The sequence below is a fragment of the Heliconius melpomene genome, chromosome 11, assembly GCF_056956725.1.
Source record: "Heliconius melpomene rosina isolate 202511_hmr_F chromosome 11, ASM5695672v1, whole genome shotgun sequence".
Lineage (NCBI taxonomy): Eukaryota > Metazoa > Arthropoda > Insecta > Lepidoptera > Nymphalidae > Heliconius > Heliconius melpomene.
Window position 1 is genome coordinate 12,069,530 of NC_140399.1, and position 72,089 is coordinate 12,141,618.

A 72,089-nucleotide genomic window follows, 5' to 3' on the forward strand; every position below is an offset into this window, starting at 1 on the left:
AATGTAATGCAGGATAGCTGCCAACTAATGTAATAGATTGTACCATTGATTTTGAAAAGACCAATTGTTGAGTTTCTTGCCGGCTCATCTCAGCAGAACTGCCTTCCGAACCGGTGGTAGCTTTTTGTTTATATTTTCATTCGACGATTCAAAAGTGAACCTACATACACTGAGATTGAATATCAAGAGAAGATCGTTCGATAAATGGTAAAGGTCACTGTCTACTGACGTAATGGAAAGTTCACCTTTCTCAGAGACTCAGTCTAGTTACTGAATTGAATCAATTTGTTACTGTCTTCATTCAGACATAAACTTTAATGTCATAATAAAGGATAGTGACGTCATCGTAGTTGACCTGATGACTGCTATGTGTGAAATACAGCGTATAGTTTAAAAAAAATAATTTGAATTTTAGTCTCCATAAAAACCGCGGCTATATCGTAATAGACGAATAACGTAACTTATAACACTAGTTAGTTGTACTGGAGATCTCTTGGACAAGTTTTAACTATCTCAATTAGCAGTGGGAGCGGCGACCTACTTTATCATTGTACTTATATGTTTGTATAGTATTTGTCCTCAGTCTGAACTGAGTTGTAAGTTTTATCAGTTATATTTTGTTTAACTTCACGGATCATCATCCCCCATATAGCAGGGTAGTCAACTGAAGGGCATATTTGTATATTCCAACTCATAATTCCTCTCTTAATACTATTATTTTGATAATTATAATTGATTAATCTATACTATTATTATGAAATGGAAGAGTTTGTTGCTTGAATGCCCTAATCTCTAAATTTGTTCTCTTAGTAACACTAAGACACTTCGTCCATTTTCTGCTTTAAAATTATGTTATTTAAGGCAAAGATGGACGCTGCGCTTTGACAAACTTATTTTGATAAAAAATATATATTTAAGTTATAACAATAAGCGAGAGGCCGCGTAGGATAGCGTATTATCGTATTCAGTAGCAAAGCACGGCGTTGAGGCTCGTCTCTCAACACGAAGTGTCCAAAAATTGGACGGACAACGGAGTGTCCTAACACTAGGGACCCTCTGCTTATTCTGCTATGTGGGAAAAGAGTTGTGTATATGTTTTATTACAACAACAGTTTTTTCCGCTTAGAGTTATATAGGAAAACTAGTGGACCCGAACGCGGCTACGCCCGCTTGAACTATAAGAATATTTATTAAATATATTTATGAAATTATTTATAGTTTTCAATAGAGAGATGCGTTAAGCAAGCTTATTTTGGGTGACGTTTTCTAACAACAAACTTTGCAAATCGTTGCTTAGCAACGACGGTTGTTATTAACATGGCGGAATAAATTGTATGTCAAATTAATAAATATTTTAATATATTGGTATATATCGAAAATATTACAAATATGAGAAAAAAAAAGTATCCTATGTTCATCCCGGGACCCTCAAGTATATCTATCTATATGAGTATTTTATCACAATTAAATTAGCGGTTTGGGCCTGATTGCGTAAAAGACAGACAGCCAGACAGACAGACAGAGAGAGTTACTTTCGAATTTATAATATAGGTATGGATAAGGAAGAGGGGTGAATGAATCTCTGGTGATTGACCCAAATTCGTAACGACAGATTACGACAGGCTTTGATTCCCCTATGTAGTATGTAGGTCATTAGGTACATGCACTTGTATATAGGGGGAGGGGGGCATATAGGGGATTGGTATTTATAGAATTTGCTTTGTAACTGAAACGAAATACAAAATTTGAAACGATTTACAACTGCGAAATCGTGAGCCCAAAAACAAATAAAACCCTAAATGAAAAAAATAGTATACATAACCATACTAAAACGACCAACTAGTTTTCTTTAAATACACTAACATAATAAAATATATATAACTACATAAATAAATAATTGTATATTTCAGACGTGCGAAGCCATAGGCGAAAAGCTATAAACGTTTGTAGGCAGCACTAAGTAAGACAGTAAGATACGATTGCCCGCGCTCAATTAAATGTCCCACTTGCGTTTTATTTGATGTCTAACACTTATACTGAGATAGGACATACGTGATGCGGATTCTGATTGTTTTTATGAGAAATATTTATTTTAAATTAGTTAGCTATTTTTTTGGTAAATCTCTAAAAATAACACAATAAACCAATAAAAATCTATAACTCCATGGTCAAGTCACATATAGATTATCTAGTTGAGGTCTGGGGAACAGCTGCAAAATCCAATTTACAACCTCTGCAAATAGCCCAGAACAAAGTGATTAAAGCCTTATTTCGGTATCCATACCTAACACCAACCATAAAAGTGTACAAAGAAACAAATCTTATGACTGTTCATCAAATATATAAATATAATACATGTATTATTATAAGAAAAATTCTGACTAAAGACATACATTCAAAATTAGTATTTACAAAAAAATTACACATTCAAAAAACGATAACTAGACAAGCTCATAACATCTCGCTTAGAACACCTAGAACTAAATATGGAAGAAAAAATATGATGTATGAAGGGGCAAATCTATATAACTCATTACCAAAGGATCTTAGAGACATTACTTCTTTAAATTCATTTAAAAAATAACTTAGAGTACATGTATTAAAGGATTTCTCAACATTCTGAAACATACCATAATCTAAACTTAGAAGCATACAAATAACAATAAATGGCTAATTAATCATGTGAAACTTATTCTATTTACAAATAATACCAAATGTATTAAATTTATATAATCATAATTAATATTATGTTTTCGTAAGCTAAAGTAACTATCATTGTGGTCTCGGCCTTATATTTGCTCAAACATGTTTATGAGTTGATATGTTGAACTACCCCCAAAGCAAATTATTATTTACTAATTGTTGTAATTTTTCTTTTGGATTGTTTTTTGTGTTGATTTATGTTTATAACTAACAAAAATATATTTGTAAGCTACGCTGGACGGCGATAAGATATTGTAATATATATAAGTATATTCTCAGTAAGTGAATTGTAAATTCTATATGAGAATAAATGAATTCTTAAACCGAAAAAAAAAAAAATATAAATATACAAATATACACATGAAAAATAAAATAAATAATGATGTACATAGTATTAGTTAAGTATATTATACCTATGTAGTAAGTTTCCTTTTGTAATGTAAGCAACATGTAATTTTTGTGGAATAAATAAGCTTATTTAGCTTTATTATTATTTTATTAGTCAGCTATCTGCTCGTGACTTTGCTCGCGTGACTTGTCGCGTGTGTGTAGTGTTAAGGCACTAAGTTCCCGACGCACCACTCAATTTTCGTGATGTGCGTTTAGTAGCGGAGGCGCTTTGTCTTGTTACCAAAGCAAGGGAATAGAAGTTTATTATTCTCCCAAATGTAAAGTGGACAGTCGTTTACAGTCAGATGCTGTAACTTGTATAACAACATTTCAGAGCATTCAAGTTCAAAAGTAATTTACTGAGCAATTTAATTCCTCGATAGTTCAAGACACGAGATTAGTTGATCGGAGCGCGAGTGGCTCGAGAGCGACTTGTTGCTAGTGATTCTTGGCACCTTACCAAATATAAGCCTGCCTGTAAGTTAGTTTGCATCATTTGGAAAATTTATATCCGTTTTTCACGTTCTATTCGTGCTCCCGTAAGAAACATGTTTGGTTCTAGTAAGTTAAAGTATTAAAATTTTACTAAAGGTATTTCAGGATTTTACCATCTTCGGCTTCCATCAGACCAGGTCGATCGTACTATATTATTTACATATAATTTCCAAGTTTCATGATTATAAAGCTTAAATTTTACAATTACAGTCCGGATTAGTCAAATCGTGTTATAATAGCATGAACTAATAGCATGAACTAATATAATAACATATAAGTCTAACTGAAATAATAATAAACAAATCGGTTTTAAATACTTTTTTGTGTACATATGCACACAACAAACAGATAACTTCCTTCTTTGAAGTCGGTTAATAAGAGCTGTGTCAAAGACTTTCCATGTTAACTTAACATGAAGTGGTGGAAAGTGCTAAATCTATAAACGGTGTAATCGTGTTATCGTTTGGAGTGTGGACTCGTGGATGATTAGTCTAACCATTTGTGGTCAGTTTATGTATACTTTTTTATATTTGTATTTTTTAGTAACACACTGTAGTTAGCAGCGATTTACCGGTACAGTGTTTAATTGAAACCGCCACGGTTGTGGGCTCGATTACTACTCGGGTGAACGTAATATTTTATTTTTTTCGCTTCGGTAACAAGACAAAGCGCGATGTTGAGTTCTACCACTCAATACACAATAGAATGAAAATTAGGTAGGAAATGGAGGGCAGAGTGTCTGAACTTAACCAGATTCCCTGCCCATACCTGTTATGCAGGATAGAGAGTGATGCTGTAAAAAAACATAATAAAAACAAAGTCCCATAAATCACGGCTCCACATTAAATCTGCCAAACTGCGGGCAGAGCAGCTCTGGCCATACATCACGTATCACATTTACATCCGGAGTGTACAATGATGTTGAATTTTGATAGCATTTTACATTTAAATGTATTGCACTTTAAGCTCAGACCGTCGTGGAGCAGCGGTACAGTGTCCGTGTGAGCGCCACGGTTGTGGGTTCGATTCCTACTCGGGAGAAGACGGTTTAGTTCCGCCACTCATACAATGTCTCGAAAATTGAATGGAAAACAGAAAATGAATGGTACAGTGTGAAGTCTTATTTATTGTGATTACAATAAATATGACTTAAAATAAATATGACAAAAATATAATTTATATTTGTGAATCTGCATATTGTAATTAGGTATGTAGGGGTATTGCACTAGTCTTATTATATTCTGTATAAACACGCTATATCAGCAACCTGAATTTATTCGCTACAAATGCAATTGTGAAATTATGTTCCACTATTGTTTTGTAGCGTATAAATAACCAAATTAAATATGCAATAAAAGAGTTCAATATTAAGTCTCGTATCATTAGCATCACCCCGATGCTAAAGCCCACAGGTATATAATAATTCAAAACTGATAGTTTTACGCACGCGACAGAATAAGCAGAGGGAACCTAGTGTTAAGACACTCCATTCCTCACTTTTTGCCGAACTCTGGAGGCATTGCGTGTTGTGCGGCGGAACTCGACGCCGCTCTTTGCCTCGACACCAAAGGGAAGAAATGAAAATATAAATGTAAATAAATATTTCATCTCCTCGAGTGGGAATCGAACCCACAACCAATCAGTTTTACAGTCACACTTGAGCGTGCGCCACGATTGGCCTCAATTTGCAATATCGATAGCTACGTTTAGTTTAAATTTCATAAAGATATCATTAATAAATAAAAACAATACAATTACAGTAAAAACAATTCATTAAAGACAAATGTTGTAAATGAATTAACTTCTAATGGCCTGAGATCCCACCGCTTAAACCTGCAGGTATCTGTTTTCTTAATTAAACTTATAATTAATAGCCAACTAATTGATATTTGCCATATTGACTTTGAATTGACAAATTCTTAAAGGTTGCGTGAGAAAAAAAGAGATTGCGGCAAGCGTTGTCAAATCAAACAAGCAAAGGACGAAGAGAGAGAGAGTTCTTAATTATTAAAAAAATACCCGCAATAATTATCACCGTTCATTATATTAAGGAAACATGATGTAATTAATACGTCAAAAGTTTCCAGCTTCATTATAATTTGTACCAGGGCTTGTTAAAGTTACCAATTCATATTTAAATTAACGTTAATTACCGGTAATTCCATATAGACATCTAAGTATCGTTACAACTTGCTAGCGTTATTTGGTAACTTAAAGGAATAATAACGTTATAATAAGGTTAATTTTGCGTTAACTCTTAACGGTAAATTTAGTGTTACTTCGAAAGTAGCAATAAAAGTAGCAGTATAAATCATACTTTTATTTTGTTACCTTTATGCGACGTTGCCGTTAAATTTTATTTCGCTAAAATTGCTCATTTTGTTAAAAACAAAGATGGGGCGTACTTATTCTGGGCTATACTATAATAAGACAAAAAAGTGTAATTCTACAATAAATATTTTTTCATAAAAGTAATTTACGTTAATATTAAAAATAGTAAACGAATTATAGTTTAATGCGGCGGCTTAACTAACATAGAAAATTAATTTCATGACGCAGCGGCACAAGGGTGTGACTATAACGCGACGGTTGTGGGTTCGATCCCATATAAATATTTATTTATGTTCATTTCTTCGCTCTGGTGTCGAGGCAAAGCGCGGCGTTGAGTTTTGCCACTCAATACGCAATCCCTCTAGAATTCGCCAGAAAGCGAGGAACGGAGTGTCTTAACACTAGGTTCCCTCTGCCTACCCTGCTATGTGCGGGATACAACGTGAAGCTAAAAGAAAAAGAAACAAGGAAATTTTTACAAAATATATTTTTTATAATGATAATAATTTTATTAAAATTACCCATTTAAGTTTTAAAAATTAAATGTTTAACGATTGTAAATCCAACGACGTACCTATATTCACAAAAATAATCAAAACTCGGAATTAAACGAGAGCGACGGTAACAAAAATAGTTTATAACAATACCATTTTAACGCGTGGATTTTAACGATAAGATTATCTAAATATAAAGGTAAATATGGTAGCGCTACTTTTCAAGTATTGATACCCGGAGTAACGATAACAACTGTTTGTTGCTGTTTGCGCTGAATGACGCTAACGGGTAAATGTACTTTTATTTTTTATATTGGTTTAAAACATTAATTTAACTTCATTTCTTTGTGTATTTACTTTATTTGCTAATTTTATGTTGCTTTGTTTTATTTTATAAGTTATGCATAATTATTATTTCGTAAATTTCAACTTGATAAGACGGCGACGAAAATTGAAAAAAAGACTGTTTACTTTTTGTCGTGTTAGTTTTGAAACTTGATCTTTGATTACATTTATAATACTAGCGGACGCGCGCAGCTTCGCTTGCGTATTTAAGGGTGAATTCTAATTACCCATGAAAGATGTGTTCAATGAAATATTTTTAAGAGTCTAAATTTCAAATTTTATAAAAATCGGTGCCGATTTAAAGATTTTTCGATACAAACTTTCAACCCCTTATTTGCACCCTTAGGGGGTGAATTCTAGAAAACCATGAAACATATGTTCAATTAAATATTTTTAAGAGTCTGAATTTCGAATTTTATAAAAATTGGTGACGATTTAAAAAAAACCTATACAAACTTTCAACCCCTGGTTTGCACCCTTAGGGGGAGAATTCTAGAAAACGATGAAACACGTGTTCAATTAAATATTTTTAAAAACCTAAGTTTAAAATTTTATAAAAATCGGTGTCGATTTAATTTTTTTTCCATAAAAACTTTGAACCCCTATTTCACCCCTTTAGAGTTAAATTTTTTAAAAATCCCTTCTTAGTGGATGTCCAGATTACGAAAGTAAACTTTTGTCCAAATTTCACGTTTCTACTATTAGCGGTTACGGCTGTGCGTGCGTCTTACCTCAGTCAGTGAGGACAAGTCCTTTTATATATATAGATTTAAAGTAATTAATAAAAACGAAACTAATAAAATTTGTTCGGCATAGGGATGAGTTCGATATATCAAAACGTAACTTAAAACCGATATGTTAAGGAAAACATACCGTATCGATATATATTTTTAGAAAACGGTTTTTACGGAAGCTTAAAACTCAACATATCTGTGATCTGAACAAAAACGTAATAAAGCAAAACTTCTGAAACGTCAAACGGTTTTATATCGAAACTAACTTCCTCTCTTTCTAAGTAATGTATTCCGAACGGGCGTAAATGAGATAAGGCGAATATCTGGTGAACTGACATTCGCTATCTCTCTTTCTATCGGTATATTCTTCACGGGTGTAAAAGAAATTAAGCGAATATCCGATAGCTAACTAACTAGCAGATTCGTGTTTTGGCGGTTTTCTTAGTTAGTTACTATTTCTTCGTTATGAAATCGAACTTCTAAATAAATGAATAAGGTAGAAATTTGGATTTAAAATATGATTTTGTATTTTAACATTATTTCAATTTAATTACTAAATATTGTTTTTTTAACTTATGTTTATAGTATATAAAGCATTTTTTATGTAATATTAATTAAATATATTTATTATTATATTATAATTTTATACTTATGATTGCGCTAATTGACAAGTCGAAAAAAAAACGGTATCTGAAAACCGTTTTTGATATCGATACGAAAACCAAATATCGGTTTCATAACCGTTAGCGGAAAAAAACGATAACGCCCATCTCTAGTTTGGCAATACAACATATTGCATTAATTTTATCAGAACCTACCTACGTTAATGGCGGACTATGCTAATTGCAATTGTTAAGATTTCAATTTATAATAACTAAGCTACAAATACTTAAATATTCTCTAGATTATTCCATGAGATTAGTGTTTGACAATTATTTATTTCATTTCCAATTGTAATTTCAAAATAGCCGCCACGTGCTATGTCATCGGTCCTCTATAAAGTATAAGAACATTCGAGCAGTTTCTAAAGTATTTTATTATTTAAGTTATTTTAAGAATCTATTAATGATTGAGGCCAATCGTGGCGCAGGGGCACAGTGCTACAGTTTTATTTGGGTACAAAAGAGTTGTTCAAGACCAAATAATAGGTTTAATTTAAATAATTATAATGCAACTTTATTACAAATCATAGATAACAACGCCCATTATATTTTTAACTAGCAACATTTTATTTGTAATTTATGAGGCGTTTTTAATAGTCTGTCACTTTTGACGTTTTGTTTGTCAATATTGCTGTTGTTGCATCTGGGAATAAACATGTCCGTTTTTGCTCCCTTGTGAGGGAATTTAATTTCCATCCTTCTTAATCCTGTATAATCATGGTCCATATCGAGCTGGATGTTGAGGACGCCGTCTGGGATTAACCAAAATCAATTGAATTAAAGAATTTCAAGAAGAATTTAAGGAATATTTGTCAACGTGTGCAGAGGTTAAGTAAGCACACGAGATATCATATCACGATTTGAAGTATTCATGATCCAAATTGACCTGGATGTTGAGAACACCATCTGAAATAGGAGAAATAAGGAAAATCTATTTAATTAAAGAATTTCAAGAATATTTAAGGGAATATTTGTCAACGTGTGCAGAGGTCAAGTAAGGTCCACGGGGTATCATATCACGATTTGAAGAAGTATTCTTTAGATATTTCCTTTAAGTGTTTCTCTTAATACAACCCATCACTCGCAAGGTATTTAATTAAATTTAATGCTGTTTCAGGTTATTAAAATTAAATAGTTAATTTTACACGTGTCATAAACACGAATTTGTTCACGTAACTAGGTAATTGGTGAAGTTTAGTCATTTTTGAGTAAGATTTGAGAAATATATTATAAATACTGTAATTTTTATAAATTTAATATACTCAAATCTATATAATATTCACTCAAGTAAGACATTCATTTATCAATACAGTTTACTGGTCACATTAGTTCATTAAACTTTCATTCTTTTGGTTTAACAGCATTCATTAATAAATATTGTTATATGTCCTTTTTCTATTTGTTTACGTAGGAATTGCTTTAATTTAAGGGTTTACTGTAAACAATTCCAGGTGATAACACTTATCTCCCATAATGCCTGAAGAAAAGGAATTCATTAAGAGATGCGAAAGCTATAAGGGTCGGCTGACAATGTTCTTCAGTTATATTAATTCATTGGATCCTGCTTCACTGACGGCTTCCGATAATAGTGAATTATAATTAAGGTAAGATTGAAACTGTTTATAATCAGTTTGATGAAGTTCAAACAAACTTTAAATGTTTAGATTAGATGTGCTAGATATACAATAACAGGAATGTGTATCATTTGAATCTCAGTATTTCACCTGTGTTGTTAAAGACAAGTTTTATTACTTGTGTGTTTCGTTAGAATGAACCGCTGCAGTTGTCATCCAGTCAATTGAATTTTCAGCGAAGAATTACATCACTGCATGGACTCTTTTGTGTGAGCGGTTTGATAATAAGCGTTTATTAGTTCAGCACCACATCTGAGCTTTATTTCAAATTGAGTTAATAAATAAAGAGTCCTCCTTTATTTTTAAAAGTGTAATTGATCAGATAAACAAAAATATTCATGCATTAAGATCCCTTGGGGAGCCCACGGAGCACTGGGATACACTGTGGATTTATATTATTACTCAAAAGTTAGATCCAAAGGCATTCCGTGACTGGGAGGAGTTCAAAGGTCGTTTAGATAAGGAACAGCCAATTAAATTAAAATCACTTCTTGATTTCATTCGTAATCGCACTGACTTATTAGAGAAACTGGAATCTAACCATATTAAATAGTCAGTTAATAATAATAATAACAGTAATCAATAAGTTATTATTGAAGATATAAAGCTATGATTTCGTACCAAAATGTTGAGCCGTTGCCTACTCCATCTTTATCTTTTCCATCTAAAAACTGTGCCCTAAGTGTACCGGTGAACATAACTTGTCTAATTGTTCTGATTTTCTTTCATTGAGCATGGATGCGAGATTACAAGTCTTATCTACTTTTAAAATATGTTATAATTGTTTTCATAAAGGACATAACGCGTATCAATGTCAAAAGTCAGGGTGTAAATTATGTAAATGAAAACCCACACACTCAAATTCATTTGTCTGGTTATAAAACTAAACAGAAAGGTAAACGACAGGTTAGCGTCTTGTCAACGAGCGTTACGTCACCGCTCCCATGCGCTCAGCATGAAGTATTGCTGTCTACTGCACTTATTAAAATATGTGATAAGAATGATCGTGAAATGATTGCTCGCGTTATTCTCGACAGCGGTGGCACTTCACGTATTATGACGGAACGTTTATACAGTAAGTTAAATACATATATATCTGAAATTGATAAATCCTTAATGGGCGTTAACATGTAAGTAAAATGTGCACAGTTTCAATAAAATCATTAAATAATAAATATACTACTAGCTTGCAATGTTTTATTTTATTCATCAATTACAAGTAACGTGCCATCTCAGCAATTAGATTTATCGCAGTTTAAATTCCCATCCAATATTTGCTTCGCGGCGACGAGTGAGGGCGCTACCGTGCAACTAGTGACATCGTCTCAATGTTATCTTGCAAATTAAAAATAGTATTAACTAATAGAACGTAATAAAGACTGTGTGTTATTGTGAATATAAGTGAGAAACGCCAGGATTAGTGTTTGTGAATCGGAAATCCATGAACTGTAAGAGAAAACATGCAAAATATTTGGGCTTCTACCACATTTGAAAAACAAAGGATTACAAAAATCTGAGGATTAAATAGCATCAACACTGGTAACAGAAGGTCAGTAATAATACACTTAAGGTGTAATAACCAGTGGAAAACAATTATTTACTGAAAAGATAAAATATACATAATATCAAATATTCAAAACGAAGATATCAATAACGGTCGGACCAATCAGCGCCATCTGTGATCAAACAGAAAAAGCTAACTCTAATTAGACTAATTGTTGACCATACAAGTACAGCAACTCGTCACTAGAGGCCGTATTTAAATTTTTTGTTCACCAAAAACCCATTAATCCATATTAAGCGTCGAAGTAATACGGTTATCGATACAAGAGGGCACCACTTGAATCAATTAGAGCCATGGAAGATATCATGAATGCACTACTTAATATACAAAAAGAACTAAATCAACAAAAAATTGAGATAAGAAAAAGCGGTGAAAATGTAACGGAGCAAATATCACTTAATTTAAACAAAATCCTTGATGAGAAATTCGCGATTTGGGAAGAAAAATACCAAGTCTTGAATGCAAGAGTGGAAAACCAAGAAAGAAGAATTCAATTTATAGAAAGACAAGCACGGCAAAGGAATATTGTCTTCTTTGGTATAGAGGAGAAGGAAACATCATATGTCGACTTAGAAAACAACTTAATTAAATTTATAAGCGATCATCTCTCCACAAATTTAGAAAACAGAGACCTTGAAGCGATAAAAAGAGTGGGAAGAAAAGGAGACAAGCCGCGCCCATTGATTGCAACTTTCTTAACTCTCGGCATAACAATTAATATTTTTAAACAGAAAAGGCTTTTGAAAAATACTTCGTTTTATATAAATGACGACTATCCAAAACATATACTAGAAAAAAGGAGGGAACTAAACAATCAAGCAATTCAAGAACGCGAAAAAGGCAATAGAGCAGTAATAAAATACGATAAATTAATTATACTCAAACCAAACAATAAAAGGTCACGTTCAAATTCAGCTGTACCTATACCTCAAAAATTAAGTGATACCAGTAACAATACAAAACCTTTAAAGAAGAACAAAATACAACAAGGCCATCAGTCTAACGCAGTAGCACGCAGATCAAACAGTATCTCGGAAGGAGCTCTAAAACCAGGAATTCTGAACTTCCTAGTTAACAAAAATGTCAACAACATACACAAACAAGATAACGATAGCCACAATAAACACAACCTATAGCAACCAATGCCCTCCTCACATACGAATACAAAACCTAAAGGAATATATTTAAGAAACAAAAATCATCTTCCAAGACGGCTGGTCACCGAGGAAGATAAAGACCAAAACCCTCCAAATACTCCAAAACAAAAAATGAAAAATCCCAAAAATAAAAATAATTATTTAAAAATTGCAACATACAACGTCAGAACACTCTCTAACACTGAAAAGTACATGGAACTCATGCATGCTATACGGAACGTAAACATAGACATACTTGGCCTAGCGGAAATAAGAAGAACAGGATGCAAAATAGAAGAATACAATACACATGTACTATGTTATATAGGGGAAACACCGGGTCAATATGGGGTAGGATTTCTCATCAGAAAAGAATATAAGAAAAACATCATTAACTTTTGCGGCCTATCGGAAAGGGTCGCACTCATTCAGCTGAAGTTCGGGGATACAAATCTATCAATTATTCAAGTTCACGCACCGACCGCAGACTCAGATGACGAAGACTTAGAAAAATTCTATCATACGCTACAAGAAGCTAACAGTTTACTAAAAAGTCACGACAACATTATGGTAATAGGTAATTTCAATGCCAAAATAGGAATGCCGAAAAGAAACGAAAGCCTTATCATGGGTAATTTCGGATACGGAAAAAGAAATAAAAGAGGAGAAAGGCTAATACAATATGCTCTTGAGTATAAACTATCCATCATGAACACTCATTTTAAAAAGAAAGACAATCGGAAATGGACATGGATTTCGCCAGATGAAAAAACAAAAAATGAACTAGATTTTATTACATCTAATAACCCTCAGAATATTGCAAACATAGAGGTTCTAAGCAATGTAGATTTCCCATCAGACCATAGAATAGTTAGAGCAACATTAAACTTAAAAAGTCCGAAAAAGTGTAGAAGAAACTATCGAAATTCAATGTCGTCACTGACATCACAAGAAGAAATAAAAGTATACCTACACAAATTAGAATCGAACATTACAGACCTAGCCAACTTCGACGAAAATGACATACAAAAAACCTACAATAAATTCGAACTATACTTAAGAAACAGCTTAAAATCAGATAATGCCGACAAGAAAAACGAACATACTTGCTATTTCTTCAGTGAAACAACTAAAGCTTTGATCCAACGGCGCACTGAACTTATAAAAACTGAAAACAAATCACGCAAGATGAAAAAAGAGTTATCAAACCTTTACAAACAAGCCAACAAGTCAATAAGAAACGATTACAAGCAGCACAGGCAGAGGACAATAGAAAATAGCATAACACGCTATAGAAGCGCAAAAAGAGCCTACAAGCAACTAATTACTCATACAGACTGGATTAAGGGCTTTAAGAACGAACAAAAAGAAACAAGATCAAGAAAAGACTTAATATCCTGCGCCACAAAATTTTACAGAGCTCTATATTCGCATGAGCCACAAAACATAACCACGCTCACAGAGTTACACTCAAATAGCTTACAAACCAACATCGAAGAAACGACTATTATAACGGAACAAGATGTCTTAGATAACATTAAAAAGTTGAAACGAGAGAAGAGCCCAGGACCCGATGGCTTAAAGAGTGATGTATTAATTGAAGGAGCCAAATTCCTCACCTGACCACTCACTTGCATATTTAACTTGGTACTAAAAACAGGCATGATACCGGAGCAATGGCTGAATTCAGACATAATACTAATATACAAAAAAGGGGACCCTCTGGAAATCACTAACTACCGCCCGATTAGCCTACTATCAAGTGTGTACAAGTTATTTACATCTACAATTCTAAGCAAAATTAGCTCAATAATTGACAGAAAGCAACCAGTAGAACAAGCAGGATTCCGCCCTGGATTCTCGACTATAGATCATATCCATACGCTGGAACAAATAATGGAGAAACACTTAGAATTTAACAAGAATTTGTATATAGGTTTCATCGATTATACAAAAGCCTTTGACAGTCTCTATCATAGCTCTATCTGGGAAGCTTTACACAACTGTAATATAGACCTAAGAATAATAAAAACTATAAAAAACATCTACCTGAATAGCGTGAGCAGAGTAAAACTAGAAACTCGAGGCGAGAAGATCAGAATAGCTCGAGGTGTAAGGCAGGGCGACCCATTATCTCCAAAACTGTTCATAGCTGTTCTGCAGGACGTTTTTTCTAAACTGAACTGGGCATCTGACGGCATCCCTATCAGTAACGAACGCCTCACCCATTTGAGATTTGCTGACGACATCGCAATCTTCGCTGAGACTCCCAGGAAACTAGAAAATATGATATCACAACTAAACAAACAGAGCAAACTAGTGGGATTGAGTATGAACCTCAGCAAAACAAAAATAATGGCTAATGGATCAAAAAGTAAAATATCGCTAGAAGGGGTCGAACTGGAGTATGTAGAGCAGTATTTATACTTAGGAAAGCAAGTGTCATTTCTTAAAACAAATAACGAAGACGAGGTCAACAGAAGAATCACGTGCACCTGGAACAAGTACTGGGCTCATAAGGAAATATTAAAAGGCAACTATGAATTAAATATGAAAAAAATCATAATGGACACTTGTATTCTCCCCTGCTTGACCTATGGCTCCCAAACGTGGACAGTAACAAACACAATAAAGAATAAGATAAAAACCTGCCAGCGAGCAATGGAAAGAAGCATGTTACACCCAAGAAAAATCCAAAAGGTCAAAAGCGAAGAAATAAGAAAAAAGACAAAAGTGACCGATGCACTGTACAAAACACTAAAACTAAAATGGGGCTGGGCTGGCCACGAGATCCACTGACCAGCGATGGACTCTCAAAACCACTAAATGGATCGGCCCACAAGGAAAAAGAAAAGTGGGCAGGCCACAAAAACGATGGGCAGATGACATAGTGTTCATTGCAGGGAAAAACTGGATAAGACTAGCACAGGATAGAAAAACATGGAGAAAAATGGAGGAGGCCTATACTCACCAAGAGGTTCCTATAATTTAAGCTTATATATAATTAAAATAAATAAAATAAAAAAAATAAATAAATAAATAATAATAAAAAATAAAATAAAAAAAAAATTAAAAAAATAAATACATGTATATATATATAAAGAAAGAGAAAAAAGAAACTAATAAATAAATAAATAAATAAATAATAATAACATGTGAAAATTATATTTCCAATTTAATATGTATGTAGTAAATTTTACTGTAAATTTTATTTATTTTTGTAAGATGTTTATTTTTGTGAAATGTGTAGAATTTTATGTTTATAGGAAAATAAAATGCTTTATTATTATTATTATATTATTATTTGCTTAGCGGACCCGACCTATTCACCTGCCGGGATTGATATGATATTAGGTGCTGATGTATTCTGGGACCTATTAGGCTCTCAGCGCATAAAGCTAGGTCAAGGTCAATGTACCCTTACGCTATGTGAAACTAAGCTTGGATGGTTAGTATGTGGTTCAGTCTCATCTAATCAGTTGTCTAATGTAAAATGCAATTTAATTACCATTGATGAGTCACTTCAACTGAACACATTAAATAATACAACAAATAAAATGACACTTGTTTACTTTGCTTATTACAGAGAGCGACGGGGACGGGAGCGGGCGAGACGACCGCCGCGAATATCTGGTAACCTTATTCATAATTACTTTCTCTTATTATATTATGTGGATATTTCATAAAATACGTATACAACTAATATAAATACGTATAAAATACGGATATAAAATATAATCTATATATATAAAAGGACTTGTCCTCACTGACTGAGGTAAGACGCACGCACAGCCGTAACCGCTGTGCGTAGAAACGTGGAATTTGGACAGATGTTTACTGTCGTAATCTGGACATCCACTAAGAAGGGATTTTGAAAAATTTTAACCCTAAAGGGGCGAAATAGGAGTTGAAAGTTTGTATGGGAAAAAAATTAAATCGGCACCGATATTTATAAAATTTGAAATTCAGACTCTTAAAAGTATTTAATTGAACACATGTTTCATGGTTTTCTAGAATTCTTCCCCTAAGGGTGCAAATAAGGGGTTGAAAGTTTGTATGGAAAAATCTTTAAAACGCCACCGATTATTATAAAATTTGAAAATTAGACCTTTAAAAATATTTCATTGAACACATGTTTTATGGTTTATTAGAATTCGCCCCCAAAATAAGTAAGCGAAGCTGCGCGCGTCCGCTAGTACGTATATAAATATATATTCATCGGTTTTTATATTGTATACACACGTTTGATAATAATGTATTGAAAGTAAGATGGTGCATGATAAATGAAGTTGCCTTCCCTTAGCTGCTGTGCTAATTAAGCGTATCTTGAAATATTTTCTGAGGGGCCTGGACTTCAGCTTTGAACAGATATGTTCGTGTAAATATTGTTTTTTAAGGTTCCGTATCTAAAAATCGGAATCGGAAAAAAGGAACCCCAGAAACGCTTGGAAATATAGAGTTGAAATTTAAACCACATATCAGATCTACGATCCTTTGATTTCCTGAAAAAAACGTACTTTTACATTAACAAAAAAAAATCATGGCCGTTTATATCGCAAAAAACGAGTTTTTCGCACTATGAAGTGAATAAAAATTAATAGGGCACTTCCGGTTGAAGCTAGCATAGCTAGGTAGTACTAGTTCATTAAATAATCTGAATCAATATATTTGTGGTTAAATCCTAAAAAATAACAGCCTTAAAACGGAGGTAAAATTTGGTATTAAAGCCGCTAGTTCAAAGTGAGGTATCAGATGAAAGGGCTCTGGCTAAGCCAAGCTTGGATTTCACAAAGACTTGACACCGACACCTTCAATTTTTGATCGAAACTCTCGAAGGGCGACCGCTTGTCCCGTGTTTTTAAATTTTTTGTGACAAATCTTGTTGTAAGTAAAAGTTGATCCCACTTCTACGCCCCATCCCTTCTGTACGTAGACTCCAGAATCCAGTCGGTACGGCGTAAAGATAAATTATTATTACTGACTTTAATACTACTAAATAGTTTGAATGTAAAACTGACTGGGTGTGGGTCCCACTCGGGAAGATGAAATATTTATTTAAATTTATATTTCCATTTATGTATCAGTTCTATTCTTCTAATTCGCCATATCTCTAGAATTTGGCAAAAAGTGGGGAACGGAGTGTCTTAACACTAGGTTCCTTTTGCCTACCCTGCTGTGTGTGGGATACAGCGTGAAGCTGATTATTATTCAATTTTCATAAATAATAATGTTTGTTTATTATTTATATTACAGATATGCGGTGTTGTACGAGAGGAGCCTTTGAAGATATAACCAAGATAAGATTTAAAATAATATATTAACAATTACTTATAGCACATATAGTACAATCTCACCAATCTCAGGAACTACCTTATGAAATATAGGTTATTATAAATAGTATTATTATTATTAATATATATATGTAACTTGGTTTTGGGTTGTGTTCCCATTTGAGGCAATTACTATATTCTTTAACTAGCGGACGCGCGCAGCTTCGCCTGCTTATTTGCTCCCTAATAATAATAATAATAATAAATTCTAATAAACCATGAAACACGTGTTCAATGAAATATTTTAAAGAGTCTATATTAAAATTTTATAAAATCTGTAGTGATTTAAAGATTTTTACATACAAACTTTCAACCCCTTATTTGCACCCTTAGGAGGTGTATTCTTAAAAACCACGAAACACGTGTTCAATGAAATCTATTTAAGAGTGAATTTCAAATTTTATAAAAATCGGTGACGATTTAAAAAAAAATCCATATAAACTTTCAAGCCCTATTTCACCCCTTTAGGGTTAAAATTTTTCAAAATCCCTTCTCAGTAGTATCACGTTTCTACGCACAGCGGTTACGGCTGTGCGTGCATCTTACCTCAGTCAGTGAGGACAAGTCCTTTTATATATATATATACCTTTAGAATTATAGTGACCTAATAAAAAAAACACCATGATATTGAGAAAGAAAAAATATACATAGATAAATAAATCAACAGTTAATTAAAAAAGCATTTACTACTTTATCATCTAAAATGATTTTGTAAGCCCAATTTTTCAACAAAAACGTAATTGTACACATCTTTATTTGACCTTGCCCAAAACTTGATATTTTTAAAAGGTCTCTATAATTCTAAAGATGCGATATAGATTATTAGGAAATAATGAAATGTAATTTGTATACCTAAGAATTATTATACTGTAATTTTTTTATGAAGGAATTAAATTAAAGTATTAAAATAAAACAGATTTTTTCTAAAGACATATCTTTAGATATAATTTCCATTTACGGGAAATGTCATGTGGTTATGTTATGTGTTGTTATGTTATGTTAATTTTTCTGGCGTTGAGTCTTACAACTCTCAGAACTGTAGGAGTTTTTAACTTTGATTTTTTTAACATTTTTTTTTTTTATTTAGAGGTGTGATGTATGTAGTAGTAGTATAGCATATATTTTTTTAATGTGTTACCATTTTTTTTGTTCGGAATCTCAAAGAATATGTTCTCATATTTTCTAAAAAAAACAAATTTACGATTAGCTTCTATTAAAATAAGAAACTGACCTATCATTTTTTGATGATTTGATCAACTTTATTTTTTTTTTATTATCTTACTAGCTGACCCAGTGTCCCGAATAGCAGAATAAGTATTAAAAAAATAAAAATTACACACACATATTCACATATTAGAAATAGAGAAACAAAAACCTAAAAAAAAGGATACATAAAATCAGCACAATTAAACTCATAATATAACAAAAAAAATAGTAATTTATATGATTAGTAAATAGTTTATCCTTCCTTCCTATATCTTATAAAACAAAGTCGGATTTCGCGTCGGTCTGGCCTTTCCAACTCTGCTTCTTCTAAGCCACCCAACGGATTTTGATGCGGTTTTCACCATTAGATCGAGTATTTCTCAGGGAAGGTTTATATATAGTTTATTATTTGTACATTCTTATGTAAATTAACATAAATACGATAAATATGTCTAAAGTCCTACCCGTTGAGACACTTTCGCGCATGCGCTGCTTTAATGGTAAGCACTACATGAAAATAATGTACTGGAGTATTGTTCCTCTTAATAAGATCTACAAAAAAGTCAGCGACAGCATATTCATATCTTTTAAGAATAACCTGTAGTGATCATATTTCTGTCTAAAAATAGTAATTTCAATGTATTTTTTATTGTGAGGGATATTTTTCCATAATAGTATTAATCCTTATCCTTTAAAATTCTTTATTAATTTTCTACGTTAAACGAAGATAAAATTTGCTTTTTACACTATTTCGAAATTGTGAATAGTATTAGAGAAAAACGCATTTAATTGTTGACACATCACGCCGTTGACACATCAGCTGTATCTCCTCAAATTTCACTTATCCCTTACTCTCAGCCTATAAATAAGTATGTTAGTTACGTTGGCCATTTAATGTAGGTCAAAACTGTCTTTTACTGTTTTTCATTTTAATAAGTACTTTAGAAGTTGTTACAATATCTTGCTTTTCATCAGAGACGGAGTACCCTCTTCCGTACCCAACCGGTGTTGCTGTAAAAGCCAATAGAGCTGGCAGCATTAACCGTCAGAGAACCAAGGCCCTGATGTCGTTTGGAGCTAGTACGGAGATGGCCGAAAGAATGCCTAAGTTCTGCGCCCGGCAAAGTAAATTTAGAAGTGATCGCACGTACTTTGGAGTTATCCAATAATTATAATGTATTTCTACGCGACATAGTTGGTTATATCTTTCGTTTAAGTATTTTTGGGTAAGAGAATAGTAGGTAGTGTTGTTTATAATTTCTCTCGTTTAAGTTTTCTGTTGTTTGTGTTATTTATTTGTGTTTATTTTAAAACAATTGGAAAATTCTTATTGGAACTACAAAAATGCGAGTTGCATTAGGGTTTAATTAATTTTTACATTATCTTAAGTGATTTGCATACATACATTATATGAATAATTTAATAGTTAAAGCGGGCGAAGCCGCGTGTGGGTTGCTAGTTGCTATATAATATTCGCGTGGAAATACATTATAATTATTGGATAACTCCAAAACGAACGACATCAGTGCGTTGGTTCTCTGACCGTGGTCTCAGGCGAAAACCTGCTTTAGAGCAGACACATGGAAGGAGATGCGGGGGGCATTAGAATTGGACCCTCGGTTTCCTGAGGGAGGCCTAGATTAAACGACCAAGGGCGACTGCTCATGAATCGGATTTGGAGGAGGATAGAAAGTCCCTCGGAAGAAGACCTCGGGCGGCCGGGTATGCGGAGTGCTGCTCCTTAGGTGCAGGTGACCCGACACATCGGCGCAACGGAATACGTTGGACGCGAGACGACCAATGTGTACCTCTAGGGTTTCTACTTTTGGGTTGCGGTGAGTGGCGCGTGGTGTTCACGTAGTATGGTGCCTGCGTCACTCGCCGGAAGGTGAGGTTTTGTACTACCTGCAGGATTCCTCGTTGAGTAATACTCGCTAGGGCATTGTGATGTCATCAATGTATAGTGCGTAGAGAGCAGGTGACAAAATTCTGACTGGGACAACGGCAGCGATCGGGTCGCTGCTAGACCTCGCACTCTCAACTCTCACGCAAAATGTTCTGTCACTTACAAAGCAGAGCGGCAATGACATGCGCGACGTGCGGGGGAGTGCCGGCTCTGAACACTTTATAAAATAAGCCCGGGTACCAGACACGGTCGAATTTTTTGTTTTTTTTTTATTATATTACTTAATCTATACTAATACTAGCGGACGCGCGCAGCTTCGCTTGCGTATTTAAGGGTGAATTCTAATAACCCATGAAACATGTGTTCAATGAAATATTTTTAAGAGTCTAAATTTCAAATTTTATAAAAATCGGTGGCGATTTAAAGATTTTTCCATACAAACTTTCAACCCCTTATTTGCATCCTTAGGGGGTAAATTCTAGAAAACCATGAAACATATGTTCAATTAAATATTTTTAAGAGTCTAAATATTAAATTTTATAAAAATCGGTGGCGATCTAAGAATTTTCCCATACAAACTTTCAACCCCTTATTTGCACCCTTAGGGGGTGAATTCTAGAAAACCATGCAACATGTATTTAATTATATACGTTTAAGAGTCTGAATTTCAAATTTTATAAAAATTGGTGACGATTTAAAAAAAACCTATACAAACTTTCAACCCCTTATTTGCACCCTTAGGGGGAGAATTCTAGAATACCATGAAACACGTGTTCAATTAAATTCTGTTAAAAATCTAAATTTCAAATTTTATAAAAATCGTTGCCGATTCAAATTTTTTTCCATAAAAACTTTAAACCCCTATTTCACCCCTTTAGGGTTAAAATTTTTCAAAATCCCTTCTTAGTGGATGTCCAGATTACGAAAATAAATATCTTTCCAAATTTAACGTTTCTACCATCAGCGGTTACGGCTGTGCGTGCGTCTTACCTCAGTCAGTGAGGACAAGTCCTTTTATATATTATATTATTATATAGATAATAAAGCGGAAGAGTTTGTTTGTTTGAACGCTAAGATCTCTGGATCTACTGGTCCGATTTACTTTGTTTTTGTTTTGTATGAAAGCTGCATTCTTCAGAAGTGCTATAGGCTATATTACATTATACATATAAACTAATATATTTTAAAGTACTTTCTAATTTGACATGCAATTTATTCTGCTATAACAACCGTCGCGTCGCTACGCGACCGTTACCGCGACATTTTGATATTCATCCTTATGAAAATAAATATTATAGTCACTTTTAGCATTTTATCTTGATTGAAATTATAGTTTACTGTATAACATACTAATAAATAATTAAGGAGATGTCACTGATTCGAAATGACCTAGCCTACGGGCGGCACAATATGACCGACGCGAAAATATTCTTATACTTCAAGCAGGCGTAGTTGCGTCCGGGTCCACTAGTACATTAATACGCGTGCTACGTTAAGGAAGACTGCTATTGTACTCTCCTTTCGGTTGATCACTGTTGTGGCGTAGTTTACTCAGAGTGGTATGCCCGCTCGCCGAACTGCTCGTTTCGTGGGTGGATATGCAACTGGAGACGTGAGAGGATTAACTTCTCGAACAGCTTGGCGACCGTGCTGAGGAGGATTATAGATCGGTATCCCTCAGCAGCATAATGAGCCAGGCGGATGCGGCGGATCCACTTTTTTAAGCAAAATGTCGCGGGGCACGGGGGGACGCGTGTTGGGCGGAAAGCCGTTACACAGCAAGGATTTTTTAGTATCGTAATGACTATTTTTAGACAGAAATAGGCTCACTTAACACTACCTTAAACCTACTAATAACTACTACAAAAAATATGAAACCAAATATATCGCGCTGGAATAATACATTCAACTCCAATTATCCAATACGTGCAAACGCATCTAAATCTTCTTTGCTATAGAGGCAGGCGGGCTTTTTTTTCGAGCTTGTGGTTAATGCTGTTAGCTCTATTGGCTTTAACAGCGACATCGGTTGGGTGGTGAAGAGTGTACTCTGTCCCTGATGAAAAGCAAGCACTACGTGAAGAAAATTAAACCGAACGAAACCTGATTGGTCCCCGACCGGTGTTCCCTTGTCAGTTATTGCGCTAGTGTTCCGCTCCTGTAAGCTGAAGGTTATTAATCTGTGGTCACTAGAACTGGCCCCTTTTTTTTACGTGAGGAAATCCTTTTACAGATACCGGCCCGAGTGGGGACTCGAGCGGGTTATGTGGGACTCGTGGACCGGCTGAAGGCCAATCCCAATACCCACTAAAACCTCACGGTGCTCCTCCTCGATCGCCACTGGCCGCGAGACGCGGGGACTAGAATCGTCCATGAATCGCGGCGGCGGGAGCCTGCTAGGCACGTCGCGGAGTCAAGGGTGCCAGGTTGGTAGGCGGCCAGCTTCCCCAAGCTGACCGCCCTCTGGCACATTAGGGCGGAAGGCGGCGATCGTGTGCCGCCCTCCGGCGACCCGGTCTCCTACGGCGGATGGCGACTTCGGCAAAAGCCTCCCTCGCCCGTTCCGCCGACTCCTTCTCGAGCACCACTGCCTCGCAGAAAGATGAGACCGCGTCCCACGACGTCTCGCTACCAGCCATGGCCTTGACCACGGCCGGCAGGGGAAGGTCGTCCCCGATGACGTCGCGCAAGCCCGACGTTGAGCTGGCCCCTGTGTTAACCCACCAGTAGCCCAGGCGAACACCCCCCGACGTCAGCGTAACATCAATGTACGACTCCCCGTTTACGGTCCAGAATGTGGGTGGCTCCCCCGGTAGGTTCTCCACCTGGAGGCCTCTGCCTATGATATAGGTAATCCTGCCTATGATAATCCTCCCTCCTCTGCGTGACCGCGCTCCCCCGACCAATGTAGTGCCTGGGGAGGGGAGTGCCACATCGGTGAGTGCGTGTTAGTGTCCACCGCAATCACCAACCGTTGCCCCTTGAGTGCCTCCAGCATTTGCCCAAGGTGTTGTAAGTGCGGACCTATATCATGTGAGTATTGAAAGTAGGCACCCACTGCGTAGACAGAGGTCGCTGGCGGGGTCAGACACGTGGAACACCATGCAGTGGCTGGTGCACAAGTCCTCCCGCACCGAGCATGGAGGTGTATGGAGCAGGCGACGTCTCTCCTTCCAAGGTATACGGCCGCTTTACTGTCGACGCCTGCCGGGAGTATAAGAGGCCTTTAAGTCGAAGCCCCCCCGATGTGAGCGTGACATCTATGTGCGACTCCCCGTTGGCTGTGGCAAATGTTGGCGGTTGGCCTTGCCGATTTTCGACGACTAGGCCTCTCCCCGTAATAAAGGATTCCATTTCTTCTCGGCGCCGGGATACTGTGCCACCCCGACCGATGTAGTGCCGGGGGAGGGAGTGCCACATCGGGGAGTGCGCGTTCGAGTCCACCCCGACGACGACACGCTGTCCTCGTAGTGCTTCCAGCACCCGCCCAAGATGTTGTAAGTGAGGGCCAATGTCTTGGGAGTACTGGAAGTAGGCACTCACTGCATAAAACGAGGACGCCGCCGGGCTCAGGGAAACGTGCACCACAACGCAGTGGCTGGTGCACAGGTGCAGTTGTATGGAGCAGGCGACGTCTCTCCTTCCAATGTAAATAGCCGCTTTGCTATCGACGCCTGCCGGGAGTATCATAGGGCCTTGCGGGACATACGGCTCCTGAGCTAGGACTAGGTCGAGCGCGTGGGCGTCGACGATGGCTGGCAACTCTATCGTGGCTGCCGCTGAGCCCTGAAGATTAAGCTGCCCGAACCTGAATTTCTGGTGGCCTCCTCTATCCATAATTGACCCTTTGCAACTCCCGGTCCTCCGCGTATCGTCGGGCAGGGCATTCCCTGGCATTAGTACTGTGCTTCCCTGCACCCTTTCGCCCGAACTTTTTACAAGTGGCGCAGCAGGTGTTTGCGGACACGCATTCCTCGCGCTTGTGCCCGTCCTCTCCGCAGCGCCCACATGTGGTTACCTTCGACCGACAGTATTTCTTTGGGTGGCCGAACTGCTGGCACCTCCTACAACAAGTAACCCCCACATAGTCATTAACTTCTACTACCTCCCACCCCACATATAGCCGGCCGACACCAACGAGGTGCTTTCGCAACGCCGCTGATGCCTGGCAAATCCACACACACCTGTTGCCGGCCCTTTGCCTCTTGAACATTGGCTTTAGTTCTTCATTAAGAGATTTTGCGGTCCATGCGGAGCCCTCTAGGTTCTGCTCATATAGATTATCGATTATGTCCTCGAACTTGTCGGTGTGCTCCGCCCCTGTTAACGAGATTAGGGGCATCCTATCTCTAGGCTCCGCAGTGCGCAGGGTGGGGGAATGGCCTTCTTGAGTGCCTCCGCAGCCTTGGCCGACCCAGTCTGCACAATTACTCCTCCATTTCCACACGGGCGGATGCTGCTGATTGTTACCCCAATTTTGGCTGGTTGCAGAGACGTCTTGAGCACCATTTTAGTGTCTGCAGCGGTCTTCAGCGGTCTTCAGCTTTTCCCGCTGATCCTCCGCGGGATACACGGCCACAGCTGGTCCTTGGCGCACTGGGACGGGTCGTGTCTCCTGACTTCCCCCCAGCTTTAGAGTCGCCGCATAAGTCTGCGACGGTGGCTCCTGGGGAGGGGGAACGATCCCGACAGGTGTAGGTGCGCCTCTTTGCGCCTCCATAGCTCTTCTTTCTGCTGCGGCCACACGGGCAATCAGCAGGCCCACGATGGCGGTCAATCGCTCGGTGTTGGCGCCAATGCTAGCAATTTTTTCCTTGTTTAATTTACTGGTCTTGGACCTCACCGCCTCCATGATGGATTTGGAGTGGTGTGATGCATGGCCCAAGACTCCCAACAACGGCGCTTCCATGAGAGGATCCACTGGGATGTCGGGTAGAGTCCTTGGTGCGTCAGGTTCTGGAACAGCCACCGGCTCAGCAGCTGTAATCTGCCGGCGCTTCACCTGGTCCGCGACCTGATCCGGAGAAGACAGAGGTATTTTTTCCTGTCTCAACATCGGTGCATCGGCTTCCATTTGTGCGTCGGCTGGCACCTCAGTCGTCATTGGCCGAGCATGCGGCCGCCCACCCGTCGGCACAGCCAATCCTGTCGTAGGGGGCGCGGCGTCCAGCGAGCCAAACCCTTTGGGGGGCGTGCGCACAAGCCCGCCCTTTGTGAATGGCGACAGCTTGCCGCGCTCTCTTAGCAGCCTCTCCTCTATTTCTCCGACCTCTCTCGCCTCCCTGACCTCTCGGGCCTTTGGTTAACCTGGCATCACGGGCCTCTAGGGCCTCTCTCACCTCCTGGACCTCTCGGGCCTCTAGGGTCTCTCTCACCTCCTGGACCTCTCGGGCCTCTCGCGCCACTCGCGATACACGCGCCTCGAGCGCCGCCGCCTCATCCATCTTCTTCCGGTCCATTGTGCTGGCAACACAGCACCACTGACAGCTGTCACTGCCACCACTGTTCTAGTCTATGATTGTCAAACTGAGCACGTGCTTATCACGCGCCTCGTGTGCAACATAACCTATAAGCTAGATTACAACTAACTTAGAACTAGGGCACTAACCTAGAAATGGGTCCAATATCCCTTGCAGGACGCGTAGTACGCGCCCGCGCACCTGCCTGCGTGGTTAAACGCCCAAAAGGGACGCCACCACACAAAGCACACCACAAACCACGTGTCACTGTCACCAAACACTGCAAAGCACTCTTAAAACTAAAACTGTGTCACTATCACTCAGTAGTTCGTGTATTGAAACATGCGGAAAAGCACCCGGAAAAGCTCGGAAAATCGAGAAAAACCACGAAAATCTAGCAAAAAGAGCGGAGCCGCGCGCACACGTCCGTCACCTACGAAAGTCGGCGACGAAGTCGGGCCAGGTTGGTAGGCGGCCAGCTTCCCCAAGCTGACCGCCCTCTGGCACATTAGGGTGGAAGGCGGCGATCGTGTGCCGCCCTCCGGCGACCCGGTCTCCTACGGCGGATGGCGACTTCGGCAAAAGCCTTCCTCGCCCGTTCCGCCGACTCCTTCTCGAGCACCACTGCCTCGCAGAAAGATGAGACCGCGTCCCACGACGTCTCGCTACCAGTCATGGCCTTGACCACGGCCGGCAGGAGAAGGTCGTCCCCGATGACGTCGCGCAAGCCCGACGTTGAGACGCCCAGGCTGCGCACACCACTAGAACTGGCCCCTGTGTTAACCCACCAGTAGCCCAGGTGAACACCCCCCGACGTCAGCGTAACATCAATGTACGACTCCCCGTTTACGGTCCAGAATGTGGGTGGCTCCCCCGGTAGGTTCTCCACCTGGAGGCCTCTGCCTATGATATAGGTAATCCTGCCTATGATAATCCGGGAGGATTATCATAGGGTCACGCAGAGGAGGGACCTCTGCGTGACCGCGCTCCCCCGACCAATGTAGTGCCTGGGGAGGGGAGTGCCACATCGGTGAGTGCGTGTTAGTGTCCACAGCAATCACCAACCGTTGCCCCTTGAGTGCCTCCAGCATTCGCCCAAGGTGTTGTAAGTGCGGACCTATATCATGTGAGTATTGAAAGTAGGCACCCACTGCGTAGACAGAGGTCGCTGGCGGGGTCAGACACGTGGAACACCATGCAGTGGTGCCTCCAGTCCTCCCGCACCGAGCATGGAGCTGTATGGAGCAGGCGACGTCTCTCTTTCCAAGGTATACGGCCGCTTTACTGTCGACGCCTGCCGGGAGTATAAGAGGGCCAAGGTCCGCAGCCGCGTCTTGCGTGACGTACGGTTCCTGAATTAGTACCAGGTCGAGCGCGTGGTCGCTAAAGATGGCTGGCAACTCCATCGTGGCTGTCGCCGAGCCCTGGAGATTTAACTGCCCGAACCTAAATTTGTGGTGACCGCCTCTATCCATAGTTGATCCTTTGTAACTCCCGATCCTTCGCGTATCGTCGGGCAGGGCATTCCCTCGCATTGGTACTATGCTCCCCTGCACCCTTTCGCCCGAACTTTTTGCAAGTGGCGCAGCTGGTGTTTGTGGAGACGCATTCCTCGCGCTTGTACCCGTCCTCTCCGCAGCGCCCACATGTGGTCACTTTTGACCGACAGTACCTTTCTGGATGGCCGAACTGCTGGCACCTCCGACAGCACGTGACCCCCACGTAGTCGTTTACTTCAACTACCTCCCACCCCACACATAGCCGGCCGACACCAACGAGGGGCTTTCGCAACGCCGCTGATGCCTGGCAAATCCACACGCACCTGTTGCCTGCTCTTTGCTTCTTGAACAGTGGCTTGAGTTCCTGCTTCAAGGTATTTGTGGACCATGCAGTGCCCTCCAGATTTTGCTCATAAAGGTTGGCCAGTATATCTTCAAATTTGTCGGTGTGCTCCGCCCCTGATAAAGAGATTAGGGGCATCCTGTCTTTCGGCTCCGCAGTGCGTAGGGTGGGAGGGATGGCCTTCGTAAGTGCTTCCGCAGCCTTTGCCCACCCGGTCTGCACAATCACTCCCCCATTTCTACACGGGCGGATGCTGCTGATAGTTACGCCAATTTTGGCTGGTTGTACAGAAGTCTTGAGCACCATTTTAGTGTCCGCGGCGGTCTTGAGCTTCTCCCGCTGATCCTCCGCGGGATACACGGCCACAGCTGGTCCTTGGCGCACTGGGACGGGTCGTGTCGCCTGACTTCCCCCCAGCTTTAGAGTCGCCACATAAGTCTGCGACGGTGGCTCCTGGGGAGGGGGAACGAACCCGACAGGTGCAGGTGCACATTTGCGCCTCCTCAGCTCTCCTTTCGGCTGCAGCCACACAGGCAACTAGCAGGCCCACGATAGCGGTTAACCGCTCAGTGTTGGCACCAATGCTAGCAATCTCTTCTTTGTTGAGCTTACTAGTCTTGGACCTCACCGCCTCCATAATTGATTTGGCGCGCCAGAGACTTCCGGGGTGTAAAACCCCCCGCCTCCATAAACCTCCCCAGCGCCCTCTGAAAATTGTCGTCTTCCTCGTTATCCGCCATGCCAGACACTTGCCAAGTGTCTGTTACTGACTAGACAGCTGAGCAGTGGCAACACCGCCACGACAGGGACTGTCTGACAGCTGTCAACCGAGACGTCAAATGTCAGTGCCAATGCCGCGTGCTCACACCACGTGCTCTTTGAGGTTATGTACGCCTTAAATATTCCGTGCCTCTGCCTGAAGCGCTATAAGTTACTGGAAACTGTTACAGTACCTTTAAAAATCCTTTGTACCACACCAATGCACACACAACACTTAAAAACACAGTAGTCCGTGAATTGATAACCGCAAATCCCCGCACTGTAAAAGTGAGAGCAGGTGCACACGTCCGTTCGCCACGACGATCGGACGCGAAGTTAGATAGTAGATAAGGACAGCGGGAATCTCGTTAATCCATTCATGCGCGTCGCTAATTAGATGACGAGGCATTTGGCTATTACGCCACCCGCTTCGTCCTCGAATGAGTAACACCCCTTCAACAGGCATACTCGGGAGTACCAAATCGCCCTCTAGCTTCCCTCAGCGTTTGGGTATTATGGCATTGTGCACTTGGTGAGCTTGTTCCTAAAGTTCTTGGCAACGAGGGCCTCGCAAAAAGTTACCGCGAGAGGTGCAAGGGAGTGCAGCACCCGTTTCCACAGGGCCCCTATTATTCAGTCCGGCGTCGCGTCGTGGTTGTACTCATCATCTGGTTGAACCTGTTTCAGTTCATATGTGACCCCCTTATAACGGGGCACGATATTACGCCGTAAACGTTACGCTCAAGCTCCAAGAGTGTGTGCATTTCCCAATGGGATGCAGCACTCCATACACCGCGCCAAGAAATGGTGCAGGACGTCGTCTGGACACTCCCCGCAAGCGGTCTTAGTCTACCAGCGACTATTTCGACTAGCTCCTCGTTCTTCCCATATTTGCTACCTTTAGCCCGATGAGATTCGTCGAGCGGCCTGCTGCCTGAGACTACCTGTGTGTCCAGAATGACATCCACTCCTCCCTTTGACCCGATTAGGTCTGAACTTAGCCACGGATGTTGTGTCATCGGGACTAGTAATGCCGAACTTGCTGAGCAACTTCCTGGCCTACTTCAGCTTCCCTCGAACCATGTCAGTTCTGGCGGCGACCGCAACCGCTGGCCAACTCGACTCGGCGAGCCGACCGGAACCATCGTTCGCAAGCAAGGCAAGCCGAGCCCGCCGTCTCGAACGGATGCGTAGTAGTAACCAAGAGGCACATCAGCCGGTAGCCTCAGCCACTTTTTCACCGCGCCGTGGATCTGGACATCGAGCTTTCTGAGTCTGTTGTCCGATATCGTCCCCCGTCCGTATGGACAAACCCCCTTTGCATTGTGTCGGGTGGACAACAATCCAGCAGCCTGCGCGCCAGGATTGCGTGGAGGTGTCGGAGTGGCACTGACGCAATCGAGATCGGCCGATAGTCACTCGGTTGCCTGGGAGACATCAACCAGGAGTTGATAATTTCTGCCGTCACGGGAATGGGAACTGAACGCCACTCATCCGCACGGAAACCGTTCGGACCAGGCGCGGTTTCCAGGTCGACCTTGACAGCGTTAACCTCGTTTACCGAGATCGGCTGCCGCAGCGATTCAAGACACGATTCCTCGGCACCCGCTGCTTGCCTGTCGCCAATGGGCTTCCAGCTCCGCAAGACTGTGCATAACCCCTCGGCTCTGGCCGGTAATGATTTCAGCTGCTATTCGACCCGTACTCTTCCGAAACAGCTCTTGTACCCTCGCATACTCAATTCGTCTCCGCTTCTGGCTAGAAATCATCTCTAGCGCTTCTTCTGTTTGTAACGTGTCTCGGTGGAGGCGCCTCGCAGTCTTCGCTCCCAGCCCGCATCGCTTCCTTCGCTCCTCGGCTACTTTAAGCAACCTAGACAAAGTCCGCTCTGCATTCGGACTGATATTCGCTCGGACTACAGGTATCAGTTCACCAGCGGGCGGCACGTCTTCAGAGGATACCTCTACGCGGGTCAGCTGCGCTGGCTGGGAGTGCAGGTCAGAGCACGGGCACCCGCTCGCTATAGGGTCTGGCGCGGGGAGGGACAGCTCCTCCAGGAAGGTTTTCACCAACCCTTTGTAGTCTGTCCCCCGTCGCTTGGCCTTAACCGCCTCTAGCGTCCGATGGAGCTGGGGTAGTTGAGCGTGCAGGTCTCTGCCCGTATAATTACCGTTATCCTTTGTCAGCTGCGTCTCCGTGCGCGCTAATAAAAGAGCCTCTTCTTCGCGCCATCTCCGCTTCACCTCATTCGGAGCAGCCTCCACACGGGGTGGTCCACTATATTCTTATTATATTCCATTGCGTCAGTGTATACCCTCTTGCTCGACCGGGAGGCAAGCCCGGTCGACAAGGTTCGCCCTCAGCACTCGTATGTCTCGCCGAAGCGTGCCGATAGACTTGGAGGTTTCCCCCCCATCAGACTACTGTGCGTATTCCTACGCACAGCCCGGCCCTTGCTATGCGTGGGCCCTTCCGGCTCGCACCCGAGATGGTCGTGGATGCTTGACAAGGATCATGGGCCACCATGCGTTGTCGAAGGCTCCAGAGATATCCAAAAAGGTGGCCTGCACGTATTTACATGTGCTGCCGGCCACTACCTCCTGAAGGGAACGTAGGGCGGTAAGTGTTGACTTACCCCCGGTGAACCCGTGCTGGCAAACGGATATATCAGCCTGCCGTCCTTCCACACCTCTGGGAAAGTTCCTTCCTCCACACATAGTCCGAAAATACGCGTTAGCTCGGAGCCAGCTGAGAGCCACACATGCTTAACAATGCGGGCGGTGATCCCATCGATACCCGGCGCAAGGAACCTACCTAGTTAGCTCCTTAACTATCCTCTCCAGATCTCTGCACGAGGGTGGGGGCGCATCTGCACCAGCGGGAGAACAGGCCGCCAACAATCGGACCTGACGATGGTGAATCGTGTCCGTGGACGCATTATCGTCAGGGCAAAGTGAATGCACCATGTTGTCGGGATACTGTACCACCCCGACCGATGTAGTGCCGGGGGAGGGAGTGCCACATCGGGGAGTGCGCGTTCGAGTCCACCCCGACGACGACACGTTGTCCTCGTAGTACTTTCAGCACCCGCCCAAGATGTTGTAAGTGAGGGCCAATGTCTTGGGAAAGTAAGTAGGCACTCACTGCATAAAACGAGGACGCTGCCGGGCTCAGGCAAACGTGCACCACAACGCAGTGGCTGGTGCACAGGTGCAGCTGTATGGAGCAGGCGACGTCTCTTCTTCCTATGTATATGGCCGCCTTACTATCGACGCCTGCCAGGAGTATCATTGGGCCAAGGTCCGCAGCCGCGTCTCGCGGGACGTGCGGCTCCTGAACTAAGACTAGGTCGAGCGCGTGGGCGTCGACGATGGCCGGCATTTCCAGCGTGGCTGCCTGGGACCCCTGCGGATTAAGCTGTCCGAACGTAAAACCATTGGCGTTACTATCCATAGCTTATTCTCTGCAGCTCCCTATCTTCCGCGTGCCGACGCGCCGGGCAGTCACTGGCGTTTGTAGCATGTGTAATGGCGTCCTTCCGCCCAAATTTTTTGCACGTGGCGCAGCAAGCGTTGGCGGCCCTACACTCCCCCTTGTCATGGCCGTCTTCCCCACAACGCCCACAGGTGGTTGTTTTCGAACGGCAGTACTTCAGCGGGTGGCCAAACTGCTGGCATTTATGGCAGCAGGTTACCTCCAGGTAGTCATTTATCTCGACGACCTCCCACCCTATGTATACTCGTCCAATCCCAATAAGGTGCTTGCGGAGCGCTGGCGACACCTGGCAGACCCACATGCACCTGTTTCCAGCCCGCTTCTTCCTGAACAGCGGCTTCAGTTCCTTCCCCAGCGAAGCCAGGTTCCAAGTTGTGTCTGCCAAGTTTGGTTCTTGCAGAGATTCCACGACGTCCTCGAACCGTTCAATGTGCTCAACCCCGGACAAGGAGATGAGAGGCATCCTGTCTTTGGGCTCCGCTGCACGCAGGGTGGGGGGATGGCTTTTCTTAGCGCCTCTGCTGCCTTGGCCGACCCGGTCTGCACAATGACACCTCCGTTTCCGCATGGCCGAATGCTGTCGATTGTAATTCCGATCTTCGCTGGTTGCACCGAGATCTTGAGTACCAGCTTAGTGTCCGCTAATAGATAGGGACAACCCACCAACCACCCATGGTCCTACCCGCCCTTTGGGCATACGGACCGAAACATTGGAGTCCACACGGTACTTGCGTAAAAGCTCTTTCCCAGTGCGGATTCTTGACTCCTACAAATTTCTATATCCTGTCCCTTGATTGTCAACTCTCCCCTTTCTGGGGCTTGACGACACACAGCCATCCCTTCGCGTCCGAGCAGACTTGGATCAAGTTTCCTGTTCCTTCCTCTTGCGGTGCCATGCGCAATATGCGCAAAAGCTCGCAATCGCCTAACTCCTTCCGCGCTTGCCACCAGGTCGCCGTGGTAGACTGGGCCAGACTCGACCCTTAACCAGTTAGTCAGCATCTCGTGGCGCTCCTCCGCGTATAAACTGCAATCCCACAGTACGTGGTCCCGAGTTTCCGCCTCATGCCCGCAGAAACACTCGGCAGACTCGCAAAGCCGCATCTTATGAAGGCGGAACCTAAAACAACCATGACCAGTCAAAATCTGCGACACAACGTAGTCCGGTTCGATCCACACGTAAGACATCCTATCGGCGATCCGAGGGAAGAAAGCATACAGCTCCCTCCCGTCCGCGCTCGAGCTCCACCTTTCCTGCCACTGAGTAAAGATCTCCCTGGTAATAAAATATTTCCGCGAGTTGCGCTCCTTGCCTGTGTCCAATCCCGGATATTCCTGCGCGACTCTTCCTGCGCGAACGACCTCCAGATCAGCAGGGAGAGGTGCCGCTAGCACAGGTAACGCTGCGGTAATGACAGATCTGTAAGCCTTCGTGAGCAATACCAGGGCCGCCGAGCCCTGGAGATTTAACAGCCCGAACTTAAATTTGTGATGATCGCCTCGATCCATAATTGATCCTTTGTAACTCCCGATCCTCCGCGTATCGTCGGGCAGGGCATTCCCTCGCATTGGCACTATGCTCCTTTCGCCCGAACTTTTTGCAAGTGGCGCAGCTGGTGTTTGTGGACACGCATTCCTCACGCTTGTGGTCACCTTTGACCGACAGTACTTTTCTGGATGGCCGAACTGCTGGCACCTCCGACAGCAAGTGACCCCCACGTAGTCGTTTACTTCAACTACCTCCCACCCCACATATAGCCGGCCGACACCAACGAGGTGCTTTCGCAACGCCGCTGATGCCTGGCAAAATCCACACGCACATGTTGCCTGCTCTTTGCTTCTTGAACAGTGGCTTGAGTTCCTGCTTCAAGGAATTTGTGGACTATGCACTGCCCTTCAGATTTTGCTCATACAGGTTGTCCAGTATATCTTCAAATTTGTCGGTGTGCTCCGCCCCTGATAAAGAGATTAGGGGCATCCTGTCTTTCGGCTCCGCAGTGTGTAGGGTGGGAGGGATGGCCTTCGTAAGTGCTTCCGCAGCCTTTGGCCACCCCGTTTGCACAATCACTCCCCCATTTACACACTTTTTTATTGTCTTTTTGTAAATATTGTTTCTTTGTTTTTAGTGCAATAAAATATTATTATTATTATTATATACTCGCCCCGGTGTCCCGAATAGCAGAATAAGTATTAAGAAACAAAAAATAAAGAATGACTGTTAGGCGGTACAAAGTTGGCTGGGTCAGCTAGTATTTAATAAAATGAAAATTTTTTCATTCTGTTTGATAAGAAAACTTTAAATTGACTCAATTTGTAAATCTAACCTTCAATAAGAAGAGTTTGGATGTTTGTCCAACAATATATTGATCTTGTATAGTAAGTAATATTAGTAGCAGACATTATAGAAACAAGAAATAAAGATAAGTTAGTAACTCCAATAAATTGCCTCCAAAAAGTTAACAAATCGTTGATGGATCTGAGGCCTAGGTAACATCTCTTTTAATTAAATTCCGCTATTAGTAATGAAACTTTTATTATTTCTTGTGGAATTATATATATGAATAAATAATGTATTCTAAGTTTGTCACTACAGAGATTCCAAGTAACTGAAAAACATCCTAACAAGTCGTAATTTAAAAAGTTGATTTATATAATTTTTATTAAATGTTTTCTGTGTGTTGATAGAAAGAATCTGAACAATTGAATTTTATTAGTATTCTTGTAAAAAGACTGGTGAGATACTACATACAAGCTGATTAAACCGTTTTGTAAGACGTAGCATAATTTACTTTGTCACAATGTGTTATTGTAATAATAAATAATAAGTAAGTAACCTAATAGTTCAGCGAACCTATTATATATTTTGGTAATATTTTTAGATTGAAAATGTATAAAATCAATATTAATCATATTTTATGGAAATTAACTGTTATAATATTAATAATATTGATATTGAACAAAGAAATGTATTCTTATTTTTACTTCTAATTCACCATACTTAATGTTTCTGATTTTAAAACAAATATAATGAATATAATGCTATGTTGTAACAATTTTTCTAAATAGAAGTAATATTGATGTGAATTCTTAACGTTTTCCAATAAATATAAATATATATAATTTTGAATCTTTCACTATTTCAATATTAGTATTTCAACATTTCTATTCATTACATATTCTTTTCACCTGTGTATAGAAAAAAACAACACGCTCAAGAATACAATAACTTATTTAATGTGATGAACTTATACACGTTCATTAATTTATAGTAATCTTAATAATAATAAATTAATTAACTATTAATAATGAGAAAAAAATGTATAATTATTTTAATGTACCGTTATGCATTTATTTTTATTTCTCGTTAAACATCATTATGTGCCATTTTTATATATTTTAATTGATTTGTTAACTAATATATGCATTTTTTTAATTTTTGATTGTTTTATTTGATAAAATTGTGTTTTTATATCCCTTACAAAATGTAATATAATGTAATATAATATAATATGGGTCAATTAAAACCAGTCTATGTAACTAAGCGTCTGACTGTTAGTGCTTTGTGGCGACGGTTGTAGATTCGACTCCGACTATCCCCTAGTCAGTTCTGCCACTCAACACGTATTAAATTAATTAGGAATAGTAAAATAAAATATCACTATCACAATGGGACTTCAAAATTATTTATTTATTTTATTTATTTATTGATTTTAAATTGGGAAACAAACAGCTTTTAGAGTACATACTACATTTGCCAATTCTTGTTCAAGACCAAATAATAATTTAAAAGGTTTAATTTAAATATGGGTCATACTCATATGAGTGTTATATTACAATAGCTATAACAAATAAAAGATAATAGAACGATTTTTCATTCTAAATTTAACTATGCCTACCCCCTTATGATATGTGGATAGTCTACACATCAAAATTTAAATAAAAATGTTAAGAAAAAAATTCAAATTCCATCATTTGTCCCCTTCTGTGGGTTGTTCAGATTCGTATTTCATAGTTTCAAAAATTTATAATTTAAGTTATTATGCCCGTGTCACACATTTTCAGCGTAGAATATACTTGAGTTGATTTTTTAATGATAATTTCCAAAATGTGATTCAGCCTTTTTACTATAATTTCTAATAAACTAGATGTTACACGTATCTGACTCTTTTTTGTGATCCAAAAAATATGCATTTTAAAAATTTCTACTAAAGTTACCTTAAATGTAATATCTTTTAATTTGGTAATATTAGACAGCTATAATTTGCTTACACCCATTACGCAAGACGGATGTGTATTTTTATATTCCAATAGAAAGAATCGTGTATTTTATTCATTTTGTAAAAGATCAATGCATCTTTCTTATTTTTAGTGTATTTTGGTAAGTATGTGCTACTTATATTTGTAATTATATAGGCACAATGGCTTTAAAGGAGTATTTTTGAAATCTCACTTGCCATTTCTCTATCCTTGAAAACTAAGGACCATTGCTGATTTTCGATTGCAAAATCTTTTCTGTTGACATATTTTCTGTTACTCTAGGTGTGCACAGGAAAGATGTATGTCCACATAAAATACTATAAATAATAAAAATATATGTTGTAATGTCAAAATATTTTTTTTGTTTATTTGTTTATGCTTGCGCTTTTAAAACTAAACTAACAGCTTCTTTGCTATTTTATAATGACCAAAATAAAATCAATATATCGTATATATCTTTTAAAATTAAATGTAGACTAATGTTTCAGATTATACTAAACATATAGCATTTTACAAGTGTCAAGTGGTTTAAGTTATTACCTTAAATAACGAAATCTTAGCTTAGCTAGCTTTTTTACATTGTTCAAGCCCCATTGCCCTATTTAAATAGATCTGGGGTGCACTAAAGCAATGAAGAGAAGAAAAAACGAAGACGTGAGAAAAGTAGAGCTAAACAAGATGCTAGTATTAACTAATAATGTGCCATTATATCTATAAAACAAAACATTGATCGACATTGATCATCATCACCAGCAGATGATTTACATCGGGAGCGACACAGTTAATACTTCTGCAGTTATTACCGATTAAAGTTGGTATTGTTATGTTTAAAATATTAATTTAATAAATATTATTATTATTATTATGTTTCTCTTTTAAGATTCACAAGTTCAAAAGAACCCGGTCCTTTGGAAGGCTTGCGTAGAGACACAGGTCCAACACGTAGAGGTCCTTAAGAGAATATATAAATGTTCTACTGTGATGCATCAGCCGGGATCCATTGCTGGGCAATCACAGGTAATTGCCCAGAGATGGTCGCCGGTTAATGCGTAGGAACTATGGAAAATATGGAAATCTAAACTAGGACTATGGAATGGAATTTAAATGGACTGGCTATTGGATGAGACTACTGGACGTCCGCCTTTACAATAGTCTCAAATTGAATGGTTGGTGGACGGTGACACGCCTCCCACTAGATGGGCCCCTACAAAGCGGCGTAATGCTTGGGGCGCAACATCGGGGTGGTCGGCTAAGAGTGTAGAGAGAAGCAGCAGCAGAGCTCACCATCACGAGGAGCCTTCCACCCTTTCGAGCATATAGCTCTTGCGCTCCACTCTGCCGGCCAATAAAGGAAAGCCAGAGGCGGGGGATAGATTACAATTACTCTCTGGAGGACTCAGGTCCGTGGGGTCGCCTCTCCCCAACAGCTCGCCACAAGCTGCCCTGCGGCTTTATTACTCGTTGATTATCAGTCGCTACAACTTAAGACAACTTCTGTCTGTTCTATTTCTACAAATTTGAGACATGATCCCTTACTTAAAGATCTGATTAAGACACAAAGAGTTTATTGAAAATGACGAAAAAAACTTAATTTTATCAATTTTTTTCGATATAATTGTTGGCCATTCATTAATGAATAGATATCGTTTAGTTTGATTCGGACTCTTTCTTATTGTTTTAAGAGGCTAGTATTTGTTACAGTATCATTATTGTTACGTTAATATTATTTATAAATTTATTCATTGTTTGAACAAAGATTTAAAGTTTAGTTCCGTTGAGTTACACAGAAAATAACTGAAACTATTATGAACTAACAAATAATGATAAGAAAACATGGATTAATATACTTGCTACTCAGTAATTGTAAGAAATTATTTATTTTTTTCTATTTATTACCTTAAATTTTTAAGACTGAAGGAATCTGCTGTATGAATCTGACATTTACTAGATTTTTTCAATTTTTTCGTGACAATATTGATGTCATATCGTAATCAAGGTCGTTATTAGCCAAAACGATTATTATTAGAAGTAGGAAACCAATCAAATCCATCTAGCACTAATACTTTATACTTTTCTGTAGAACTGTGCCCGTTCTGTGGCCATCAAAAAAATTATGCATCGAATATCTTTCTGAAAAACGAATAATGATCTGGTCTCATATTTTTCCTGTATTAGGTTAATCTATAAGAATTAAATGAGAGTGATTTTGAACAAATATTTCACTTTTTTTTTTTCGTACACATTTAGGTCGCGATTTGTATATGACCCATATATACAACTTTATTACAAATCAGATAACAACGCCTATTATATTTTAAATAGCAACATTTTATTTGTATAAATTACAAGGCGTTTTTAATAGTCTGTCACTTTTGACGCTTTGTTTGTCAATATTGCTGTTGTTGCATCTGGGAATAAACATGTCCGTTTTTGCTCCCTTGTGAGTGAATTTATTTTCCATCCTTCTTAATCCTCTTTAATCATGGTCCATATCGAGCTGGATGTTGAGGACGCCGTCTGGGATTAACCAAAATCAATTGAATTAAAGAATTTCAAGAAGAATTTAAGGAATATTTGTCAACGTGTGCAGAGGTTAATTAAGCACACGAGATATCATATCACGATTTGAAGTATTCATGATCCAAATCGACCTGGATGTTGAGAACACCATCTGAAATAGGAGAATTAAGGAAAATCTATTTAATTAAAGGATTTCAAGAATATTTAAGGGAATATTTGTCAACGTGCGCAGAGGTCAAGTAAGGTGACGGGGTATCATATCACGATTTGAAGAAGTATTCTCCTTTATGTGTTTCTCTTTATGTTAATACAAACCATCACTCGCAAGGTATTTAATTAAATTTAATGCTGTCTCAGGTTATTAAAATTAAAAAGTTAATTTTACACGTGTTATAAACACGAATTTGTTCACGTAACTAGGTAATTGGTGATGTTTAGTCATTTTTGAGTAAGATTTGAGAAATATATTATAAATACTGTAATTTTTATAAATTTAATATACTCAAATCTATTAATATTCACTCTAGTAAGACATTAATTTATCAATAATCTCATCATTTTATTTAATCTCATCTGGAAGCACTTGCGGATAAACTCAGCTCTGCCGCGTTCGCAATTAAGAAAGTAAGACAAATGATGGACGTTGAAACTGCCCGACTAGTCTACTTTAGCTATGCTTTAGCAGTGCTTCAGATATCAATTCAATATTTATTCTCCATAAAAGAGCCGTAAGATATATTTATAATCTAAGATCTCCAGATTCTCTGAGAGATGTTTTTAAAGATGCAGGTATTATTACAGTTGCTTCCCAGTTTCTATATTATAACATTCTGTTTGTCCGACAAAATATACATTTTCATAGAAAAAATAGCGACAGTCATAAGATAGGAACAAGAAATAAAGATAAAATTGTTATTCCAAGTTTTTGCCTCCAAAAAGTTAATCTATTCTGGGGCTGAGTATATGTGTATATAATAAAATTCCGCAGTGTATTCTTAGTTTGCTACTACCAAAATTTAAAAATATCTGTTTTTTTTACATTTATTCTAACAAGTAAAGCTTATTACACTGTTCAAGAATATTTAGAGGATAAACATGTATGGAATTAAAGTCTATTGAATGTCAGGCAGGATAGCTGCCAGCTAATGTAATAGTAAAATATACCATTGACTTTGACGAGAGCAACTGTTGAGTTTCTTGCTGGCTCTTCTCAGCAGAACTGCCTTCCGAACCAGTGGTAGCTTTTTGTTGACATGTACATTCGACGATTCAAAAGTGCTTCCTTTTTCTATTTGTTTATGTAGGAATTGCTTTAATTTAAGGTTTTACTGTAAACAATTCCAGGTGATAACACTTATCTCCCATAATGCCTGAAGAAAAGGAATTCATTAAGAGACGCGGACACTGTAAGGGTCGGCTGACAATGTTCTTCAGTTATATTAATTCATTGGATCCTGCTTCACGGATGGCTTCCGATGTTAGTGAATTATAATTAAGGTAAGATTGAAACTGTTTATAATCAGTTTGATGAGGTTCAAACAAACTTAAAATGTTTAGATGTGCTAGATATACAATTACAGGAATGCATGTCATTTGAATGTCAGTATTTCACCTGTGCTTAACAACACAGACAAGTTATATTTCATATTGAGTTAATAAATAAAGAGTCCTCCTTTATTTTTAAAAGTGTAATTGATCAGATAAACAAAAATATGCGTACGTTAAGCTCCCTTGGGGAGCCCACGGAGCACTGGGATACACTGTTGATTTATATTATTACTCAAAAGTTAGATCCGAAGGCATTCCGTGACTGGGAGGAGTTCAAAGGTCGCTTAGATAAGGAACAGCCAATTAAATTAAAATCACTTCTTGATTTCATTCGTAATCGCGCTGACTTATTAGAGAAACTAGAATCTCACCATATTAAATTGTCAGTTAATAATAATAATAACAGTAATCAATAAGTTATTATTGAAGATATAAAGCTATGATTTCATACCAAAATGTTGAGACGATGCCTACTCCATCTTTATCTTTTCCATCTAAAAACTGTGCCCTAAGTGTAACGGTGAACATAACTTGTCTAATTGTTCTGATTTTCTTTCATTGAGCATGGACGCGAGATTACAAGTTTTATCTACTTTTTAAAATATGTTATAATTGTTTTCATAAGGGACATTACACGAATCAATGTCAAAAGTCAGGGTGTAAATTATGTAAATGAAAACACACACACTCTTATTCATTTGTCTGGTTATAAAACTAAACAGAAAGGTAACCGACAGGTTAGCGTCTTGCCAACGAGCGTTACGTCACCGCTCCCATGCGCTCAGCATGAAGTATTGCTGTCTAGTGTCTACTGCACTTATTAAAATATGTGATAAGAATGATCGTGAAATGATTGCGCGCGTTATTCTCGACAGCGGTAGCACTTCATGTATTATGACGGAACGTTTATACAGTAAGTTAAATACATATATATCTGAAATTGATAAATCCTTAATGGACATTAACATGTAAGTAAAATGTGCACAGTTTCAATATAATCATTAAATAATAAATATACTACTAGCTTGCAATGTTTTATTTTACCATCAATTACAAGTAACGTGCTATCTCAGCAATTAGATTTATGGCAGTTTAAATTCCCATCCAATATTTGCTTAGCGGAACCGACCTTTCATTCACCTGCCTTCTTTTTTTTTTTTTTTTTTTTTTTTTTTTTTTCGGACATGACTTTAATGCTGTTAGCCTTACTGGCCTTTACAGCGACACCGGGTGGGTAGGGAAGAGGGTACTCTGTCCCTGAAAATATGCAGGCACTGTGTGGCTGCCTGTGGGGAGTGCCGACGACGCAAGGGCGCCCCCTGCGGGGCTCGAACCTCGGCTTGCGGTCGTCGAGCGGGCTGGGAATTTCCCTATTCTAAGCAAAGCCGGCCGCGACACAGAAGCCGCGACCGGGGGATAAAATTAGACTAATCTAAGGGAGCTAACGGTCCCTAACCGCTGGACCCGACGACGCCGAGGCGCCGCCGGGCTGTGAGATAAGCTAGACTACGTCGTCGATTCCGGCGACGACGGTGTTTGCTACGGTAATGGCGTCATCGGAGTCTAAGAGGACGCTACGCGGGCGTCTACGAATCGCGTGAGGCGTGTAATTACACGCCTCAGCGACGAGGGGGTTCGCGTGCGAGCCTGCGCGCTCAAAGTAGCGCTTCGCTAAGCGTTTGCAGTGCTCGTGAATCGATTCCAGTTCAAAATCTCTATGTAGGTCGACATTACGCACGTACCAGGGGGAACCTGATGCGATGCGCAGGAATTTATTTTGCACTTTTTGCAAGGGAGCAAGCTTGGTGTGCGCGAACGCAACGCAAGCGTAAGTAAGGACAGGTCTAATACAAGCTTTGTATAGTGTCAGCTTATTTCTAAGTGACATTTTACTATTCTTGTTTATGAGATAATATAATTCACCTGCCGGGATTAGGGATATGATATTAGGTGCTGATGTATTCTGGGACCTATTAGGCTCTCCGCGCATAAAGCTAGGTGAAGGTCAATGTACCCTTACGCTATGTGAAACTAAGCTTGGATGGTTAGTATGTGGTTCAGTTCCATCTAATCAGTTGTCTAATGTAAAATGCAATTTAATTACCATTGATGAGTCACTTCACCTGAACACATTAAATAATACAACAAATAAAATGACACTTGTTTACTTTGCTTATTACAGAGAGCGACGGGGACGGGAGCGGGCGAGACGACCGCCGCGAATATCTGGTAACCTTATTCATAATTACTTTCTCTTATTATATTATGTGGATATTTCATAAAATACGTATACAACTAATATAAATACGTATAAAATACGGATATAAAATATAATACGTATATAAAAAATATATTTATCGGTTTTAATATCGTATACAAACGTTTGATAATAATGTATTGAAAGTAAGATGGTGCATGATAAATGAAGTTGCCTTCCCTTAGCTGCTGTGCTAATTAAGCGTATCTTGAAATATTTTCTGAGGGGCCTGGACTTCAGCTTTGAACAGATATGTTCGTGTAAATATTGTTTTTTAAGGTTCCGTATCTAAAAATCGGAATCGGAAAAAAAGGAACCCCAATAAGATAATGACTTTGTTGTCTGGCCGTCTTTTGGTCAAAAGTCTTTATCTCAGAAACGTTTGGAAATATAGAGTTGAAATTTGAACCATATATACTCAGATCTACGATCCTTTGATTTCCTGAAAAAAACGTATTTTTACATTTTTACATCATGGCCGTTTATATCGCAAAAAACGAGTTTTTCAGCACTATGAAGTGAATAAAAATCAATAGGGCACATCCGGTTGAAGCTAGCATAGCTAGGTAGTACTAGTTCATTAAATAATCTGAAACAATACATTTGTGGTTAAATCCTAAAATATAACAGCCTTAAAACGGAGGCAAAATTTGGTATTAAAGCCGCTAGTTCAAAGTGAGGTATCAGATGAAAGGGCTCTGGCTAAGCCGAGCTTGGATTTCACAAAGACTTGACACCGACATCTTATATTTTTGATCGAAACCCTCGAAGGGCGACCGCTTGTCCCGTGCTTTTAAATTTTTTGTGACAAATCTTGTTGTAAGTAAAAGTTGATCCCACTTCTACGCCCCATCCCTGCTGTACGTAGTCTCCAGAATCCACTCGGTACGGCGTAAAGATAAATTATTATTACTGACTTTAATACTACTAAATAGTGTGACTGTAAAACCGACTGGGTGTGGGTTCGATTCCCACTCGGGAAGATGAAATATTTATTTAAATTTATATTTCCATTTATGTATCAGTTCTATTCTTTTAATTCGCCATATCTCTAGAATTTGGCTGAAAGTGGGGAACGGAGTGTCTTAACACTAGGTTCCTTTTGCCTACCCTGCTGTGTGTGGGATACAGCGTGAAGCTGATTATTATTCAATTTTCATAAATAATAATGTTTGTTTATTATTTATATTACAGATATGCGGTGTTGTACGAGAGGAGACTTTGAAGATAATAACCAAGATAAGATTTAAAATAATATATTAACAATTACTTATAGCACATATAGTACAATCTCACTTATCTCAGGAACTACCTTATGAAATAACTTTTACCAGTGAAAATTTATTTATTGTTTTCTCTTATGTCATTAATTTAGGAAACATATATTTTTTAACTTAACCTTGTGAGTTGGAATAGCTTACATTTTCTATTTAGATTACTGAGATTGTTCTATGACGATTAATTACTGTATGTACTAGTAATGGGATTTTAGTAATTGTTTTTATAAATAGTATTATTATTATTAATGTATATATATATGGGTAACTTGGTTTTGGGTTGTGTTCCCATTTGAGGCAATTTCTATATTCTTTAACTAGCGGACGCGCGCAGCTTCGCCTGCTTATTTGCTCCCTTAGGGGTAAATTCTGATATACTATGAAACACGTGTTCAATGAAATCTATTTAAGAGTCTGAATTTCAAATTTTATAAAAATCGGTGACTATTTTTAAAAAAAATCCATACAAACTTTCAAGCCCTATTTCACACCGTTAGGGTAAAAAATTTTCAAAATCCCTTCTCAGTGGATGTCAAGATTACAAAAGTAAATTTCTGTCCAAATATCACGTTTCTGTCCAAGCATCAGCGGTTACGGCTGTGCATGCATCTTACCTCAGTCAGTGGAGACAAGTTCTTTTATATATATACCTTTAGAATTAAAGTGACCTAATAAAAAAAACACCATGATTTTGAGAAAGAAAAAATATACATAGATAAATAAATCAACAGTTAATTAAAAAAGCATTTACTACTTTATCATCTAAAATGATTTTGTAAGCCCAATTTTTCTATAAAAACGTAATTGTACACATCTTTATTTGACTTTGCCCAAAACTTGATATTTTTAAAAGGTCTCTATAATTCTAAAGGTGCGATGTAGATTATTAGGAAATAATGAAATGTAACTTATATACCTAAGAATTTTAGTGTAATTTTTTTTATGAAGGAATTAAAGTATTAAAATAAAACATTTTTTTTCTAAAGACATATCTTTAGATATAATTTCCATTTACGGGAAATAACTATTATTTAATTTTCCTGGCGTTGAGTCCTACAACTCTTAGAACTGTAGGAGTTTTTTACTTTGATTTTTTTAACATTATTTTTTTATTTAGAGGTGTGATGTATGTAGTAGTAGCAGTAGTAGTAGTATAGCAGATATGTTTTTTTAATGTGTTACCATTTTTTTTGTTCGGAATCTCAATGAATATGTTTTCATATTTTCTAAAAAAAAAACAAATTTACGATTAGCTTCTATTAAAATAAGAAACTGACCTATCATTTTTTGAACGTCAAATTGTATTAATGAAAGAAGCTTTATGGAACTATTCGTGTGTCGTATGATCACAATACTTTGAAAGAGTTTTAAGTGTTTTTCAATTTTTTTTTGACATAATATAATTGTTGACTGATCAACTTTATTTTTTCTTTTTATTATCTTACTAGCTGACCCAGTGTCCCGAATAGCAGATAAGATAAGATAAAAAGTCTTTATTACACATTTACAAGAATTACAATGATTATTTTAGGACATAAAATGCACAAAGGCGGCCTTACCACTCAAAGGTGATCTCTTCCAGGCAACCAATCCAAGGATGGGATACATCTAAGAGTGAGGCCAAAATGTGGTGCAAAGCTTGAGTAAACTTAATAAATATAAAACCTGTACATACAATACATAATACATATAGACACATACATATAGATATACATATATATACAATACATATACATAAATATATAGATAAAATACATACATATATACATTAAATATATATATATATATATATATATATATATATATAATTAGGAAAGAGAAAATAAGCTAAAATAAATGATAAAGATACAAGTAGGTATACATATACTACATCCGAAAATAATGTTTCTTAACCTTACGCTTAAAGATATTTATAGACGTAGACCGTCTCACGTCTCGTGGTAACGCATTCCATAATTTCACAATAAGTATTAAAAAAATAAAAATTAACACACACACATATACACATATTAGAAATGGCGAAACAAAAACCTAAATTCAAATTCAAAATATTCTTTATTCTAATAAACTTTATAAGCACTTTTGAATCGTCGAATGTACATGTCAACAAAAAGCTACCACCGGTTCGGAAGGCAGTTCTGCTGAGAAGAGCCGGCAAGAAACGCAACAGTTGCTCTTTTAAATTCAATGGTATATTTTTCTATTACATTAGCTGGCAGCTATCCTGCCTGACATTCAATAGACATTAATTCCATACATCTTTATCCTCTAAATATTCTTGAACAGTGTAATAAGCTTTATTTGTTAGAATTTTTTTTACAGATATTTTAAATTTTGGTAGTGGCAAATTAAGAATACACTGCGGAATTTTATTATATACACGTATACTCAGACCCATAAAGGATTTATTAACTTTTTGGAGGCGAAAACTTGGTGTAACAAGCTTATCTTTATTTCTCGTTTCTATCGTATGACTATCGCTATTTTTTCTATGACAATGTATATTTTGTCGGACAAAGAGAATATTATAGTATAGAAATTGGGAAGCAACTGTAATAATACCTGCATCTTTGAAAACATATCGCAGAGAATCTCGAGCTCTTAGATTATAAATATATCTTACGGCTCTTTTTTGGAGAATAAATATTGAATTGATATCTGAAGCACTGCCCCATAGCAGCATTCCATAAGATAAAATACTATGGAAATAGCTAAAGTAGACTAGTCGGGCAGTTTCAACGTCCGTCATTTGTCTTACTTTCTTAATTGCGAACGCGGCAGAGCTGAGTTTATCTGCAAATAGTAGCCTAAAAAAAGGATACATAAAATTAGCACAAGTAAACATCATAATATAACAACAAAAATAATAATTTATATGGAATATACTTATGATTAGTAAATAGTTTATATTGTTAAGTTAAATATTTAAGTAATACCATTATGTGGAAATCTATATATATAAAATCGAAAGGTCACTCACTCATCACGAAATCTCAGAAACTACAAGTGCTAGGAATCTCAAATTTTGCATAGGAGTTACTTATGGGACGTAGGTGCTCGCTAAGACGGGAATTTGCAATATTCGATTTCGAAGGGGTTGTTTTTAGGGTCGAAAGTATGTATGAAACTTCGTTACTACAAATGCTTAGGAGTCTCAAATTTTGCATAGACGTCACTAGGACATAGCCATGGAGACAGAAATTAATAATAACATAGTTTACGCGGGTGAAACCGCGAGCGGGCCGCTAGTATTGTATAAGTTAAATATTTTAGTAATACCATTATGTGGAAACATTTAATTTATATACAGCCATTTCCTGCATAGTTATTCTAGTTCTAGTTATCCTGCATAGTTAGTTTCTATTCACCCTACTCTATCGTGGATCATCGATTGAAAGCGATCCCAATCCACACTGCGCTCCCGAAACCTAATTGATCCCTCCGGTGTTCCCTTTTCAGTTGTTGCACTAGTGTTCCGCTCCTGTAGGCTGAAGATTAATAGTCTGTGGTCACTGGAACTGGCCCCTATGTTGACCCGCCAGTAGCCCAGGCGAACACCCCCCGACGTCAGCGTAACATCAATGTACGTTTGTAAACTCCCCGTTTACGGTCCAGAATGTGGGTGGTTCCCCCGGTAGGTTCTCCACCCGGAGGCCTCTGCCTATGATAAAGACCTCCAGCTCCTCTTCTTTGCGTGACCGCGCTCCCCCGGCCAATATAGTGCCTGGGGAGGGAGTGCCACATCGGTGAGTGCGTGTTGGTGTCCACCGCAATCACTAACCGTTGCCCCTTGAGTGCCTCTAGCACTCGCACGAAGTGTTGTAGATGCGGGCCTATGTCATGTGAATATTGGAAATACGCACTCACCGCGTAGATAGAGTTCACTGGCAGGGGTCAGACACACGTGGACCGCCTTGCAGTGGCTGGTGCACAAGTCCTCCCGCACCGAGCAGGCGACATCCTTCCTACCAAGATATATGGCCACCATGATGCAATCGCCCGATGGGAGCAGCATTCCGCGTAACGCCTCTGTGCTATCCTTTCTTAATCAGTACTAAGTCACGCGCAAGTTCGGCAGCGATGGCCGGCACTTCCAACGTGACTGCCTTGGAGTACTGCAGATTAAGCTGCCCGAACCTAAAACCATTGGCGTTGCTATCCATAGTTGATTCGCTGCAGCTCCCTATCTTCCGCGTGCCGACGCGCCGGGCAGTCTCTAGCGTTTGTAGCGTGTGCAATAGCATCCTTCCCCCCAAATTTCTTGCACGTGGCGCAGCAAGCGTTGGCGGCCCTATCTCCCCCTTGTCGTCTTCCCCATAACGCCTACAGGTGGTTGCTTTCGATCGGCGGTACTTCAACGGTTGGCTAATCTGCTGGCATTTAATGCAGCAGGTTACCCCCAGGTAGTCGTTTATCTCGACGACCTCCTGTATACTCGCCCGAGCCCAATGAGGTGCTTGCGGAGCGCTGGCGACACATGGCAGACCCACATGCACCTGTTTCCAGCCCGCTTCCTTCTAAATAGCGGCTTCACTTCTTTCCCCAGCGAAGCCAGGTTCCAACTTATGTCTACCAAGTCTTGCTCATGCAGGGATTCCATGACGTCCTCAAATCTTTCGGTATGCTCAACTCCGGATAACGAGATGAGAGGCGTCCTATCTTTCAGCGCCTCTGCTGCCTTGGCCGACCCCGTCTGCACAATGACACCTCCATTTCCGCATGGCCGGATGCTGTCAATTGTTACTCCGATCTTCGCTGATTGCACCGAAGTCTTAAGTACCAATTTGGTATCCGCAGCGGTCTTCAGCTTCCCGCGTTGGTCTTCCGCGGGATAGACCGCTACAGCCGGTCCCTGGCGCGCTGGCACAGATCGTATCTCCTGACTTCTCCCCAGCTTGAGCGTGGTCGCATATGTTTGCGACGGAGGCTCCTGGGGAGCGGAACGATACCAACTGACGCGGGTGCGCCTTTCCGCGCCTCTTCCTCTTTCCGTTCCTTTGCGGCCACACGGGCAACCAGCAGACCCACGATAGCGATCAATCGCTTGGTGTTGGCGCCAATACTAGCAATCTCCTCCTTGTTCAGCTTGCTCGTTTTAAACCTCACCGCCTCCATAATGGATTTGGTGTGGTGCGACGCGTGGCCCAAGCGCCCTCCGCCCGCCCTCCATGAGAGGGTCCACTGGTATGTCAAGAATCCTCCGTTCGTCAAGTTCTGCTGCTGCCACCAGCTCAGCAGCTGTAAGCTGCCGGCGCTTTGCCTGGTCCGCAACTTGCTCCGGAGAGGACAGTGGTCTTTTTTCTTGTCTAATAACTTCGATTGGTGCATCGTGCGATCGACGGGTGCCCACCCGTCGGCGCAGCCAATGCTGTCGCAAGGGGCGCGGCGTCCAGTGAGCCAAACCCCTTAGGGGGCGTGCGCACAAGTCCGCCCTTTGTAAATGGCGACAGCTTGCCGCGCTCCCTCAGCAGCCTCTCCTCTTCAGTTTCTCCGGCCTCTTGGACCTCTCTGACCTCGGGTCAACCTGACATCGTGGGCCCCTCGCACCTCTTGGACCTCTCTGGCCTCTAGGGCCACTCACGAAACACGCGCATCACGCGCCGCCGCCTCATCCACTTTCTTGCGGTTCATTGTTGCCACGCGTCAGTGCTGGCAACACAGCACCACTGATAGCTGTTACTGTCACCACTGTCCTAGTCTATTACACTATAAATGTCAAATCGTCACAATGAGTAAAAATGAATTGTGCTCGACTGGCACGCTCGAAACGCCATATATCGAGAAATCAATCAATCACAATTCACAGCCCTGAGGCCAGCCAAATTCGCATGCTGCACATAGGAGCTAGCTAGCTTCGTCTATGCACACCCCTAGCATCCTGGCATGATTCACGTGCGTCACGGAGGCACCGTCCAGTCTAATCATAGGAGCGAATAGGAACGTCAGAGTAGCCGTTTGCTCCTGAAAATGTTGGAGGCTGACCTTCCACGTTCTGTATCGCAAGATCTCTTCCAAGTAAAAAACTCTCCATCTGCGTCTTTCTGTACTCCGTATCCGGTCCTCTCCCCACATATTGTCTGGTTTCGTAGTGCCACAATAGGGAATGGGCGTTGCTATCCATGCCCACTAACACTCTCTGCCCCGTCAGCTTATCCAGTACATGGGTCAGATGCTGTAGGTGTAACGCAATGTAGTGTGAGTGTTGACAGTACATGGATATGACGTAAATACTCCGACCATGGTGGCAAACATGACCTACTGCGCAATGGTCGTTGCTGAAATGATCAAGAAAAGTAACTGTCAATCGCTGGTTGTTCACCATAATTCCTGCCTTAGAGGTGGGTCCGTGCTGAAGAGTCCTGGTCTGGCAATATTGCTCCTGGACTAGTACAACATTCAACTCCAGCGTCCTGCATATTATGGGTAACTCCTGTGTAGCCGTTGCTGATCCTTGCAAGTTCAGCTGCCCAACGCTTATAATGGACGGCTTATCCATAGTGTGTCATTTCCGCGCTCCTTTTCTCTGCGAACATCCTTCGCTGGGCAATCCTTTGATGCTGTCTTGTGCGATTCACCACCTTTCTTCCCAAATCGCTTGCATGTTGCGCAGCATGTGGAGGCCGACTTGCATGCCTCCGTCTTGTGCCCAGTATTTCCGCAGCGACCACAAACTACCTCCTTCGACCTGCAGAACTTTGTGCTGTTGCTGACATTTGTTGCAGCACGTAACCATTATGTAGTCCGTTACTTCAACAGCACCGCCACCGCAGTGGCAGGCCCGCCTGACGGACGGTTCTTCTTAGCTTCGCTCTGGATCCTTGAGAGCGACCATGCACTATCCTTCCTGTAGTTCTGGTCATGCAGGGCTACCAAGATGTCCTTGAAACTCGGGTTCCCATTAAAACAAACTAATGGTTGCGGTCTCTTCGGTTCCGCAACTCTCAAGCTCCGCGGCATTGTCTCTTTGAGTCTGCTTGCAGCAGCTTCGTTAGTGGTCTGGACCACCACTCCAGCGTTCCTCACTTTCCTGACCCGACTCACCTGAACGAACAGTTTAGCCGGGTCGATCGCCTTCTTAAGTTCGGCCTTCGTCTCCTCTGTCGACTTAAATTCTCCAGTATTTTCAGCGGGCGGGTACACCGCTAACACTGGACCTTCCGCCCGCTCACCCATCTCAATGGGTTCCCTGTGCTGAAGCAGTCTCAGCATGTTGGCGTACGTACTGCCCTTAGGCTGCACGGTCGGAACCACCGCAAGAGGCTGCACTGAAAGTTTAGCCTCTGCGGCGGCCAGCTGCATCGCCATATGGGTAATAACAGCACTTAACCTTTCGGTATGTGCGCCAATTGCTCCCACCTCGTCTTTGTTGAGCCGAGAAGTCTTTGCCCGCACCGCGTCCATAATGCTCTGTGTCGCTGAGGTTGCTAGGCCAGTTAGACCCTCCACCGTCGCTTCCGCAGTCGGTTTCGCAGTGCCGGGTTGACTTACCGCCCCACCCGATGGTATGCCAGCCAATATGCCCGCTACTGGTGGAGCACCATCAGCTTTGCCGGTTTTCCGCCTTAGAGCAGCACTCTCCGCCTCCAAAGGAGAGGTGAGTGCCCTCTTTACTGGCCCCCCTAATGGGGTGCCGTATGGCGGAGATCCCGCCTGGCCTCTCAGGCCCTTCACTACCTCTGCCCCTACACCTCCCACAGAGGCGCTAAACCCCTGTGTGTGTGGGGGGGGGGGGGGTGGGAGAGACTTCTGGGGTGCGAAACCCCCCTCCGGGACTTTGGCCCGATTAGGTCTGGCTTGCGAAGTGCCAGTGATGTGGCAAATCTTGGCTCCTGCTCGACTTCCCAGCCCCGCTTGGCCATCGCTTCAGCGACGACTCTCGTGACCAAATCATGGCTTTTGATGTGTCCGCCGTGCATTCGGTGGCACTGCTGGATCATATGTGCAGTGATTTCACCGACCATGGCCGGACACCTCTGGTCCGCCCCCTGACCGATTCGCTGCAATGGACGAACTGCACGAAATCGCGGTCGCTTAGCTGCCCACCTTTCCCTTTCCCTTATCCACTTAGTAGAGTCCTGGTGTCGTGAGGATTCGCGGAGTTCGAACCCATCAGTCGACGTGTGCAGCTGCTCCTGCCAGAACTTAGCCACGGATGTTGTGTCATCAGGACTAGTAATGCCTAACTTGCTGAGCAACTTCCTGGCCCACTTCAGTTTCCCTCGAACCCTGTCAGTTCTGGCGACGACCGCAACCGCTGGCCAACTCGACTCGGCGAGCCCACCATACCTCCTCACGATGACGGTCGGAACCATCGTTCGCAAGCAAGGCATGCCGAGCCCGCCATCTCGAACGGAGGCGTAGTAGCAACCAAGAGGCACATCATGCGGTAGCCTCAGCCACTTTTTCACTGCGCCCCGAAACTGGACATCAAGCATTCTGAGTCTGTTGTCCGATATCGTCCCAAGCACAAGACCGTGCAGGAACTTTGGAACGAGGTGACCCCTTACTATTACGAGCCGCTGCTGCGGCTTAAGGGGCGCCTTGGAGATGTTAGTCAAGGCTTTACTCACCTCATGCATTATCGTCGCATTTCCGGAGGAGTCGAAATCTACGCCAAGATAGCGCCATCTTTCCACGCAAGATACCTGCCGAAACTTCTTACCGACCGAGAATGTACTCTGAGTGAGAAAGTGGTGTTTCTTGCGATGACCGTCCGGCATTATCGACAGAACGGAGCTCTTACTCCGGTTGACGTAAACCCAGCGTCTCCCCTGTTCGCACCACACAGTCTATAGACTGCATTCCTACCCGGGACCCCGCAAGGAAGACCAGGTCCTCAGCATAGGCCTAGCTTGGGCAGGGATGCAAGGATAATTCGTCCATAGCCAGGTTGAACAACACCGGAGATAGCGGATCACTCTGGCGGACTCCTCTCCCCACTCTGACAGGTTGGCTATATTTCCCTTGGACGGCTAAGATGATAGTTGCCGTATTGTACAGACGAGCCATATATTCGCAAAAATTCGTTGGTAATCCTCTGGCTCCCAGGAGCTCAACCAATGCCTTGTGGGACACTATCGAACGCCTTAGGGAAATCAAGGACCGCCACGTGACTCCCGCAACTTCCTCCTACTGTCCCCCAACACTGCGTCGAGAACTGCAGTGTTCTCGAGGGTGTCGTCCGTATGGACAAACCCCTTTTGCCTTGTGTCGGGTGGAGAACAATCCAGCATCCTGCGCGCCAGGATTGCGTGAAGGTGTCGGACTGGCACCGACGCGATCGAGATCGGCCGTTAGTCACTCGGTTGCTTGGGAGTGTCGACTTTTGGCACGAAAATTGTGCGACACTGCCGAGGTGGTTCGGGAATTTCGCCCGACATCAACCTGGAGTTGAAAATTTCTGCCTTCACGGAAATGGGAACTGAACGCCACTCATCCGCACGGATACCGTCCGGACCAGACGCGGTTTCCAGGTCGACCTTGACAGCCTTAACCTCGTTTACCGAGATCAGCTGCCACAGCGGTTCAAAACACGGTTTCTCGGCACCCGCTGCTTGCCTGACGATTGGTCACCAATAGGCTTCCAGCTCCGCAAGACTGTGCTTCACCCCTCGGCTCTGGCCGGTAATGATTTCTGCTGCTATTCGACCCGTACTCTTCCGAAACAGCTCTTGTACCCTCGCATACTCAATTCGTCTCCACTTCCGGCTAGAAATCATCTCTAGCGTTTCTTCAGTTTGTAACGTGTCTCGGTGGAGGCGCCATGCAGCCTTCGCCATTCAGTCTCGAACAAGCGGCTCTGTAGGCTAATAGTCACGGATCGTTATTGCCTGTGTTAGCAAGCTCGTGGAAAAAGTCCATTTGCGCCCTCATCATCGCGCACCTATACTTACTGCGATAAGAGTGGAATGTCGACCTCGCAAGTCCTTCCATGGCCTCAACCCCTCTTTTCCGAAACAACTGCCAGAGTCTTCTCAACTTATAATGTTTCTTACGCATAGAATCCAACGTGGGGGTCCACCGTTCATATCCTCTGTTACGCTTAGCATCCACACTTGTACCTAGACATTCCATTGCTGTTCTCGTCACCATGTTGGTGAATTCCTTGCATACCTGACTCGCTGGTTTCTTCCAATCTATGCGTCCTACTCTGTAATGAATCATTGTTTGAAAGCGTTCCCAGTCCACACCGCGCTGACGAAACCTGCAAGGCAACTCTGAGCGGCCCGCGTCATGCACTGTCACGCCATTGCTCCTTTTTATCCGTGCTGAGTACGTGATTAGGCGGTGGTCACTCGAGCTGGCACCTGGGTTCACCCGCCAATCTTCCAGTCGCAGCCCCCCCGATGTGAGCGTGACATCGATGTGCGACTCCCCGTTGGCTGTGGCAAAAGTTGGCGGTAGTCCTTGTCGATTTTCGATGAGTAGGCCTCTCCCCGTAATGAAAGACTCCATCTCTTCTCGGCGCTTGGTCACTGTACCACCCCGACCGATGTAGTGCCGGGGAAAAGAGTGCCACATCGGGGAGTGCGCGTTCGAGTCCACTCCGACGACGACACGTTGTCCTCGTAGTACTTCCAGTACCCGCTCAAGATGTTGTAGGTGTGGGCCAATGTCCTGGGAATACTGGAAGTACGAACTCACTGCGTAAAACGAGGTCGCCGCCGGGCTCAGGCAGACGTGCACCACAACACAGTGGCTGGTGCACAGGTGCAGCTGTATGGAACAGGCGACGTCTCTCCTTCCAAGGTGTACGGCCGCTTTACTGTCGACGCCTGCCGGGAGTATGAGAGGGCCAAGGTCCGCAGCCGCGTCTTGTGAGACGCACGGTTCCTGAATTAGTACCAGGTCGAGCGCGTGGGCGTTAACGATGGCTGGCAACTCCATCGTGGCTGTCGCCAAGCTCTGGAGATTTAACTGTCCGAACCTAAATTTGTGGTGACTGCCTCTATCCATAGTTGATCCTTTGTAACTCCCGATCCTCCGTGTATCGTCGGGCAGGGCATTCCCTCGCATTGGTACTATGCTCCCCTTTTCGAACTTTTCGAACTTTTGGCGAGTGGCGCAGCTGGTGTTTGTGGACACGCATTCCTTGCGCTTGTGCCCGTCCTCTCCGCAGCGCCCACATGTGGTCACCTTTGACCGACAGTACTTTTCTGGATGGCCGAACTGCTGGCATCTCCGACAGCAAGTGACCCCCACGTAGTCGTTTACTTCAACTACCTCCCACCCCACATATAGCCGGCCGACACCAACGAGGTGCTTTCGCAACGCCGCTGATGCCTGGCAAATCCACACACACCTGTTGCTTGCTCTTTGCCTCTTGAACAGTGGCTTGAGTTCCTGCTTCAAATATTTTGTGGTCCATGCAGTGCCTTCTAGATTTTGCTCATACAGGTTATCCATTAAATCGTCAAATTTGTTGGTGTGCTCCGCCCCTGATAGGGAGATTAGGGGCATCCTATCTTTTGGCTCCGCAGTGCGTAGGGTGGGAGGGATAGCCTTCTTAAATGCTTCCGCAGCCTTTGCCCACCCGGTCTGCACAATCACTCCCCCATTTCCACACTTTTTTATTGTCTTTTTGTAAATATTGTTACTGTATTGTTTCTTTGTTTTTAGTGCAATAAAGTATTATTATTATTATTGTTATGTTTCTCTTTAAATATTCACGGGTTCAAAAGAACCCGGTCCTTTGGAAGGCGTGCATGGGGACACAGCTCCAACACGTAGAGGCCCCTTAGAGAATATTCAAATGTTTTACTGTGACGCATCAGCCGGGATCCATCTTTGGGTAACCACAGGTAATACTGGGTAATACTAGGTCACTGGGTAACAACAGGCAAGCCCAGAGATGGTCACCGGTTAATGCATAGAAACTATGGAAAATGTGGAAATCTAGTCTAGGACTATGGAATGGAATTTAGATGGACTGGCTACTGGGCTATTGAATGAGACTAACGGACGTCCGCCTTTACAATAGTCGCAAATTGAATGGTTGGCGGACGGTGACTCGCCTCCCACTAGATGGGCCCCCACAAAGCGGCGTAGTGCCTTGGGCGCACCGGTTTCACCATCACGAGGAACTCGTGAGCGGGTTTCCGCGCTATTACGCAGATTGAGCACTTCCACCCTTTCGAGCATATAGCTCTTGCGCTCCACTCTACCGGCCAATAAAGGTAAGCCAGAGGCGGGGGATAGATTAGAATTCCCCTCCGGAGGTCTCAGGTCCGTGGGGTCGCCACTCCCTAACAGCTCGCCACTAGCTGCCCTGCGGGTTTATTATTATTATATACTCGCCTCGGTGTCCCGAATAGCAGAATAAGTATTAAAAAACAAAAAAATAAAGAATGACTGTTAGGCGGTACGAAGTTCGCCGGGTCAGCTAGTCTATCTATATATATAAAAGGACTTGTGCTCACTGACTGAGGTAAGACGCACGCACAGCCGTAACCGCTGATTGTAGAATCTTGAAATTTGGACAAATGTTTACTTTTGTAATCTGGACATCCACTAAGAAGGGATTTTGAAAAATTTTAACCCTAAAGGGGTGAAATAGGGGTTGAAAGTTTGTATGGAAAAAAATTTAAGTCACCACCGATTTAAATTTCGATTTTTAAAAGTATTTAATTGAACACGTGTTTCATCGTTTTCTAGAATTCTCCCCCTAAGGGTGCAAATATGGGGTTGAAAGTTTGTATAGATTTTGTTTTAAATCGGCACCAATTTTTATAAAATTTAAAATTCAGACTCTTAAAAGTATTTAATCGAACATATGTTTCATGGTTTTCTAGAATTTTTGCCCTAAGGGTGCAAATAAGGGATTAAAAGTTTGTATGTTAAAATCTTAAAAACGCCACCGATTATTATAAATTTTGAAATTTAGACTCTTAAAAATATTTAATTGAACATGTATATCATGGTTTCCTAGAATTAACCCCCTAAGAGTGCAAATAAGGGGTTGAAAGTTTGTATGTAAAATCTTTAAATAGCCAATAGCCACCAATTTTTATAAAATTTTAAATTTAGACTTAAAAATATTTCATTGAACACGTGTTTCGTGGTTTATTAGAATTCACCCCTAAATAAGCGTTCGTGCGCGCGTCCGCTAGTATTTAATAAAATGAAACATTTTTCATTCTGTTTGATAAGAAAACTTAAAATTGACTCAATTTGTAAATCTAACCTTCAATAAGAAGAGGTTGTATTTCTGATCCAATATACTTACTATACTATTATCTTACCAGAATAAATAAACAAAATATTTTGTTTGTCCAACAATATATTCATATTGTATAGTAATATAGCAGACATTATAGAAACAAGAAATAAAGATAAGTCAGTAACTCCAATAAATTGGCTCCAAAAAGTTAACAAATCGTTGATGGATCTGAGGCCTAGGTAACATGTCTTTTAATTAAATTCCGCAATTAGTATTGTAACTTTTATTGTTCCTTGTGGAATTATATATATGAATAAATAATGTATTCTAAGTTTGTCACTACAAAAATTCCAAGTGAAACACATCCTAACAAGTCATAATTTAAAAAGTTGATTCATATAATTTTTATTAAATACTTTCTGTGTGTTGATAGAAAGAATCTGAACAATTGAATTTTATTAGTATTCTTGTAAAAAGGCTGGTGAGATACTACATACAAGCTGATTAAACCGTTTTGTAAGACGTAGCATAATTTACTTTGTCACAACGTGTTATTGTAATAATAAATAATAAGTAAGTAACCTAATAGTTCAGCGAACCTATTATATATTTTGGTAATATTTTTACATTGAAAAATGTATAAAATCAATATTAATCATATTTTATGGAAATTAACTGTTATAATATAAATAATATTGACATTGAAAAAAGAAATGTATTCTTATTTTTACTTGTAATTCACCATACTTAATGTTTGTGATTTTAAAACAAATATAATGAATATAATGCTATGTCGTAACAATTTTTCTAAATAGAAGTAATATTGATGTGGATTTTTAACGGTTTCCAATAAATATAAATATATATAATTTTTAATCTTTCACTATTTCAATATTAGTATTTCAACATTTCTATTCATTACATATTCTTTTCACTTGCGTATAGAAAAAAAACAACACGCTCAAGAATACAATAACTTATTTAACGTGATGAACTTAAACACGTTCACTAATTTATAGTAATCTTAATTACTATAAATTAGTGATTAAGAGTAATCTTAATTATTAATAGTTAATTAATAATTAATTCTTTAACTATTAATAATGAGAAAAAAATGTATAATTATTTTAATGTACCGTTATGCATTTATTTTTATTACCCGTAAAACGTCATTACGTGCCATTTTTATATATTTTAATTAATTTGTTAACTAATATATGCATTTTGTTACTTTTTGATTGTTTTATTTGATAAAATTGTGTTTTTATATCCCTTACAAAATATAATATAATATGGGTCAATTAATTAGTTCCGCCGATCAACACGCAATGCCACTAGAACTCGGCGGAAAGTGGGAAACGGAGTGTTTAAACACTAGTTCCCTCTGTCTACTCTCCTTTGAAGGGGATACAGTGTGAAGGTGATTTAATATTTACATGACGCTTTAAAATATAATTAGTCCTGAATAATTATTTAAAGTAGATATTTATTATTTATATTCAAATACAATCATAGTTATTATTGAATATTAAACTAATTAGGAATAATGAAATTAAATAGCACTATCACAATGGGACTTCAAAATTATTTATTTATTTATTTATTTTAAATTGGGAAACAAACAGCTTTTACAGTACTTTTTAACATACTACATCTATATTACATTTGCCATTAAAGATTCCACTTTTACATAAAACATGGAGTGAATATAAAAGAAATGAACTTTTTACTTACGTTGCCAATTAACAATTAAAATTGAAAATAATGGCCTAAAAAATTTAAAAAAAGATTTTTACAAAGGAAAAGGTTAAGATTTTACATCAGTTGAATTTTGTCGATAATTTTACGTGAAAATTGTTTCAAATTGTTATGAAAAATATCTATATCGCTAAAATAATTGTTGTATGCCCTACAAGATCTTAGTACAAAACAATTTTGGGCATAATTAGTTTTTCGAGCAAATGTAAAAGGTGTCTCTAGATCTGGCACTATAAGTAGGACATTTTATGTGAATATTTCTTAGCAGATAATTGGAATCTATAAGGTTGTGTAACAATGTATACAAAAAAAATTTATCTCTATATCCTCTTCGTTTTTTTAATGACAGTATATTTAGGTTGTGAGAGTTGTCTAATTTAAATTTACATTTGAAAAATAATTTTACAAAGATTTTATAATTATATAAAATCTTTGTAAAATAATTTTTCACTTTTTAGTTCGTTGTTAGAAGTCGGTTCGTCGTCGAGTCTCGTAGGCGACGGACGTGTGCGCGCGGCTCCGCTCTTTCGCTTATTTTTTCGAGATTTTTCCCGATTTGAGTTTTTGTAGTGTTTAAAGACAGTGACACGTGGTTTGTGGTTGTGCTTTGTGTGGTGGCGTCCCTTTTGGGCGTTATACCACGCAGGCAGGTGCGCGGGCGCATATTACGCGTCCTGTAAGGGATATTGGACCCGTTTCTGGGTTAGTGTCCTAGTTCTTAGTTAGCTCCTAAGTTTATAGGTTTTGTTGCACACGAGGCGTGTGTTATAAGCACTTGCTCAGTGTGACGATTTGACATTGACAATTATAGTGTAGTACACTAGGACAGTGGTGATAGCAACAGCTGTCAGTGGTGCTGTGTTGCCAACACTGACGCGTGGCAACAATGGACCGCAAGAAGGTGGATGAGGCGGCGGCACGTGAGGCGCGTGTTTCGCGAGAGGCGCGGGAGGCCCGAGCGGCCAGAGAGGTCCAGGATGTGCGCGAGGCCCGAGAGGTCAGAGAGGCCCGAGAGGTCGAAGAAACGGAGGAGGAGAGGTTTCTGAGAGAGCGCGGCAAGCTGTCGCCTTTTACAAAAGGCGGGCTTGTGCGCACGCCCCCCAAGGAGTTTGGCTCGCTAGACGCCGCGCCCCCTGCGACTGCATTGGCTGCGCCGACGGGTGGGCGGCCGCATGCTCTGCCTATGCCGACGGAGGTACCAGCCGATGCACCAATCGAAGCCCCTGTGATTAGACAGGAAAAGAGACCGCTGTCCTCTCCGGAGCAAGTCGCGGACCAGGCGAAGCGCCGGCAGCTTGGAGCTGCTGAGCCGGTAGCAGCAGCAGAACTTGACGAACGGAGGATTCTTGAGGACATACCATATTCGGAGGACATACCAGTGGACACTCTCATGGAGGCGCTAGGCGCTTGGGCCACGCGTCGCACCACACCAAATCCATTATGGAGGCGGTGAGGTCTAAAACGAGCAAGCTCAACAAGGAGGAGATAGCTTGTATTGGCGCCAACACCGAGCGGTTGACCGCTATCGTGGGTCTGTTGGTTGCCTGTGTGGCCGCAGCAGAAAGGAGAGCTGAGGAGAAGCAAAGAGGCGCACCAGCACTAGTCGGATTCGTACTTCCTCCCCAGGAGCCACCATCACTGACTTATGCGACCACGCTCAAGCTGGGGAGAAGACAGGAGATACGATCCGTGCCAGCTCGCCAGGGACCGGCTGTAGCGGACTATCCCGCGAAAGACCAACGCGAGAAACTCAAGACTGCTGCGGATACTAAGTTGGTACTTAAGACCTCGGTGCAACCTGCGAAGATCGGAGTAACAATCGAGAGCATTCGGTCATGCGGAAACGGAGGTGTCAACGGAGGAACAAAAACGGAGGCGCTGAGAAAAGCCATCCCCCCCACCCTGCGTGCAGCGGAGCCCAAAGACAAGATGCCTCTCTTCTTATCCGGGATTCGTTCGTTCCGACGTTCGAGGACGTCGTAGAATGCCTGCAAAAAGCATGAGCAAAACTTGGTAGACACAATTTGGAACCTGGCTTCGCTGGGGAAGGAGTTGAAGCCGCTGTTCAGAAAGAAGCGGGCTGGAAACAGGTGCATGTGGTGTCGCCAGCGCTCCGTAAGCACCTCATTGGGATTGGGCGAGTATACATTGGGTGGGAGGTCGTCGAGATAAATGACTACCTGGGGGTAACCTGCTGTAATAAATGCCAGCAGTTTGGCCACTTGTTGAAGTATTGCCGATCGAAAACATCCACCAGTGGGCGTTGTGGGGAAGACGGCCATGACAAGGGGGAGTGTAGGGCCGCCAACGCTTGCTGCGCCACGTGCAAGAAATTTGGGCGGAAGGATGCTATTGCACACGCTACAAACGCTACAGACTGCCCGGCGCGTTGGCACGCGGAAGATAGGAAGCTGCAGCGAATCAACTATGGATAGCAACGCCAATGGTTTTAGGTTCGGGCAGCTTTAGTACTGATTCAAGAGCTGTACGTCCAAAAGGATAGCACAGAGGCGTCACGCGGAATGTTGCTCCCATCGGGCGATTGCATCATGGTGGCCATATATCTTGGTAGGAAGGATGTCGCCTGCTCAGTGCGGGAGGACTTGTGCACCAGCCACTGCAGGGTGGTCCACGTGTGGCTGACCCCTGCCAGCGACCTCTATCTACGCGGTGAGTGTGTATTTCCAATATTCACATGACATAGGCCCGCATCTACAACTCCTCGGGCGAGTGCTAGAGGCACTCAAGGGGCAACGGTTAGTGATTGCGGCGGACACCAACACGCACTCACCGATGTGGCAATCCCTCCCCAGGCACTATATTGGTCGGGGGAGCGCGGTCACGCAAAGAAGAGAGGAGCTGGAGGAGTTTATCATAGGCAGAGGCCTCCGGGTGGAGAACCTACCGGGGGAACCACCCACATTCTGGACCGTAAACGGGGAGTCGTACATTGATGTTACGCTGACGTCGGGGGGTGTTCGCCTGGGCTACTTGCGGGTCAACACAGGGCCCAGTTCCAGTGACCACAGATTATTAACCTTCAGCCTACAGGAGCGAAACACTAGCGCAACAACTGAAAAGGGAACACCGGAGGGACCAATTAGGTTTCAGGAGCGCGGTATGGATTGGGATCGCTTTCAATCGATGATCTACGATAGAGTAGGGCGCATAGATTGGATGAAACCGGCAAGTGTGGTATACAAGGAGTTTACTAACATTGTAACGCGAACAGCCATGGAATGTTTGGGCATGTGTGCGGAAGGGAAGCGAAGCAGGGGATATGAATGGTGGACACCCACATTAGATTCTATGCGCAGGAAAAACAACCGTTTGCGTAAAACGTGGCAGTCAATTAGAAAGAGAGGGGTTGAGGCCGCAGAAGAGATCGCAAGGTCGAGATTCCACTCTCACCGCAGAAGATATAAGTGTGCGATAATGGGTGCGCAGATGGATTTTTCGCGCGAGATTGCAAACACAAGCAACCACAACCCGTGGCTAGTCCCAGCCTACAGAGCCGCTTGCGGGAGGCTGAGACCTCCTCCTAACGTTATCTACGGCATCAAGCTCGCGGAGGGACATGTGAGTGACACAGAGTCTGCCATGCGCAGTATGGTGCGGTCACTTTGCCCTGACGATAACGCGTCTTCGGACACGATTTACCATCGTCAGGTCCGGTTGTTGGCAGCCTGTACTCCTGCTGGTGCTGACGCGCTACCACTATCGTACAGTGATCTGGAGAGGATAGTCAAGGGTCTCCCGAACACAGCACCGGGTATCGATGGAATCACTGCCCGCATGGTAAAACATTGGAACAAGGATTGCAGTTTATATGCGGAGGAGCGCCACGAGATGATGACTAAAGGCTAATGACTAAAGGCTGCTCGGGTGCGAAGGGATGGCTGTGTGTCGTCAAGCCCCAGAAAGGGGAGAGTTGACAATAAAGGGACAGGATATAGAGATTTGTAGGAGTCAAGAATCCGCACTGGGAAAGAGGTGAAACGCAAGTCGTGTGCAGACTCCAAAGTTTCGGTCCGTATGCCCAAAGGGCAGGTAGGACCATGGGTGGTTGGTGGGTTGTCCCTATCTACTATACTACTTCGCGTCCGATCGTCGTGGCGAGCAGACGTGTGCAACTGCTCTCAGTTTTGTAGTCCGGGAATTTGTGGTTATCAATTCACGAACTACTGTGTTTTAAATGTTGTGTGTGCATTGGTGTGGTGCAAAGGATTTTTAAAGGTACCGTAACAGTTTTCAGTAACTTATAGCGCTTCAGGCAGAGGCACTGAATATTTAAGGCGTACATAACCTCAAAAAGCACGTGGTGTGAGCACGTGGTGCGAGCACGCGGTGTGAGCACGTGTCGGCATTGACGTCTCGGTTGAGAGCTGTCAGTCGGCGACGGTCACTGTCGTGTCGGTGTTGCCACTGCTCGGGTGTTTAGTCAGTGACAGACACTTGGCAAGTGGCTGGCATGGCGGATGACGAGGAAGGCGACAATTTTCAGAGGGCGCTGGGGAGGTTTATAGAGGCTAATGAGGGGGCGGGGGATTTCGCACCCCGGAAGTCTCTGGCGCGCACCCCCCCACAGGGGCTTAGCGCCTCTGTGGGAGGTGCAGAGGCGGAGGCAGAGGCGGTGAAGGCCCTGAGAGGCCAGGCGGGTCCTCCGCCATACGGCACCCCATTAAGGGGGCCAGTAAAGAGGGCACTCACCTCTCCTTTGGAGGCGGAGAGTGCTGCTCTAAGGCGGAAAACCGGTAAAGGTGATGGTGCTCCACCAGTAGCGGGAATATTGGCGGGCATACCATCGGGTGGGGCGGTGAGTTAACCCGTCACTGCGAGGTCGACTGCCCTTGCGGAAGCGACGGTTGAGAGTCTAACTGGCCTAGCAACCTCAGCGACCCAGGGCATTATGGATACGGTGCGGGCAAAGGCTTTTCGGCTCAACAAAGACGAGGTGGTAGCGATTGGCGCACATATCGGAAGGTTAAGTGCAGTTATTACCCATATGGTATTGCAGGCTGGCCGCCGCAGAGGCTAAACTTTCAGTGCAGCCTCTTACGGTGGTTCCGACCGTGCAGCCTAAGGGCAGTACGTACGCCAACATGCTGAGACTGCCTCAGCACAGGGAACTCATTGGAATGGGTGAGCGGGCGGAAGGTCCAGTGTTAGCGGTGTACCCGGCCGCTGAAAAGACTGGAGAATTTAAGTCGGCAGAGGAGACGAAGGCCGAGCTTAAGAAGGCGATCGACCCGGCTAAACTGTTCGTTCAGGTGAGTCGGGTCAGGAAAGTGGGGAACGCTGGAGTGGTGGTCCAGACGTCCACTAACGAAGCTGCTGCAAGCAGGCTCAAAGAGGCAATGCCGCCGAGCTTGAGAGTTGCGGAACCGAAGAGGCGGCAACCATTAGTTTGTTTTAACAGACTATATGGGAACCCGAGTTTCGAGGACATCTTGGTAGCCCTGCATCACCAGAACTACAGGGAGGATAGTGCATAGCCGCTCTCATAGATCCAGAGCGAAGCTAAGAAGAACGGTGCAGGCGGGGCTGCCACTGCGGTGATCTTTGCGTGCTCTGCAGCTTTAAGGGAGTCACTCTTGCAGAAGAGTCGGGTTTTTATCGGCTGGCAGGCTGTTGAAGTAACGGACTACATAATGGTTACGTGCTGCAACAAATGCCAGCAACACGGGCACCCGGAAAAGTTCTGCAGGTCGAAGGAGGTAGTTTGTGGTCGCTGCGGAAATACTGGGCACAAGACGGAGGCATGCAAGTCGGCCTCCACATGCTGTGCAACATGCAAGCGATTTGGGAAGAAAGGTGGTGAATCGCACAAGACAGCATCAAAGGATTGCCCAGCGAAGGATGTTCGCAGAGAAAAGGAGCGCGGAAATGACACACTATGGATAAGCGTACACTATGGATAGTGGAACTCCAACATTTTCAGGAGCAAACGGCTACTCTAACGTTGACTTGACGCTAACAAGTAGAGGAGTCTATGTGTCACAGTGGCGGGTACACGAAGGAGCAAGTGTCAGTGATCACCAGCTTATAACTTTTGTGGTCAACGCAAATGGAGCGCAAGACTCAGTGCACTGCGGCGAACAGCACATGCGATTTCGCGATCATGGTGTTAACTGGGAGCGCTTTCGGGGTGTGCTGCATTATAGAATGGGCCAACTATCGACACGTAAACCAGCAACTAGCATATGTGAGGATTACAGTCGTATCCTCACTCGAACGGCTCAAGAGTGCCTGGGCACCCGGCAGTAAACTGGCAAAGGCGGATATGAATGGTGGAACCCGGAGCTGGATAGAATGCGCCGCTCAGTCGGGAAAGTGCGTCGGGATTGGCAGCAGTCACGCAAGAGGAAGAGCAGCCGTGAACCAGAGCTGCATTATTCCCTGCGTCGTGCCAGAATCCAGTAAAAGGAAGCGATGAGAAATGCTAAGATAGCTTACTCTCGCGGAATAGCGGAAACCGGCAACGATGATCCGTGGGGGTTGGCGTACCGTGTCTGTTTGGGCAGGATACGCCCTCCCTCCAACGTTATGTATGGTATTCGCTTACTGGAGGAAGTCAACACCACCACAGCTGAGGCGACAATGACGGGTCTGCTGTCGACACTATGTCCGGATGACGACCCCCGTCACGACACTTCGTATCACAGAGCGGCAAGAGTAGCTGCAGCATGCTCTCCCGGAGGGAAGAACTCAGAATTGCCAAGTCGTAAGAGTCTTGAGATGCTCCTAATTTACTTTCGTGTTTGGACGAAGGCATATTTCCAGATGTTTGGAAAAAGAGGACGCTCCTGGTCCTGCCAAAGGGAAACGATCGGCCGCTCTCGGATCCAAAGGCGTATAGGCCGACTACTCTTCTGCCTATCCTGGGAAAAATATTAGAACGCCTAATTATAGCTTGCGCTCCTAGCCTGCAGGGCAACATTTCTTCTTCGCAGCATGGTTTTGCTCGTGGAAAGTCTACGGTCACAGCATTGCATGCAGTACTTGACCGAGTTGCGAGTACCGAGCAGAATTATGTCCAGTTGATCCTTTTAGATATTTCCGGGGCTTTTGACAATGCCTGGTGGCCTATGATCCTGACGAAAGCCAAACATATCTATCTCGGGGGGTATCTCGCCGAATATCTATAAGATTTTGGTGAGCTACTTCAGTGGGTGGCGTGTCGGGTTATTTGTAGGAGACCAGGTGGTGTGGAAACGCTCGACAATGGGATGCCCACAAGGATCTGTCCTTGGTCCAACTCTATGGAATCTCCTGCTCGATGACATCCTGCGGCTACCTATGCCCGTAGGGGATTCCGGGTTCCGCCTTCATAAGATGCGGCTTTGCGAGTCTGCCGAGTGTTTCTGCGGGCATGAGGCGGAAACTCGGGACCACGTACTGCGGGATTGCAGTTTATACGCGGAGGAGCGCCACGAGATGCTGACTAACTGGTTGAGGGTCGAGCCTGGCCCAGTCTACCACGGCAACCTGGTGGCAAGCGCGGAAGGATTTAGGCGATTGCGAGCTTTTGCGCATAAATGTATACGTCACTCATTGTATACGTCATATAAGTCGGGTGTTCTGTACATTGATCTTGATTAAAATTCACTTATTCATGTATAAAGTGCTTAAAGTCAACTGAACTAGCGTAATTCGTGATTTTAATGTTACGTGCGATTACTGAGAACTAAAAAGTTTTGAATTTGCTGTCGTAAATACGATAAAAACTGAGTGATAAAAATCTAGTGTGCAAGTAATAGTTATAATCTACCGTCTAATGTTAAAAAAAGTGACTTGACTAGAATTTGCATACATTACCAGAGCAGTGGATATCATATTTTTGCACATTTTGATTGTGTTGTTGTGGACTGGTCAGAAAAGTTAAGCTTAATAATCGAGGCGACGCTAGTTCGGAACCTTCACTTTGCGGAATAGGCATTTCGAATCTTTTTTTTTATTATTATTATTTTTTTTGTTTTGATTTTTTTTTTTAATTTTTTTTATTACAATTTTATTTTAAAAACTTTTGTTTAAAAATGACAAATGAATGTTGTGCCTGTAAAGCAAGTGTACTTGTTACTCAAAAAAGACTAAAATGTGTAAAGTGTCAGGCTCAATATCATTTGGAGTGTATCACGTCGATTGGTAACAAGGCTACGGTAACGCGGGGCCAGTGGACGTGCCCAAATTGCTATAAGAATCGAAACAACACAAATGTAACGCCGTCTCCGCCTGTAACAGATGTCAATAAGGATAAAATCGATAGCCATAAAGACTGGCTAATAGCAATAAGAAGTGAAGTAAAAGAGGCGATATCTCAAACGATTAGTTTAGAATTAAAAAATATACGTGAGGAATTATCTGGCTTGCAAGATATAAAACAATCTTTGGAATATTTCTCTAGCCATTTTGATGCGATCAATAAAGAATTAGAGGAAGCAAGAAAAGAAATAATTGATCTCAAAAAAAACAATAACGATATTCGTCAGGCGTTGAATTCTCAAAGCAATACCATTAATAACTTAGAAAAGGAATTGAGAGCAGCCAATCTAGAGTTACACTGTGTTCCAGAACACAGGAGTGAAAATCTAATTACAACAATAGAACAGATTGGGCGAGTAATAAATGTACCGATATCGGAAGGTGTTATTTCTAAGTGCCCTCGTATAGCCAAGATTAACAAAGAAACGACACGTCCGAGATCAGTTTTAGTAAAATTCAGCAATCCATTTTTTCGAGATCGTTTCCTGGCAGGGGTGATAAATTTTAATAAGAGTAATAAAGAGAATAAACTAAATACAGCACATCTTGGGATTTCTGGGGAAAAGAAGCCAATATATATATCAGAACATTTAACATCAACGGCTAAGGATATTTATGCAGCTGCCAGAATTTTTGCGAAAGAAAAACAGTACCGGTTTGTGTGGTCACGCAATAGTAATATCTATCTTCGAAAATCGATATCTAGTGACGTAATACTGGTTAAATCAAAGGATATTTTAAGAACATTACAATAAGAATTAAGTGGTGGTTTCCTATATTCATATTTTTTGATTTTTTTTTGTATTGAACTACTTTTAAATTTTCATAAATGGTTAAACAACTAAAAATATTTTACCAAAATGTAAGAGGTATACGGACTAAAACGAATGTTATTTATCTTGCACTTCTCAATACTGATTTCGATGTTATAGTTTTAAGTGAAACTTGGCTCAATGATAGCATATCATGTGGTGAGATTATTGACAATCGTTACACTGTCTTTCGCCGAGATCGTGAGTCTACCGATAGTTGTAAATCGGATGGAGGGGGCGTATTAATTGCAGTTTCTAAGCGATATAAGAGTTGCAGAATCCACTCCTGGGAATCCAGATGTGAAGATCTTTGGGTCAATATTATATTGGACTTAACAATACTTTCTATATGTGCAGTGTATATTCCATCGCCTTTAAAATATGAAGTACTGGAAAACTATATAAACAATGTTGAACGGATTGTAAGTAAGCAATCATGTACTGTTCTGATAGGAGATTTTAATATACCATAAATTCGTTGGACTTCTAAAGATTCTGATCCTAACAAACTCACTCCGGACCTGACGGAATGATTTTATGGCAATAGCAAATTTATCTCAGCATAATGAGGTTTATAATTCATATGGAAAAATATTAGATCTAGTTTTTAGCAATTGCAACAACGTTAGAACAGAATATAGTACATTTTCTGCATGTCCAATAGATAAATACCATCCTCCTTTAGTTATAAATTATGAAACAGCTAGCAAAGATATATTACTACAATCGCCTACAATTATACGACACAAATTTTTAACTGCCAATTATAACTTAATTAATGAAAATCTAGCAGCAATAAATTGGGAACTATTATTTCGAAATTGTGCCAATGTAAATGAAATGACGGAAGTATTCTATAAAGAAATACGTCAAGTAATTGAAGCTTGTGTTCCAAAAAAGATAATGAGGAAAAATAATTTATATCCCATGTGGTTTTCTGCAAACTTAATCAAAAGATTAGCTGAAAAAAATAAATACAGGTTACGTTTTAAAAAATATAGAAACCCACTGGATGAAATTGAGTTCAAATTACTTCGAGACAGGTGCGAACTTCTTATAAGAAAAGATTATAAAAATTACATCGACAGAGTTGAGAATAATATATCTATTGACCCTCAGTTCTTTTATTCATATTTAAAACAAAAACGATGCAATAAATGTGACTATCCAGCTATTATGACACTAAGAGGTTCTACGTTTACTAATGGAACAGACATTGTTAAGGAATTTGCTAATTATTTTTCTAGCGTATATACTCAAAACAAAGCAGCAACGTCATTTAATCTGAAAAATAATTCGCTGAGTGAATGCCAGGTATCTTATTTGCAAAAAATTTATATTACCGAAAAAGAAATAGAAAATAAATTGAAAAGTGTAAAAGCGAACAAAGGAGCTGGGCCAGATGATATACCCCCAATTTTTGTAAAACGCTGCGCACTATTTTTAACTAAGCCCTTATTTCTTATATATAGAAAATCTTTGGAAGAAGGAGAATTTCCCAAAATATGGAAGAAAGCACGGGTTGTACCCATATTTAAAAGCAACGACAAAAAGGAAATATCAAACTATAGACCAATATGCATATTATCTATTTTTGGCAAGATTTTAGAATCTTTCATCTGTGAAGCACTTAATTGGCATATGAAATCTATATTTACTGAAGATCAGTATGGTTTTATTAGCAAAAGGTCTACCACGTCAAATTTGGTTTTATTCGTAGATAATTTGTCAGAAACCGTCGATAAAGGTAGCCAAGTAGACTGTATATACACAGATTTTGCTAAAGCATTCGATGTCGTCAGTCATTCAATTCTTATAGATAAACTTGAGAATTATGGTATTTATGGAAATCTACTGGACTGGTTCAGATCATACTTGATAAACAGAGAAATGAACGTAGTTATTGCAGGATATAAATCCCATACGTTTGTTGCAACATCAGGAGTACCCCAGGGCTCTCGTCTGGGACCAGTTTTATTTGGAATTTTCATTAATGACATAGTAAAAAATTTTAAAAATTGTTGTTTTAATTTGTATGCTGATGATCTCCGGTTTTATAAAAAAATTAATGATATAAATGACTCATTGTTAATGCAGCAAGACCTGGACAATTTAGCTGTTTGGTGTAATGAAAATGAATTAAAATTGAACTATCAGAAGTGTTTTGCTATTACGTTCAGTAGAAAGGTACATAACTTTAATTTTAATTATAACTTAAATGGAGAGACACTGAATAAGACAAAACAAATCAGAGACTTGGGCATCACAATTGATAATAAGTTAAGCTTTGTACCTCATATTGATAATTTGTTAAAAACAACATTAAAGACTGTAGGATTTATCATAAGGAACAGTAAAGAATTTAAAAAATCAAAGACTAAACTAATATTATTTAATTCAATGGTGAGAAGTAAGCTAGAATATTGTTCCACCGTTTGGAATCCTTTCTATCAAATACATACTGACAGGATAGAGAGAGTACAAAAGAAATTTTTAAAATATTTAAATTATAAGGATAATGGGATAAACAAAAATAAAAGGTACAAAGATATTTTAAAATTTTATAAAACGCTTTCCCTATCCAGCCGTAGAGTCATGCTCGATATTTGTTTTTTACACAAACTTATAAACGGAGAAGTGGACTGCAATAAACTGCTTGAAAAAATTAGGCTTGCTATACCAAGACAAAATGCAAGAGTACGAACAAAGAAAAAATACACTTTTCTAAGTAGAAAAGTAAGATCTAACCTGGGTACAAATGCCCCTATAAACCGAGCCATGAAAAACTATAACGAAATTTTTAACATGGGAAATATTGATATTTTTAGAGACTCAGGTACATTATTTAAAAAAAAATTAAAAAATATTTTTTACAATGTGATTAGAGAACTGTTTTTTAACATAATTATTTATTTTTTGTTTACTCTTATTATATATTTTTTAACTAATGTAATATCTATATACATAGTTTTTATTTATAAATTTTGGTAGTATGGTTGTAAAATCATTTTTAATTGTTTTTAAATTAGATGTAGAATATTAGGTTTTAGAATACCTGCTTTTAGTTATAATCATGTTGAGCTAGCCTGTAAGTGTGATGTACAATGTAAAACATTTTTAAACCTTTATACTTTGTTTTTTAAATGTTTGTATCTTTTGTATGTTACGTTGGCTTGCCTAATAAATAAATAAATAAATGGCACCGCAATAGGAAGGAACAGGAAACTTGATCCAATTCTGCTCGGACGCGAAGGGATGGCTGTGTGTCGTCAAGCCCCAGAAAGGGAAGAGTTGACAATCAAGGGACAGGATATAGAAATTTGTAGGAGTCAAGAATCTGCACTGGGAAAGAGCTTTAACGCAAGTACCGTGCGGACTCCAAAGTTTCGGTCCGTATGCCCAAAGGGCGGGTAGGACCATGGGTGGATGGTGGGTTGTCCCTATCTACTTTGTCGCCGACTTTCTTAGGTGACGGACGTGTGCGCGCGGCTCCGCTCTTTTTTGCTGGATTTTCGAAGTCTTTCCCGATTTTCCGGGCTTAAGAGCTTTTCCGAATGCTTTTCCTCGTGTTTTAATACACTTACTGCTTAGTGATAGTGACATAGTTTTAGTTTTAAGAGTGCTTTGTAGTGTTTAGTGACAGTGACACGTAGTTTGTGGTGTGCTTTATGTGGTGGCGTCCCTTTTGGGCGTTAAACCACGCAGGCAGGTGCGCGGGCGCGTATTACGCTTCCTACAAGGGATATTGGACCCA

General features: G+C 41.3%; 2 protein-coding genes and 2 long non-coding RNA genes across 7 annotated transcripts; all 4 read left to right on the plus strand.

Moving 5' to 3' along the window:
- The first annotated feature begins 8,556 nt into the window (after positions 1-8,556).
- Positions 8,557-35,927, plus strand: LOC146534955 (uncharacterized). The gene is made up of 4 exons (XR_014878404.1): positions 8,557-9,242; positions 9,606-9,758; positions 16,075-16,121; positions 17,742-35,927. It is a non-coding gene; the product is annotated as an uncharacterized LOC146534955 (long non-coding RNA).
- LOC146534956 (uncharacterized) lies at positions 11,646-15,187 on the plus strand. The gene has a single exon (XM_085192495.1). The coding sequence runs from the start codon at positions 11,646-11,648 to the stop codon at positions 12,486-12,488; it is 843 nt and encodes a 280-aa protein (XP_085048621.1). The 3' UTR covers positions 12,489-15,187.
- Positions 12,702-14,111, plus strand: LOC146534957 (protein CFDP2-like). The gene has a single exon (XM_085193361.1). The coding sequence runs from the start codon at positions 12,702-12,704 to the stop codon at positions 14,109-14,111; it is 1,410 nt and encodes a 469-aa protein (XP_085049487.1).
- A 3,164-nt stretch (positions 35,928-39,091) lies between the features above and the next one.
- On the plus strand, positions 39,092-50,593 carry LOC146534958 (uncharacterized). 4 transcript variants are annotated; one of them, XR_014878403.1, is made up of 4 exons: positions 39,095-40,759; positions 41,548-41,778; positions 42,993-43,039; positions 44,262-45,762. It is a non-coding gene; the product is annotated as an uncharacterized LOC146534958 (long non-coding RNA). The 4 variants fall into 4 exon arrangements; XR_014878401.1 differs by having other exon boundaries at positions 41,548-41,723; XR_014878402.1 differs by lacking the exon at positions 41,548-41,778 and having other exon boundaries at positions 39,099-39,590; positions 40,607-40,759.
- The last annotated feature ends 21,496 nt before the right edge of the window (positions 50,594-72,089 follow it).

Excerpts from the sequence above, each read along its gene's own strand:
- LOC146534956 (XM_085192495.1), top strand. The coding sequence starts at position 11,646 with ATGGAAGATATCATGAATGCACTACTTAATATACAAAAAGAACTAAAT.
- LOC146534957 (XM_085193361.1), top strand. The coding sequence starts at position 12,702 with ATGGAACTCATGCATGCTATACGGAACGTAAACATAGACATACTTGGC.